This window comes from Mesocricetus auratus, unplaced genomic scaffold (genome assembly GCF_017639785.1).
Source record: "Mesocricetus auratus isolate SY011 unplaced genomic scaffold, BCM_Maur_2.0 Super-Scaffold_100007, whole genome shotgun sequence".
Taxonomy (NCBI): domain Eukaryota; kingdom Metazoa; phylum Chordata; class Mammalia; order Rodentia; family Cricetidae; genus Mesocricetus; species Mesocricetus auratus.
The window spans coordinates 91,875,833-91,945,287 of NW_024429191.1; the positions used below are offsets into that span (position 1 = coordinate 91,875,833).

Below are 69,455 nucleotides of genomic sequence, written 5' to 3' on the forward strand. Positions count from 1 at the left end.
TCTCAGACTGGGATGGCACTCTCTATGGTAGGGAGAGCAGGATGCAGCATGGTCACACATTTCTGTCTTGGTTTTAGGAAGAGCTGGGTGAGTTGATTGTCTCGAATGCCTAGACTTGGATTTCAGGCCTGATTCTGAGGATGAGCTGTGTCCTTTATTGATGAGAACTGGCCAGACCCGCACGGAAATCCAGTGTTTTTCCCAGTGAAGTTGGTTACTGCCATTGAGCCTCTGAGCTGTAGAAGGTGGGAGGTTGGCACAGGACAGGGGAGGCACAGGTTTCGTGGAAGGGTTCAGCATCAGGTGACATTCCAGCAGGCTCTACCCAAAGCCTGCTTCCGGGTACAATTCCTGAGAGATCAGCCAGTCGTAGTGGGGAGTGAGTGTTTAACTCCCTCGGGTCCTGGCTCCCTGCTTCTTAAAGTGGCTGTCCTTGTATGAATCCCCTCAAAATAACTCAGCAGGCTCAGCTCACAGCAGGAAGCCTTATGAGCACTAAGGGAAAGGAGTCTTGTACTGTGCCTGGGGCACTACAGGCCCAGAAGCAAGGAGAGCTGAAATACAACCCCGCTTACCAGCAGCAGTGGGGCTCCCAGCCACCCCCACTCCTCCACACAAATTCCAGGCCCCAACTCAGCTCAGTGCAGGATAGCCTGACTGCTTTTGTCCCCACCCCTTCCTTTCTCTTTTCTTCTTTCTTGGGGGTGGGTGCTTAAGACCCAGTCTAGTGAAGCCCAGGCAGGAACCCATGATCTCCTCCTCCTCCTCCTCCTCCTCCTCCTCCTCCTCCTCCTCCTCCTCCTCCTCCTCCTCCTCCTCCTCTCTCTCTCTCTCTCTCTCTCTCTCTCTCTCTCTCTCTCTCTCTCTCTCTCTCTCTCTCGGATTACAGGATGTGCCATCATGCCTGACTCGGAGGGACTCTTTTTAATCCATCAGGGCTCCTGATCGATAAGTCCCTTCAGAGATTCCACATGTTGTGTGATCCAGGATACCTGCTCCTGGGATTAGCTGGAAGTTCCCTCTTGGGAACATGTGTGACCTGTAGCACATGGATTGTCTACCCAAAATGGGTCACCAGATTTCTACCCTGGATTCTTTTTGTTATTTTTGTTTGTGTTTTGAGACAGGGTTTCTCTGTGTAGCCCTGGCTGTCCTGGAACAAGCTCTATAGACCAGGCTGGCCTCTAACTCAGAGACCCACCTGTCTCTGCCTCCCCGGTGTTATCATTCAGGCAAACCTGGCTCTGCCCCTGGGGACCTGGCAGAGTCACTGGTCTCTGTAGGAAGGCACAAAGGGTCTCTTTAAGAGACAAACTCCACCTACTTTCTCTCTCTTTCTGCCATTCTTCTGAAAAGGCAAGAAGGCCTTTGTCTCTTTCTTTCTTTCCTTTTCTCCCTCCCTTCCTTTTCATGTAAGTTCTGCCTGGTGATGTGTTTGGCCCCTGCCATGGGATCCGTGGTCCCACCTTGAGCAGCATATCATAACACCGAGTGCTGGGATCAAAGGTGTGCTCCAACAGTGCTCTTAATTGATGAACCATTTCAAGTCGAATACGATACGTCTTTCTGATCCAAGCATGGTGGTGCTTTAATCCCAGCACTGGGGAGGCAGAGACAGTCTTGAGGCCAGCCTGGTCTACAAAGTGCTGTTAAACAGAGAAACTGGGTATTAAAACCAAAACCAACCAAACAAAAAGTCCTTTCTGGGGGAAATGAAAGGATAGGTCGGGACATCGAGGCAGGGAGAAGATGGCTGTCCAGTCCCCACACCCACACCCCTCCCCCTACCAGACAGGGTTTCTTTGTAGCTTTGGAGCCTATCCTGGGACTCACTCTGTAGACCAGGCTAGCCTTGAACTTACAGAGATCTGCTGAAGAAGGGAGGAGTCTTTAAAACTTCTGCTTAGACAGAGATGTGGGGTAGACAGGGCAGAGCTCGAAGAAGACAGAGAGACCAGCACAAGCCAGAGCTCAGCAGGAGACAGACAGGCAAGCCCTCTCAGGTGATGGTGAGATTCAAACAATGCTGCAGAAGCAAATTCCTTCAGGGTGTGCTTTCAGAGCAATTAGCTGCCTTCTTGTGGAAAGATCTATGGCTCCCAGGGCTGGACCTTCACACAGGGAGGAAGAGTCTGGCCTCAGACCCATCTTGTAAGTGCCAGGCTCGTGGGGAGGACATTCTAGACATGTTATATTTGGAGGGTGGGTTTATCACTCTCATTTTACAAAAGAGGAAAGTAAGGGGGTCAAGAGGGCCACACAGCTTGCAGGTGGCACTTCCAAGACTCTGAGATTGAGGGGCCCTCTGGTAGCTCAAAGACAGACAGAACAAATGCATAAAGATGTCACCAGCCTGCCTTCCAAGCAGGAGCAAGCACCTAGAGTGAAGGAAGGGTAGGACAGCGCTGTGCTCCTGCCAAGCCTGCAACTCCAGGAGTGCTCGAAGGAGCTGGTGGGCAGTTCCCGCAGTGGGCCATTCCTGATGGGATTATATTATTGTGAAGAGAGTCCACAGTGAGTTAAATCAGGGTGAGAGACATTAGGGAACACAGATGTCCCTGTGGCTGGAGTCAGAGAGCTGCTGCAGGTCTACACAACGTTCAAGCTCTTGTAGCCGGCAGCAGGGACTGACTCACTTGCAACTCTTTCTCCTAAGACCTAGGTAGTGTGCAGTAGGGATCTTGGAGAACAGAACCAGAGGTGGGAATCATCTGCCCAGAGGGACCTGCTTTGTCCTTTAAAGGCAGATCTTGTTCCAGAAGGGTGCCTGGGTGAACAGGGAAGAGCAAAGAGTTCTCAGACACTGGCCTCATTTCTACTGCCAACTACCTCACCGGGCTGGTGGAGGGCAGGGCTCAGTCACTGTGGGCCAGCCCCTTTTTAAATGACTCCCAGTGGGTGACTAGGCACCAGACACCCCTGCCTGGTGGTGGTGGGAAGAGTGGGGGGGGGCGGCTAACAGTGTGGTGGCTCTGTTTTAAGAAAGAATCTTGTGTAGTCCAGGGTGGTCTTGAGATGGCCTTGAGTTTCTGATCCTCCTGCCTCTATCCCAAGTGTTAGAATTGCAGGTGTGAGTCACCAATCCGGGGGGGGGGGTGTCACCGTTCTGGAGGCTGTGGGGAAGAGAGAAAGAAAAGTGAGAAGGTTTGCCACCGGTCTTAGACCATTTCCTTCCCTTGGCTCCCTGCGCCTCCTCTCCCCACTTAGCTGGCTTTTCACATCTGCCAATGAACTATCTCAGCACAGTTAGGCACCGGTCGCCTAGTTAAGGAAAAGCAGGCAGAGGCCAGGGCAGTCATTCTGCTCACTTAGGTTTAACCAGTATGTTTACCTTTCTAGCTAGCGTGGGCACCAACTGCCTGCGCCGTTCAAGCCTTGACACCTGAGCACTGGATCCTAACTCTGGGGTGGGAGGTGGATTTGGGAGTGGGAGAAGGTACCCCTGCAGCAGCCATCCACTGAAATAGTTCCGGCTGTGCCACATTCCCCAGACCGGATGGAATCGACAAGGCACAGGGAAGGATTCAGGGTTCTAGAAATCCTGGGCCGCACAGTCCCCACCGCCCCCCCCCTAAGCAAACATTCCTCCCAGAGTCAGAAAAGAGCAGAGCTGTGTGCGAGGGGAGGAACCGGCCTGAGGTTTATCGCTCCAGCAACTCCGGGTGATTCATTGAGTTGAGACTCCAGGTTGTCATAGATGGAGGCATGCAAACACACAGCCAGCCGGGGAGGCGCGGGTCACCAGCTCCCTGCCCTCCTCCACCTGGCTGGTTATCCCCTCGCCTGTGACCAGCTGCCTTCCCTCCCCCTCGAGGGCGCTCAGGGTTGAGCAAACACGCCCTGCCGCCTGCCCTGCCACCGGCTGGCTCCGACCGCGCTCCTGGCGTTCCCCCAGGCAACTAGGCACCACGAGAACCCGCACCCCGAGACCCGATGTCCTGCCCTCTCCCGCGTCCCCAGGGCTCCTGTCAGGCCCAACAACTTCTTTCTCTTGCGACTTGTCCCCTCCGGGGATATAGCGCAATCCAACCAGACCCACTCGGTGCCACAAGGACGTCGCGGCCCACTCCCGAGGGATCCCAAGTCCTCAGGGAAAGTGGCCGGGGGAAAAAAAATCTCTTGTTTACTGGGCCAGAAAGGCCTCAGCTGGGATTCGCTTCCCTATTTCTGCGGTTTCTTTTCAGCAGATTCCAGGGGCTGGAGAAGAGAGGGTGGCAACCGGTGGATCCACCGGTGCAGGGAGTGGGGGTGGGGCTCGGGGGAATCCGAATTCATGGAAAGGTCCCCTGACTTCGGGAGTGTCCGGACTCGGAGTCAGGAACGTGACCAAGAGCGCAAGGACCACAGGGATCGTGTTAAATACTGTACCTCGGGGAACAAAACTGAGAAGGCTAATTAGGACAGGTCACCACAGGGAACCGGGACGCGGGGAGGGGAGCCCGCGATGTGAGAAACTCGGGCGCGGGGTAGTCAGGCCGACTACGACGGCCAATAATCCGTAGGGGTTCTGGGCTCAGCCCACAGAGTTAGGGGCTTACGCCGTGACATTCCCTCGTGATCTTGGAGACTGGGCTTTCCCGGAAGGACCATGCACGAAAGAGGAGTACGCTCAGTGTGTGCCGTGTCCACGTGTGCAAGCTCTCGAGGGGAGGGGGCGCGGAAGGCGTGACAAAGACGGACTTTATGTCTGAGTGTGCGCCTCGCTCCAGAGGGAAGCAGCGAACTGTGCCAGGAAAGTATCTCGTGGAAAAGCCAGGACGAAAGTGACAAAGGCTGGGTGTCTGTCACGGAGAAACGCGCCAAGCTAGCCACCGCGCGTCTGTGGGTGCGTGCGATCGCTGGAAGATGCAACCAAGGAGTGTGCTGGGCTGCACCCCGAACCGCTTTCGGGAGAGAAAGGCGAGTCCAGAAAGTGAGTACGCGCAAGTGCGCGCGCGCCCGCGTGCGGGGGCGTGGCAGTAAACAGCAACAACCCACACTCCGGCTTGGCCAGAAACTCGGATCTCCCTTCCCAGCTCGAAAGTACTCAGCTGCCTAGCCTGGAGGTGAGTCCGAGGGGGCAGGGCCGGGTGAGCTTTGTTACTGGGGATGCGGATCGCTAGTACCTGGAGCGCTGCTGGCGCCAGAGGAGCGCCCGGAATGGAGGTGATGTCACGGTGATGCAGCCCGGCCCACCCTGGCCGAGAGAGGGGAGCGCTGCGCCCGGGGAGGCGGGCGGGAGAGCGAGCCACCGAGTGCACCCAGCTCAGTCTGGGGTCCCGGGGAGGAAGGCCCTGCACCTCTTCCCAGGCCTGATCACCCCCCACCAGAGCGGGCTCTGGCCCCGCGCCTTCCTTTGAGTCCCTCCTACGCTTGCCGGCGCTCTGCCTGGGGCCGAAGTTGGCTCTCAGCGCGGCGCCGGAGCGGGCTGGCGGCGAGTCCCAGGTAAGGGCTGTTGCTTCGGCGCTCCGCCCTCGCCCTCGGCAGGCCGGAAGACCTGAGTCCAGCTGGCTGGGAGAGGGCGAGGGCCGAGGCCCGGGGTGGGGACCCCAGGGGTGGGCGAACATGCACCCACTCCACAAGTGCGCAGAAAGTTTCCAAACCTGAGCACGCTGGGGACTTAATGGGTCAGGGAAGCAGGGTGCTGCGTCTCGAGGTAGACGGCTAGGGAAGGAGTCCACAATCGGAGTGTCCGAGAGGTGTCTCTCTCCCCACTCACTCAGTGGGAGGCCACGGTGGACTGTGACTGTAGTTGGCGTCCTTTTCCTCATTTCGTTGCGGTGCGTGGGGAAGGCAGGTTTCTGTGACCAGAGGGAATTGGAGGAACAGAGCCTGGCTCCTTGCTTTTTTGGTTCAGACTTCCAGGGGCGCCGCAGCGGAGACCTAGTAGTCTGGTTGGAATGGGGAGGCGAGGACTCCGGATCTCTCCGCGGGAAGTTTGGAATTTCAGAGGCCTGCGCCGCCCCTCCTAGTGGAGGGAGGCCTAGGTTCTGGATCCCATCCCTTGCTCGCCCCTGGTTTATCCAGAGCGCTTTCCGCTTCCACCTCACGCCCACACTTTTACACGTACAAAGTTCTAAGTCACTTACGACTTCATGATCTTGATCCTGAAGTACAGACACTAGAATATATGGAAGCGTAGCATTGTGCGCCTGCAGAACCCCCCTCCCCCCAACAGTGTCTGTTCTGTGGCCGGGAGGGAGTGCTGTTAGGGATGGGGGTGGGGCACATTCCAAAGTGGAGCAGACCCCTGATTGCTTAGAAGGCTTCTAAAACTCCGCAAGCTGGAGTACTTTGGTCCAGTTACCCAGTCTTGGTCATGAAAGGGGGACGGAGGACAGTAAACGGGTTGTGGGTCCTTCCATGCATTAGCGTCTTCCCCAGGTTCGTTCTTACCGGATTCGTTGACCAGCCCACTGGGTAGAGGGCTGAGACAATAGGACGAGTCCGGAGACGGTGAAAAAAGGAGGAAGTGGTGGATGAGAGGGTAGAGGAAGACTCGTGTCCACCCATCTTTCCAGGTCAGCTGCTGAGGGGACGCAGCCAGGGAAGAAGGATGCTCTGTGGTGTCCCTGGCTGGAGCATTGCTCCGTCGAATGGCACTGTAGGTGGTCATGGCCTTTGGCTTGTGCCCTCCACTGTAGCCTTGATCCTACCAGGCAGCCTTCTATCTCAACGGTGGGTGTGGGTGTGGGTGTGGGTGTGGGTGTGGGTGTGGGTGTGTACACGTGTGTGTATGTATGTGTGCTTGTGTGCGTGCTGATCTGATGATGGAGACCAAGGGGATGTTCCTCTGGAAGGTGAAGGTCTGCATGCCTTACTTGTGACTGCTTAAAACTAGTCAGGGCTGGCAGAGTCTCAGCCCGCCAGTCTTGCCAAGGCTTCTTGGCTCCACCTGAAGACAAAAAGAAGGAGAAAGGGGATTTGGGAACTTGATTGCTCTACCTCGGACCAGAGTTGGGACTGGGTAGCTGACTGACCCTGGGGAAAGGCTGATTTCTGAGGTGATTAAAACTATTTGTATGATGCCCAGGAGTGGTCCATGCTTTTAATCCCAGCATTCGGGAGGCAAAGGCAGGTGGATCACTATGTCTGGTCTACAAAGGGAGTTCCAGGACAGCCACAACTAAACAGAGAAACCCTGACCTGAAAAGTGAAGAAAAAGAAAAGAAAAGAAAATCGTATGACTGATTCCAGAGAATTGAAGTTAAAAGCCTTTTTTTTTTTTTTTGTACAGAAAACAATTGGGATTGGAGCCTTGGCTGTGGGCTGGCAGGCCTCTAGGGCAGGAGGGTCCTGGAAGAGATGGGGACTATGTCCTTTAGTGGATGGCACTCACATGGTTACTGTGTTCAGGTAGTCGAAGCCTCAGAAGTACACCGTCCTTCACAACAATCACAACAACCCCTGAAGACTCAAGCCAGTGGTTGTGGTTCTCAATCAGGGTCAAACGACCCTTTCATGGGGGTCACCTAAGATCAGAAAACAAACATTTACATTGTGATTCATAACAGTAGCAAAATTACAGTTGTGAAGTAGCAACGAAAATAATCTTATGGTTGGGGTCACCATGACGCAAGGAGCTGTGTTAAAGGGTCACAGCGGTAGGAAGGTCGAGAACCACTGACTTAGAGCCTGGTAGGGGAGGTGGGTCACATGATTTGAAAGTTCAGACCTTAAGAGGTTCAGTTTGAATGCAGGGTGTGTGTGTGTGTGTGTGTGTGTGTGTGTGGTGGGTACACGTAGAGCTATTGAAGATCCTCTAGGTGGAGCTGGCCTCTCCTGCCTACCCTTTAATCCTTTAAAAAGCAGTAGGTGGGGCCAGGCGTTGGTGGCGCATGCCTTTAATCCCAGCACTTGGGAGGCAGAGGCAGGCGGATCTCTGTGAGTTCGAGGCCAGCCTGTCTACAGAGTGAGTTCCAGGACAGCCTCCAAAGCCACAGAGAAACCCTGTCTCGAAAAACAAAAAAAACAAAAAAAAACAAAAAACAAAACAAAACAAAAAAAAAGCAGTAGGTGGCTATCAGAACCTGCTCAGTTGCTAAGAGCGCTGGCTGCTCTTGCAGAGGGCCTGGGGTTCAGTTCACAGCACCCACATTGTGGTTGAGAACCATCTGTAACTTCAGTTCCGGGGGATCTGATCCCCTTTACTGACCTCTGTGGCCACCAGGCACACATGTATACCAGTAGACATGCAGAAAAACGTTCATACACGTAAAAAAATCAAAATAAATCTGGCTGAATGTGTACTCCCGGACCGAAGGACTGGACTGTGCCCTAATGTGCTTCCTTCTCTTCAACTGTCTTTTTGCTGTTTTGGGGTCTCACTGTGTGGTTCTGGCCATCCTGGAACGCACTTCATAGATCAGGAGGCTCTTGAACACAGAACAGAGATCCACTGCCTCTGCCTCCCAATTGCTGGGATTGCTGGCTCTCTTATTCTGTTCCCCCCCTGCCCCCCACCACCACCCAGGGCCTCTGTCCTACGCAGGGGAGAGAGTGCAGCCCAGCTGTCCCGATGTCCCCGCCTGACTATGTTTCCATGTCCTCTCTTGCCCTTCTCTCTGTTTTCTGGGGAAGCAGAAAAGTGAGACCTTTTAGGGTGGGAATGGTACATTTCAGGGCAGTCCAGTTTTTCCACGCTGGAGGTTTAGTGAGAGAGGTGAGATTTGAAGGGTCCGGTCAAGGCGGAAGCTGGTCCTCCTGTAGCAAAGGCAAGAGGAAATAAATAGTACAGGATTGTAACCATTCCCTAATTCTGGCCCCAGTGTCTGTGAGGTGCAGGGGACTAGTAGAGCAGAGGCACTTGTGTCTTCCCGGTCTTCCTCTTCTTCCCTGGGGAAGGAAGCCAGAACCTTGTACGGGGACATGCCCATGCTGACCTACATCCCCCTCCCCCCCCACCGCTTTGGGATGACCTGGCTGTTATCAGATGTAAACCTGTAATGTGGCCTGCTGAACCCTTTCCTCCTAGATCTCCCTTGTCCTTAGATTTGTGTGTGTGTGGGGGGAGAGGGGACTGTGGTGGGGGAGGGGTTGCAGTGGGGAGGGGCTGCGGTGGTAGGGTTGTGGCCGGGGTGTGTGACAAGAATCTCTCTGTTCTGGCCATTATGGTGCTACCTGTGGCCTTGCTCCTTAAACTAGACGAACAAGACTCCAATAAGTTGATTGGTTTGTGCTTTTGTGCTGGGCACAGTTTCTGAGAGTGCGACTCTGGCGATGTCCCCATCATGTTCAGCACGGCTTGCAGCAACCGCTTATTGCCTTGAACCAGCCCCTCATTGCCTCAACTCCATGTCCGCTGCCAGTCCAGCCTCCCGTGCTCACCCCTTACTTGAACTTAGTTTTCTTTCTCTTGCTGTGAATTTGGAGACTGGACTCGGGATACTGGCAGCTGTCATCTTTTTTCTTTTCTTTTCTTTTTCTTTCTTTTTTTTTTTTTTCCGAGACAGGGTTTGGCTTTGGAGGCTGTTCTGGAACTCGCTCTGTAGACCAGGCTGGCCTCGAACTCACAGAGATCTGCCTGCTTCTGCCTCCCGAGTGCTGGGATTAAAGGCGTGCGCCACCACCGCCCGGCCCTGTCATCTTTTTTCAATGCCTGTGTCACTCAAGGCTTTGCCTCCTTTTAATCTGTGTCTTATGGCAATGTCTGACGTAGCACAATTTATTTTTATTAATTTACTGCTACTAGCATTCTTTTAAAAAACATAACTAGCTGTGTATTATGGGTGTTTTTCATGCATGTATATCTGTGCACCGTGTGTGTGTGTGTGCCTGGTACCGAGGGAGACCAGAAGAGGGTGTCAGATCCCCAGGAACTGGAGTTACAGTCAGTTGTGAGCTGCCATGTGGATGCCAGGAATCAAACTTGCGTCCTTTGGAAGAACAGTCAGTGTTCTTAACCACTGAAACATCTCTCCAGACCCCTACCATTAGCATTCTTGGTGCATTTTTGCCAAGTACTGAGTAAAAAGCTTTGTGTGGTGTGTTTTCTGATTGTCCATGCGTGTGCATGTGTGTGTACACGTGGAGGTTAAGGTTGACGTCAGGAGTCTTCCTCAGTTGCTCTTCACCTAATATTATTATTATTACATTTATTTGTTCACTTTTTATGGTTTTTTTGTTGTTAGTTTTTTTTTTCTTCGAGACAGGGTTTCTCTGTGTAGCCCTGGTTGTCCTGGAACTTGCTTTGTAGATAGTCTGACCCTGAACTCACAGAGATCCACCTGGCTCTGCCTCCTGAGAGCTGGGATCGAAGGTGAGCGCCACCACTACCTGGCTACTTTTAGTTTCTCTGTGTGTGAGCGCTCACACGGAGGCCAGAGGACAACTTAGTACTGGAGTCAGTTCCAGGTCCTGAGGCTGGGCAGCAAGTGTCTTTACCACTGAACCATCTTGCTGAGCCATTATTTTAACTTTGCGTATCTTTAACCAGGCATGGTAGTCATGCGTGCCTTTAATCCCAGCACTCGAGAGCCAGAGGAAGGGTGGATCTCTGTGAGTTTGAGGACAGCCTGGTCTACAGAGTGAGTTCCAGGACAGCCAGGGCTACACAGTGTGATCTGGCCTCTAAACTACAAATATACATGTGTGTCTTTTATTATTCTTGGACAATGTCATACATGCAAACACAGGGACTCTGTTTCCCCAGCAGCCCCCAGCTCCTGCCTCCCGCTCCCTGCAGGCACGTCTAGCACATTCCTGGCCCCACTTCGAGTTGTGTTCTTTGTTTGTTAATAATCCACTCAGCCTGTTGGAATATTGATGTTGCTGACTTGACCTTGTGCGGGCAATAATGGCTGCAGTGAGTTCATGGGCACATTGCTGTCGCATGTCCAAGAGACAGCACTTCACAGTGCTCCCCCCATCCTCGGGCTCTACACGTTCTTCCCGCTCTCCAGTGTCCCTGAGTGGGGGCCGCCTTATTTGTTGATACAAGGTCTCTCACCTGAACCTGGAGCTCACCAATTCAGCTAGACTGGCTGGCCAACAAGCCCTAGCCACCCTCCTGTCTCCACCCCCTCCCCCACAGCTGAGATTACAAGTGCGCGCCTATGCCATGCTCTGTCCCCCCTCCCCTTTTTTGGAGGTGTTGGGGAATCAAACAGAAGACGTTTTGCACGCTAGACAGCATGAGCCACATCCCCCATTCCCCATGAGTGCTTCAGACTAGGTCTTCTCCCCTGTCCCCGTTCTTCCTGCTCCCTTACTCTGTCTACCTGGAGCACCTCATACAGGGAATGCTGTCCCATGCTGTGTAGTGTATTCATCTGCCTCATGTTTTGCATACCTGCCATATCTCTATTAGACCTTAGCTAGCATTAGGCCAGCGACTGTGCTTGTCCATCTTTGTATTTTCCAGAACTCTAGAAGCAATCAGGCCTCGTCTCCCTAGGCAGGTAGTAAATACTGGTGGACTCAGAGCCATTCCCTGTTTTATATCCCTACCCCTCTCCCGGTGTTGGGGGTTGAACCCAGGGCCCTCACGTAGACAGGCAAACTCTGTGCCCCGCCAAGCAGTGTCCCTGGTCCTGATTGCTTGCTCTAGGACTAGGACCTGGTCCAGGAAAGTGGGGTGAGAAGCCCTCCAAAGGACACATGCTTCTTGGCTGTAATCAGTGTTCCAGTCTCTAGCTGTACCCCAAATTCTAGGAAAGTGGGGTGAGAAGCCCTCCAAAGGACACATGCTTCTTGGCTGTAATCAGTATTCCAGTCTCTAGCTGTACCCCAAATTCTAGCTATTGCCTTTGCTGAAACACTGGACATTTAGGATCCTGTGATATTGTTACCAGTGAATTATCTCTTGGGTGGCTGGGAATAACTCCCCACCCATTAACTCCCATGGTTCTTGTTGTAAATACCAGTGACTCTACTGATTTACCAATATATAGAGTCTCGGTGAAGGGGAGGTAAAGTTTGGCATTAGAAATGGAAGACAACTAGCTTTTACAATGGTACTTATTAGTTTTAGGAGTTGAAGCATGCATGTTAGTTTTAGGAAATAGATAGTGGCTGAGGAAAAGCCAGGAAGGAACTGAGATGGCTTAAGCTACATGAATTTTTGTTTGAATTATTCATTTAGCACATTTATTTATTTATTTTGTTATTGTTGTTTTAGTTTTTTGAAGCAGGGTTTCTCTGTGGCTTTGGAGGTTGTCCTGGAACTCGCTCTGTAGACCAGGCTGGTCTCGAACTCACAGAGATCCTCCTGCCTTTGCCTCCCGAGTGCTGGGATTAAAGACGTGCCTCACCATTGCCTGGCATTATTTATTTGCTTTTATGTGTGTGCCTGTGCCAGTTTATGTGCACCATGTGCATGTAAGAGCTGTGGAGGCCAGAAGGGGGCATTGGGCCCCAGGAACTGGAGTTACAGGTGGTTGTAAGCTGCTATATGGAAACCCAACCCAGGTCTTTTGTAAGAGAAGAAAGTGCTCTAAACCACTGAGCCTTCTTCCTTCCCCCATCTTTTCCTCTCTCTCTCTCTCTCTCTCTCTCTCTCTCTCTCTCTCTCTCTCTCTCTCTCTCTCTCTCTCTCTCTCTCTCTCCCCCTCTCCCTCTCTCCCTCTCTTGGCTTTTAGTTTTGTAACAGGGTTTCTTGTGACTCAGGCTGATGTCTGGCTCACTGTATAGCTAAGGATCTGGTCTTCTGCCTCCACCTCCCCAGTGCTGGGATTAAAGGCGTGTGCCACCAACACCCGGCTAATTAATACTTTCTTTCAGAGCCTTTAAACCATCTATGTTAGACCTTTTTCTATGGCTAAATCAACTTACAGATGAGAGTTTATTGGGGGCTTGCTTTGTTCAGAGAGTTGGAGCCTAAGATGGTGGTGGAGATCACCGCCACAGGCAGGCAGGCTCAGTGCTGGAGCAGCAGCTGAGAGCTCAGGGCCTATCTGCAAGTAGGAGGCACCACCTAGAGCTTGACTTGGAATGGCCTGGGCTTTTGAAAACCTAAATCCCATCCCCCAATGACACACCTCCTTCAACCAGGCCAGGCTTCCTAATCCTTCCGTTTTGTCGTTGGGAACAAACATTCAAATATAGGTGCCTAAGGGAGCCGTTCTCATTCAGACCACTACAATTTCCAAGTCAATTTAAAGCTTTGAATGGAAAAACTCACAAAGTAAGTCTCTTTTGCGGGGGCAGGGAGCAGTGCCAGGGATGGAACCTAGAACTTTTTACGCAGTCAGGGAATTGATCCACCACTGAGCCGCACCCCAGTCCCCAGATTTGATCTTGAATTTTTCTTAGCCCATGACCCCCTTCGCTTCACACAGGGAAACTGTCTGGGCAGCCAGCTTCTGTGGCACAAATCTGCAACGTTTGGTATAGCTACAGTGAGCATGTGGGTGATGTTACCGCTCTTGTGTTAATAAATAGGCCATTTCCCCCTATTTCACAGCAATTCTTAAACTCTTCCTCTAAAGATTAGTGCCTTTGGGGTCTTGTTGTCTTTGCCTGGTTCTTGGTGTGTGTGTGTGTGTGTGTGTGTGTGTGTGTGTGTGTGTGTGTGTGTGTTTGCGTGTGTTAGTTTATGGTTAGTTTTTTTGAGGCAGGTTCTCTCTAGCGCTGGCCTGGAGCTCACTGTGTCGACCAGGTTGACCTCAACAGGGATCCCCGTGCCTCTTTCTCTGGAGTGCTGGGGATAAAGGTGTGCACCACCATGCCCGGCTCTTTTTTCTTCTTTTTAAGAGATTTATTTTATTTTTATTTTGTGTGTGTTAATGTGTTGCCTGCATGTGTGTCTGTGCACCATCTGGAATTGGATGTGAGCACCATGTAGGTGTTGGGGATCCTACCTGGGTTCTCTAGAAGAGCAGCCAGTGCTATTAACCTCTGAGCCATCTCTGCAGCCTGAATCTGTTTGTTTTCCTTGTCTTTAGTACTGAATTAGACAATGAACTCTAGAGTCTGAAAAGGAAAGTTGGCACTAAAAGTGAAAAACAAAACAAAACAAAAAAACCCAGAACAACCAGAAGCCAGTTTTGGTATCCTATGCATATAACCCTTGCGCTAGGAGTCTGAGTCAAAAGTTAACCTGGGTTATGTAGTGAGTTCCAGCCAGCCTGGGCTACATAGCAAGACCCTGTGTCATGAGAAAACAAACAGTAAGTAAGTAAGAAAAGGTACGTAAACAAGCTAAGGGAAGCAAGCCAGGGAGCAGCATTCCCCCTTGGTCTCTGCTTCATTTCCTGTCTCCAGGTTCCTGCCGTGGCTTCCCCTGATGATGGACTGTGTGACCTGTAAGCCAAATAAACCCTTTCCTCCTCAAGTTGCTTTTGGTCATCTGTGTTTATTGAAGCGGCAGAAAGCAAACTAGAACAGTTGAGAAACTAATTGTTTCCCCTAGCTGTAGGTTATTCCTGCTATAGGTGCTTGCTAAGTGCTGTGGGTAGAGGAATGCGTGGCTGAGTGGCTGTGTTAGCCGGGGTTCTCTAGAGGACAGAACCTATAGAACGAGTATATAACATATGGCTTACAGGCTTTGGTCTAGCTAGTCCAACAATGGCTGTCTACCAATGCGTGGTCCAAGAATACAGCAGTTGTTCAGTCTCCAGGCTGGGTGTCTCAGCCGGTCGTAAGTATATTCCAGAATCCCGAAGAAGTGTGCTATAATGCCAGTGAGGAAATGAACCTGCCAGTGAGAGTGAGGGCAGGCAGGCAAAGAGAGAACTTGCCTCGTCCATGTCCTTTATGTAGGCTGTCAGCAGGAAGCGTGACCCAGATTACAGGTGTGTCTTCCCACTTCAAATGATTTAATTAAGGAAAAAATATCCCTCACAGGGATGCCCAGTCATTGGGGTTTTAGTTCATTCCAGATGTAGTCAAGTTGACAACAGGAATGGTCATCATTGTGACTCTGGACTTGGGCATTTCTGGGACTTAGTTGAGGGGCACAGTGTCTTACCCGGAAGTCCCAAGACAGAAAGGACAGCGCTGAGTGGTGCTGTGTTCAAAGAATATTTAAACCCAGGTTTTGATGGGTTAAGGAGGGCACTGAAAGTTCACTGGTGGTTCCCACCCCAAGGCTTAATATATATATACATATGTCTTGTCTGTGCAGGGCTTGAGGAGACCAGGCTCAGATCCTCTGGGACTGGAGTTGTAGACCGTTTGTTGTGAGTCGTCATGTAGCTGCTGGGATTCAAACTTGGGTCATCTGGAAAAGCATCCAGTGTTCTTAACCGCTGAGCCATCTCTCCAGCAGTTAAGACATTTCTTCCTTTCCATGGTTAGGAATGGGTATGACAGCCGGGTGTGGTGGCTTACACCTTTAATCCCAGCACTTGGGAGACAGGAGGATCTCTGTGAGTTCAAGGCCAGCCTGCTCTACAAAGCAAGTTCCAGGACAGCCAGGGCTACACAGAGAAACCTTGTCTCAAACCAAAATGAAAACCCATTAAAAAAAAGAAAAAGAAAAAAAGAAAAAGCAACAGGGATGACAGATGAGCCTCATCTATCCACTCAGGTTGATAAACCTGCGTGAATTCTGGGTAGGAAGGACTCTGAAGAGCTGGAGGGGTGGCTCAGTGGTTAAGGACATTTGCTACTTTTCTAAAAGACTGGTGCTCAGTTCTCAGCACCCACTCGGTGGCTCACAAACGTCTCTAACTCCAGTTCTATGGACTCCAGCACAGTCTTCCAGCCTCCACCAGGCACAGTCACACATGCAAACAAATCATCCATACACATAAAATATCAATTGCTTAAGTTAAAAGTACATAAAATAAGGACTCTGAAGCTGAGAGGGTCATGTCTCCTGATCAACTCAGAAAGCAATATCGCTCTCACTGATACCTGACCTCAGAGAATTGATTTTGCCTATTCTTCCTGTCTCTAGGGACCCAGCTGAAGCCTGGCCTGGGAGCCAGGATGGCCACCCACAGAGCCTTGCTGGTGTGCCTAGGATTGCCTGTGTTCTTCCCCGGGGCCTGGGCCCAGAACCATGTTCCACCCGGCTGCGGCCCAGATCTGGATCCGCTGTACTACAACCTCTGTGACCGCTCTGGGGCTTGGGGCATCGTCTTGGAGGCAGTGGCCGGGGCTGGCATCATCACCACGTTCGTGCTCACCATCATCCTTGTGGCCAGCCTTCCGTTTGTGCAGGACACTAAGAAGCGGAGCCTCCTGGGCACCCAGGTGTTCTTCCTGCTGGGCACCCTGGGCCTCTTCTGCCTGGTGTTTGCCTGCGTGGTGAAGCCAGATTTCTCCACCTGCGCCTCTCGGCGCTTCCTCTTCGGAGTCCTGTTTGCCATCTGCTTCTCCTGCCTGGTAGCCCATGTCTTTGCTGTTAACTTCCTAGCCCGGAAGAACCACGGGCCCCGAGGCTGGGTGATCTTCACCGTGGCCCTGCTTCTTACCCTTGTGGAGGTCATCATCAACACCGAGTGGCTGATCATCACTCTGGTACGGGGAGGTGGCCAGGTTGGCCCTCTGGGCAATGGCAGTGCCGACGGGACCGTGACCCCACCCTGTGCCATCGCCAACATGGACTTCGTCATGGCACTCATCTATGTGATGCTGCTGCTGCTGGGAGCCTTCCTGGGAGCCTGGCCCACCCTGTGCGGCCGCTTTAAGCGCTGGCGGAAGCACGGGGTCTTTGTGCTGCTCACCACAGCCACCTCTATTGCCATCTGGGTGGTGTGGATTGTCATGTACACTTATGGCAATAAGCAGCGCCACAGCCCCGCCTGGGATGACCCCACGCTGGCCATTGCCCTCGCCGCCAATGCCTGGACTTTTGTCCTCTTCTATGTCATCCCCGAGGTCTCCCAGGTGACCAAACCTAGCCCAGAACAGAGCTACCAGGGGGACATGTACCCTACCCGAGGCGTGGGCTATGAGACCATCCTGAAAGAGCAGACGGGCCAGAGTATGTTTGTGGAGAACAAGGCATTTTCTATGGATGAGCCGGCCTCAGGTGCGGTGAGGACTTTGTATACACCCTTGTGGGGGGTGTATCTGTGTGTGTCAGGATGTGCTTGTGTGAGACTAGACAGGGTCTCACGTACCCTAGGCTGGTCTCGAACTCACTATGTAGCTGAAGCTGGGTCTTTACCAGATCCTTCCTTCTCCCAATTGCTGGCATTATAGGTATGTGTTTGTGTCACCATTTCCAGGTTTTGTTTGTTACAATTTACATTTATCTATTTAGTCGGTCATTTCTTTCCTGCCATGTGGCTTCTGGAGATCAGACTCTGTTAGGCCTAGTGACAAGTGCCCTTATCTGGCTGAGACATCCTCCTTTTTTGTTGTTTTTCAAGACAGGGTTTCTCTGTGTAGCCCCTGGCTGTCCTGAAACTGGCTTTGTAGACCAGGCTGGCCTGGAACTCACAGAGATCCGCCTGCTTCTGCCTCCCAAGTGCTGGGATTAAAGGTGTGCGCCACCCCTGCCTGGCTGAGCCTTCCTTTATGCCATGACTTTCACTGCAGGTCAAGGAGCCCGTTCTCTTGAAAAATGGGAAGTTCTTGTGAATATCTGTCTGCTTTGAAGACCCTGAGTTCAGGGACAGAGCATGTAATGTAGCTCAGTGGTATGTTGCTCGTGTAGCAGACCTGAGGCCCCTGGTTTAGTCTCTGGTACCACAAGTAAGCATTCATGATGGCCCATCGTGACCTTAACAGCACATTTGTTAACTGTAAGAAATGTTAGCATTTATTTGGATACCTGCTGTTTACTGGACTCTGTGCTAAGACACAAGGGCTTGTGACTCATGAGCTGCATGACCAGAACTCTGCCAGACGCCAAATTTGTAAGATATGTCAGGGCTTTAGACGCAGCCTGGTCGTCACACACTGGCTCTGGGATCTCTGATGGAAGTTCAGTTAGAGACAATGCACATTCTAGAATCAGAAATCCTGGGGGTCCCTTGTGCGCACTGTGTGGCCCTCATACTTCTTGCCTTGTGGAAATCGGTGACCCTTGCTCTTGTGGACACACAGTCTGTGATCTTACTCCCTGGAGATGACTGCTGTCCCCATACTGGGGTGACTTCTGGCACACAGAGTGGGCCACTGAATGAGCAGGGAGGGGGCCATTAAGGAAGCCAGAAAGACAGAAGGCCTGGGCAGGGGCTGGGAGGAAGGGCAAACGCTCTCCCCACCCCCGCTCCTATCTTAGCACTGCTTTGTCAGGCCCGAGCGTTCTTAGTCTTTTTCTTCTCGTGGAGATACTCCTGGGATTTCATTTTTTTCCAAAATGGAAAAATCAATAGCACGAGGTCAGCACTTAGGAATCCTGCGTAGGTTATGGTCCCTCAGCCCAGCAGAGGACAGCTGAATCCTGCATCCCTGGCCCCCTCAGGAAGGCAGCTCTCCTCAGATACCCCCAGAGGTGCCCAGCAGAGTGGATCAGATGGGAAACCACATCAGAAGGTGCAGGGAACTACAGATCTTTCTGGGTACCTGCTAGGGGGACCAGGATGGACTGAGCACCAAGTCTCCCTAGCCAGGCTCTGCATGGCTACCCAAAGGCACCAGCAGCTACCCATGCCCCCTGGAGAACATGAACATATAAAAAACTGTGGGGTCTCAGCCGTGTTTCCCTGTGGGCCTGGCAGCGGGTCCATAGTAGTGGAGGCGGGAGTTGGAGGTTGGCCATTTTGGAAAACTGCCGAAGGCCCATGTGCCCCTCATGGCCTCTGGCCCTGAGGGCGGATAAGATGTGAGGTTTGCTGACAAATGTGTTTTTCTGGGCTATGGAGGAGGACTGGTGTGTGTGTGTGTGTGTGTGTGTGTGTGTGTGTGTGTGGTGGGGGGGGTTGTCCCACAATGTAGGGGCCAGCAGCACCCTTTTGTACATCTAAACAAAAGAGCACCAGGCATGGGAGGGGCACCAAGTCCACAACCTCACTCTCAGGTTGTATTTCACCAGAACCCCAGGGCCCCCATTTCCCTATGTCCAGGACAGTTGCTTGGGCTGTGGGTCGAAGGAGGAGATGAGTCCAGAAATCTTCAAATTTGACCTTGTTTTTCCCTGCAGCGAAGAGACCCGTGTCACCTTACAGTGGCTACAATGGGCAATTGCTGACCAGCGTGTACCAGCCCACCGAGATGGCCCTGATGCACAAAGGCCCGGTGAGTCGGTCCCTCGGGTTCCCGGGTCTTGGTTGAGAGCCACAGAGCTCAGCCTCCTTTGCTGGTAGAGAGGCTGTGCAGGCAGTGAACTCATGGCTGGAAAGAGGCATTGGGGTACGGCAAACTCCGGGGGCATCAACCCTGCCAGCCCAGGGTGCTAGCACACTGCAGTGGGACCTGCCCTGCATCATTGGGCGCCACCCTCAGCCTGGTGGCACGTACCTGTAATCCTAGCACGTGGGATGCAGAGACAGGAGGCTCAAGGTTGTCAGGGGCATCTTTGGCTACAACTTGCACCACCAGCCTGGGATATATGAGACCCTATTTCCACGCTTGGCTAGCAAGTCTTGACCTTATACTCCCCTGGGCTCTGGGAGCCGGTACTCCATTAGCTGGGGGGGGGGGAGCGGTGGGAACAGGAAGGAGGTGGATTAGATTCCCACTCCATATATGTCCCCCTCCTTGCTGCCAGCGGTTGCCAGAGAGGTCAGCGACCTGCCTTGGCAGGATTCTGGGAACAGGAAGCCAGGAGGTCAGCAGGGTGCTATTCCCATCCCTTCCCCACCCCCCACCCCGAAGCTGGGAGCAGGGGATAACTGCTGTGTCTGAGACACCCAACCCCAGCTCTTTTCCTCTCCCGAGTGTGAAGCTGCAGCCTGGAGCAGAGCTGAGCAGTTTCCATTCACACCATGATGATCAGAGGCTGCCTCTCCACCCCCAGCCTCTGAACCTTGTCCGCAGGAGCCGCCTCAGCCCTCTCCCCAAGTTTGGAGGGTGAGCTGAGCTGGACTGTTCTTTCTGCTTAGTTCTCACACCGTGGTCCTCAGACCACCCAGGCGAGCGGCAGTTGAGAACTTGCTTAAGATGCAGACTGGGCCCAAGGTGGGGCAGTTTATTGTGACTTCTGTGATGGTAACCTGTTAGCATCGCCTGGTAGCTTGGGTTCAACCTAAAGGGGAGTAGTAACTCCCCAAGGCAGATCTACAGGGACCGTCAGGACTTTCCCATCCCTGCAGTTAAACATTTGCCAGCCTATCTGGGTGGGGCCCAGCTAGGGGTGGAGCTCAACTGGGGTAGGGCTTGACACACAGTCCTGTGAATTTTGGTGCCTTCCCATGTTGAAGCTCCCAGACCCAAGTGTCCTAGATGACAGGGAGTGGTTGGATGTTTCCGGAAGTGGGGACCCCCCAGGTGGGAAGGTCATCTGTATCTGCTGGCTTGGGGTCCTGGGAGCCTGGAGCTTTAGTGGTAGCATCTGTCTAACATGGTGATGAGACAGGTGCCGCCACCCAAGGGGTTCATGTACCTTCCAGGTAGAACATTTGGGGCCAGATGACTTTAACAGGACCTATCAGAAGGGTACTGAGTGCTGTAGTGACATTCTGGGGGCTTACAGGACCTATCAGAAGGGTACTGAGTGCTGTAGTGACATTCTGGGGGCTTACAGGACCTATCAGAAGGGTACTGAGTGCTGTAGTGACATTCTGGGGGCTTGGGTACGGCACTCGTGAGTGGTACCAGTCACCCAGTAGCAGTTTAACGGCAGCTGGCCTGAGGTTTCCCCGAGGAACTAGGGGCAGGAACTCAGAGACACTGGGTCTCTTCTAGGAAGCCCCAGGACCCTCTTCTGTGCTCAGAGAGCCTGTCCTCTATCCAGAAGTAGAGTCATCCATCTTATCCTGCCAGCCGGGCCCTGGCGGAATGGGGGTGGAGGTAGGGGTGGGGGTCAAGAGGTGGGGAGCTGGCAGGCACAGCCTACAGGAAGCTGAGTGTTTGTGCGTTTGTCCTGGCGGAACCTGGCTCCCGATCCCCTGACTGTGAGACCGCCTGTTCTTCCTTCCAGTCCGAAGGCGCGTACGACGTCATCCTCCCACGGGCCACCGCCAACAGCCAGGTGATGGGCAGTGCCAATTCAACCCTGCGAGCTGAAGACATGTACATGATCCAGAGCCACCAGGTGGCCACACCACCAAAGGACGGCAAGCTCTCTCAGGTCTTTAGAAATCCCTATGTGTGGGACTGAGGCAGCAGCTGTGGCCAGGAGGAAGTGGGCGGATTTGGAGAGGGCGCTCAGGAGCACTAGGGACACCGTGCTCTGGGGCTCCCTTCTCCCTCACTGGCTCAGGGTGGCTTATGCCTCCGTCAGGTCGGCTGATCTGCCCGTGTTTGGGTGGGGGTCCTGGGGCCCCCTCCCTCTCAGTATTTGTGGAGTCCAGGCACCTGCCCTGATTCATGCCAGGGCCGCCTCTGGTGATCTGCTCCATTCAAATAGTGTTCTGCTTGGGGTGGCGGCTGATCCTATGCCTACAGTCTCCAGTGACACCTGTGCTTCCAGAGAGAGCTCAGAGAGGATGCCTTGGGCTGGATCCTGCTCCTCTGTGAGGGGCAGGGGCGCCTAATAAACACATTATTGCTTTATTAACTCTTGCTCTGGGCTTGTGGTCTCTGACTGGGCTCTCCCCTCCTGACTCCTTCCTTTCTCCATGGATCAGCGAACCCCACTCTCCTCCTCACACCCAGCTCTTGGGGCTGATGCTTCTTGTGTCTCCCTGGTAAGGGGCTGGCACCTCCTCCAGGGTGGGGCCCTCTGGTGTGTCTGCCATCAATTGCCAGCATCTGGGCTCTTGTCTGGACCCATATCTGGGAGTGTCCAACCTGGGCAGTTTTCCTGAAGGTCTCATCTTCCCCTCCTGGCTACATTCAGAGACAGAACAGGGGAGACGGACCCACCAGTGGGCAGTTCTGGGGGTGCAGTGGGGGACCCACCAGTAGGCATTTCTGGGATACAGAGGGGGTCAGCTCATCTGGGCCTCTCCCATAGGAAGTTAACATACTTTAGAGGGTGAGGTGGATGACCATTCTGCTCCAGGCTCTGAGATCATGCTTCGAAACATGAGTGGGGTGGCTCGGAGTGGGCCTGAGCTGTTTATAATGTGAGTTCACAAAGACAGGCAGGCCTGGTTGGTCCAGGGGTCACAGCATCCATGTGCTTAGAATTTGGGGATCACTAAATATTTTCACCAACAGTGGCAGGTGGGGTAGGATGGGGTGTGGGACAGGACTGGACCAATCTTTCCCTTCATTTCCAGAGCCAAAATATCAGAATGCTCTCACTTCAGGGTTATACGGGGTCTTAGGGGTAGTTGTCCCAATCCCTTTTATAAACGGAGTGACTCAGTCAGGCCACAGAGCCTCTAGGTGGCTGGACCAAGACTGGACAGACTGACTGCCCCAGGTTTCGTCCTTGGCTCTCCCTGGAATAAACCAGTGTTCTGGGCTCTGAGCTGCCTCTGTCCCTTCTGGATGGGACAGTGTTCTGACCCTTGGAGGTCATCTCCAGGTCCTTCAACAGGACTTGAGAACCTGTTCATCTCAGGCTTGGGAATGTTCATTCTCAACTAGCCAGAAGCTATTTAGCTATTTTCTGACACCAGTTGTGGGGGGGGGCAGGTTTTTTTGTTTTTTATTCAGTTGTTGCTTTGTTTTTGTTTTTTCGAGACAGGGTTTCTCTGTGTGGCTTTGGAGCCTGTCCTGGAACTCTCTCTGTAGACCAGGCTGACCTTAAACTCACAGAGATCCACCTGCCTCTGCCTCCCGAGTGCTGGGGTTAAAGGCGTGTGCCACCAACGCCCGGTTTTAAAAAAAAAAAAGGTTTTTGTCGAAAGGGAGAGAAAGGTTGTTGGAAGGAAACTCCAGACTTCTCCCAAACGTCTATGTTTAGATTGCATCACTCCCTACAGACCGAGCCTCTTTTTAAAAAGTACAACCCAGTGCTTTGGGCCATGAGCAGTAGGGTCCGTCCCTTTTGACTCTTGTTCTTTCTGGTTACTTTAGGATCAGTCCCCGAAAAACAAAACGAGATGGTAGATGCCCTCTTCCCTGGACCACACCTCATCCGGACACCCTCACTGCTCTGCATCCCGCTGAGCAGGGCCCAGCAGTTTTCCCACCTTTGTCCTTGGAGCTGGGAGGGACCAGAGGCCACCAATATGAAGCTTTGGACTGAGTAGGGACCTTGGGATAGGCCTGAAGCATGTGACTGGTGCTCATAGGGTCACCTACCTTCTTACCCGCCCATCCCAACCTCCTGGTCCCCAAGTGACTGCAGCTACAGGGAGCTAACTGTTGACTCCTGTCTCCTGCCTGCCTTAACACCCCCGCCCCTCCGTCACAGAGTCTGTGTCCCCATGTGACCCTCCAGGTGGTTGCTGTCCCACTGTGAACATCAGGTATGCGACGCCACTGCTCTGACACTGGGCCTTCTTGGCTATGCTGGTAACCCATTGGTGTGTCACACAATTCGTGTCATATGCGTGTCTGTGAGTCTCTAGAGACAAGCCACACAGAAGTTATCCCTTGCTCTACTCTGGGCCTCCTGCCATCTTCTAGACTGTGCAAAGTTACCAGCTAGGAGCAGAGCCCAGGCTGGGCAGGCTGTTTCTCATGACCCGAGGGTCCCAGGTCCCAGCACCTTTGCTCCTGGACTGAGTGTACCCTACCTTCACCAGGGCAGGACCATTCACTCTGCCTGTCCTGCCCTCCCCGCTGCCCATCCCCATTGGGAATGGGAATCACAACACTCTCGTCCCACCTGGGGAAGCTTTCCCCCCCAGCTCTGCCTCACAGGGAACTCCACATGAGAGTCTAAGAGGTGGTGGGCCACCACGGTGCTTAGAACTTTGTACCGTGTATGTACCTCAGTTAATCCCCCCGGCCACATCTCCCCGGTCTGCTTCTGTGCCAGCTCCCAGGATGGCTCGCAGAGGCAGAATTACCCGGATATCTAGGTTCTGCAGGTACCTGCTGGGGCTACTTAGACATTTGTGGTTGGGGTCTGGGAGCTCCCTTAGGAGACAGTGGGTGGGATTCCGGACTGCATTCTCAGGGTGACTTGAACCTTTCCTGTGCCAGGCTGCTGGGGAGTGGGGCCCAGGACTGGAGATTGCTTATGGGAGAATGTCTAAGTTTCTACCTCAGCTTGGGCAGATGTCCTTGGGACACCTGGACAAGCCCTGTCACTTTCATCACTAGAGGAGGCTCTAGTGTCCTTGGCCTTACTTAGGACATGCACCTGAGGAACCCGAAGAGGGCCATTTTCAGGCTTGCGAGCTGCTGACACCGATAACTGAGATGATCATAGTACCAGACCCTGGAACAAAGATCTCCACATCATCATCCTTTATTCTACCCTTGGGTACCAGACAGAGCCTCCTCCAGGCCCTCCCCGAGTATGCCCTGGAGCTTGGCCCTTAGCCCAGCACTATTTAGTGCCGAGGTAGATAGAGATGGAGATGATTGTGGCTTCCCAGGAAGGTGCACCATGCTGAGTTCATGGCTCCCATGATGTCCCTAGCAGCCTGTGCCTTTTATCATTGGGTGAAAGGTCCCCACAGAGTGGGACTATACCTCCAAATGTGACTCTTCCTGCCTTGACTTCTCTGTTGAATGAGGGTGCTGAATCTACAAGTGATATTAATACCCCCCACTCATACAAAAGAAGGGGGTCTCCATGCACCTCACACTGTTCTTGACCTGGAGCTCTGGAATCTGTCACAGAAAGCAAGGGCCTAGTTTGTTCCCTTATGCGATTCTTTCACGACTCCGAAAGCACCAGATGCCTAAGTGTGCAGCCTGTGGTGGATGTGGCTGTGTTTATAGCCCCCGGCCAGGCTTCAGCTGCAGCTGAGGAGTGATGGGTTCCTGGAAGACGTGAGCCTGCCTGGATGCAGAAGTATCCATGGTACTTACCCTGTATCTTCCAGCTTCCGTTCCAGTGGAGAAGTACATTTTAAGGAGAGTGGGGGGTGGGGGAATGGCTCCACACTCAAGTCTTGAATGGGCCTGTTCAAGTTCATCATTCACAGGCCAGTCTCTTGGTAGATGTCACAGCAACACTGTTAAGTAAATGTAAGTGGAGGTTCAACTTTGTAACTACTTATAATTAAATGACTGCCCTTTCTTTGTGAGGGGTTAACGCCTCTGTGTTCCTGTGTGTTTCTAAGGCATTCTGGGGTGTCTGTAAGCTGACCTGCCTACCTCTCACCCCACCCCCACCCCACCCCCACCCCCATCTCTACTAGACCAGTAATGGCTGTTTGACTCCAGGTAACTTTGGTTAGAGACTTTATAAGGGAGAAAACCAGGCTTCCAAAATTCTCAGCTGGGCGTGATGTTTGTTGCCTGCCTTTAATCGAATACTTTGGAAAACTTAGGCAGGCAGATCTTCATGAGTTCCAGGACAGCCAGGGCTACAGAGTGAGAAGAAGAAGAAGAAGGAGAAGGAGAAGGAGAAGGAGAAGGAGAAGGAGAAGGAGAAGAAGAAGAAGAAGAAGAAGAAGAAGAAGAAGAAGAAGAAGAAGAAGAAGGAGAAGAAGAAGGAGAAGAAGAAGGAGAAGAAGAAGGAGAAGAAGAAGAAGGACAATGAGCCCAGCCTTTAATCAAGTACTTTGGAAAACTTAGGCAGGCAGATCTTCATGAGTTCCAGGACAGCCAGGGCTACAGAGTGAGGAGAAGAAGAAGAAGAAGGAGAAAGAGAAGGAGAAGGAGAAGGAGAAGAAGAAGAAGGACAATGAGCCCAGTAGTGGCGCTCACCTTTAATCCCAGCACTCGGGAGGCAGAGGCAGGCGGATCTCTGAGTTCAAGGCCAGCCTGGTCTACAGAGTGAGTTCCAGGACAGCCAGGACTGTTACACAGAGAAACCCTGACTTGGGGAGCACAATGACACAACGACACTGAATTCTTACCAGCCAAGCACAGGTGAATGCTTCCCACACAAGAAGTAGGAGAGGAGGGGTGGGGGTGGAGAGGGGCCGCCTCAGATGACAGACAATCCAGCTACTTCTGGCATGACTGCGGAGGCAGGCCGCAGCCCCATTTCGTCTTCATAAGACGCTTTGCTCACAGAAAGGCACTCTGGGGATGATCCCAGCTGCCCCAGGTCAAGGGGCCTGGTCACGGCCACACCCAGCTTGTTCTGGAGGCCCACCATACTTGTTCATTGACACTTCAGTCACCAAAGAGGTGGAAAGCTTAGGTGGCTTGCCTGACTGTAACCACGCAGACATCTCATCAAGACCAGCACTTTCTCTAGCTCCACCGAGGACACTCCAAGGTTGTGCTGGGGGGGGGCTGCTAAGCAGACTTCCTGTCTGCTGTCTCCGCACTGGGTCCTCCAGGAAGCTGCAGCCCCCACTTAGAGCAGCCTTGTGAATTATTTAGCATCTGCACCAGCCAGAGTGCGCTGACCTCATCCCCCTCAGGCCCCATGTGGCTCTGACCTCATCCTCATCGAGGAAAGGTAGCCGTTAATGGGAGAAGAAGGGGCGGTGGGTCCCATTGGGGTGTCAGTAATTGAGAGGGGGGTACCAGCAGTCTCAAAGAGGTTGTTCCCCGAGACTCCCTTACCTTCGTAGCAGGAAGTGACTCTGTGGAGTGGAGGTGTCTATACATGGTGTAAGAAACGGAGGGCGCTTGCTAGCTGTGGTCTTCCACGGTTCATTTGACCTTGTCCAGGTCTTCTTTGTCTGTAAAATACCAGTGACAAAAGAGCACTCACACGAAAACCACTGTCAAAGGGAAACAATGTGTCCTCCCATACTAGCGGGCCTCTAGACTGAACCATTTGCTGTCCTTGGACTTAACCACATCCCTGCTTGCCCTAGGCACTGGGTCCCCAGAGTGGGTGCATTAGCTGTTTTGGGGGGTTGGGAGTATATGTTCATCTGTCTTGGCTGTTTCCTGATGTGTAAGGGGAAAAGCCTTGGTGGGTGGCCTAGTTGCACGGGAAAACCAAGTAGCCAGGCTGGAGGGCAGGGGCCAGACCACTGTCCCCCAAATCCCTATAGGGGCATTGAGAGGAGCGACTGTGGTCCCTCTCCTCCTTTACTGGGAGAAATCTGAGCTCTGAAGTCGTGGAGGCTCTAAATGGCTGTTCCAGAGTGGTAGTAACTCTCCCGGCCACAGGACATCTGTCATGGCGTGGCCTGACTCTGCTCTGACTGCTTTGGCACAGCAGTCCCTGCCAAGTCTGAAGAAGAGCCAGGCAGAGGAAAGGTCGCTGCAGGGCTGTGGCTTACACAGGAGCTGAGTTGGGTAGGAGGCTCATCCTAGCCAGCTGTCTGCCTGCTGGCTCCCTGGAGTGTCCATAAAGAGACTGAAACCCTACCCCCATCCCCCACAGGGTGCAAGGGTCTGAACCTGGGAAAGTTTTGTACTGAATCCCAACGCGGGAGGTTCCGACAGGACCCTACTGGATCACCAGGGTGCTGGCTCAGGACATCCTTTGCAAACACCCCTACTCTCTCCTAGGCTTTGGGGTGTCGGGATGGGGGAGGTGGCCTGAACACCTGGAGCCCCGTTGTCACTTTCCTTCTAGGGCCTGCCCCTGCATTCCCCAGCCAACCCGAGACTGCCTCCTACTCCCTTCTAAGCCCCGCCCTGATGCCCTGCAATCAGATCCCTTTGAGCGCTAGCCAATGGTGCCAGCTGTCCCTAGCTGGGTGAGAATGGGGTGGGGGATGGGAAAAAGAGTGTGGGGATGGTTGGGGTTAGCCCACGGTGTCCCCCACCTTTCCCCATCCTTAGAGGCTGGAGTTGAGATAGTTCAGAAGTCTCAGTCCCATCCGCTCCACCAGCCCAGGATTGTGTATGTCCAGCCTAGCTCAAGGAAGCAGGCCTCTGTAGAGAGGACCAGTTCCCAGACCAGCCAGCCTGGGCAGGGAACCCCTCCGCTATGCTGGCTGGGCTTCGGGGAGGAGGGGCAGGCTCCTCAGCCTGTACTCCTGACAACAGGGAAGGAAGACTATTCTTTTGGTGGTGGTGAGGCTGTGTGTGGTGGGATGCTGAGTGGGGCCCTCTATCCACTAGAAATAAGGATCACCACCAAGCCCCAGGTTCTGACAACCAAAAATGCTTGGAGAGGTGGCAAATGTTGGTTAGGATTGTCCAACTTCTGGGCCGAAGTCTGGTCCCCTAGGCAGTTACAGAGGACCTTTGAGCCAGCCACACAGGGACCCATAGAGTCCACATAGTCCTAGATTCTGCTTTATTTCTGCATTTCCTCTCTGCTGATGGGCAGCCTGGGAACCCTGACCTTTGACTACAACACAGGTACTATTGAATCGCCAGCTCCCTACTTCCTGCCGGGTTAGATGAGTTGTCTCGGGACAGGAATGCCAGTCACACAGGTTTGTTTGCTGCACACTCGGTCAGGGTATCTGGGTCACCAGAAAGACCCACGGTCAAGGCCCAAAGTCAGGGAGAGTCTGGGCAGCAGGTGTCCAGCTACAGCAGGGGGCAGGTCACACTTGGCTGAACTCAGATCTTGTGACCCTCAGGAGGATAAATAGAATACCACCCAACACACACACACACACACACACACACACTCCAGAAACAACATAAAGATAATGAGACCTGACTACACACACACACACACACACACACACACACACACACACACACAGTTGGGATTTGTAGCCCAGGCAGATCCTCTCCAGCCCCTGTACCAGACCCCTATAGGAGAGGGTAGCAGAGCAGGGGTGGGGGCAGGATGCTCTCTGTGGGTACAGAGTCCACCTTACTGCAAAGTGCATTTAAGAGATTCCAATCCCAGACTCAAATCGAATGGTTTTAGTAGCTCCCTAGCCCCACCCACCGTATTCAGATTCCCTTATTTGCATAGAAGGGCTCTGGGAAGGAACACTTAGAAAATGAGATTCAAGTTCATATGTGGTAGGGTGGGGGGTGCCAGGCAGAGGAAGGCGAGGCTTTTGCTGCCCTGCTGTTTCTCTCCCTCTTCTTTCCTCCATCTCTCTCTTTTGCTGTGACAATAAACCATGAGTTTAATTTCCTGATTCACTGCAGTGCTGGGGGTAGAATTCATAAGGAGGCAGGGGCACCACCACCAGCTCTAAGTCACTTTTTTAAAAAAATATTTATTTATTATGAATAAAACATCCTGCTTCCATGTATGTCTGCATGCCAGAAGAGGAAACCAGATCTCATTATGGATGGTTGTGAGCCACCAGGTGGTTGCTGGGAATTGAACTCAGGACCTTTGGAAGAGCAGCCAGTGCTCTTAACCTCTGAGCATTCTCTCCAGCCTCTTAGTCACTTTTTAAAAATTTTTGATTTTATTTTATGTGCATTGGCATGAGGGCTTCAGATTCCTTGGAACTGGAGTTACAGACAATTGAGAGCTGCCATGTGGGTGCTGGGAATTGAACCCGGGTCCTCTGAAAGAGCAGCCAATGCTCTTATCCACTGCTCAGTCCCCAAGTCTCCCATTTTAAAAATATTTTTTTAATTTAAATTATGAGTGTATGTATGTGCTTGTGTGTAGGATGTCCATGTAGGTGTGGTGTCCTTGGAGGCCAGGGCTTTGGATCCCCTGGAGCTGGTGTTCCTGGTGGTTGTAAACTACCCTCAGTGAGTGCTGGGACCTGAACTCAGGTCAGATGGAAAGACAGGCAGCGTGGGTGCTTGGGGCTGGGGAAAAGCATGGCTGCATGGTTAAAAGCACTTGCTGCTCTTGCAGAGGATGAGGTGGGAGTGAGACTGTCTCAAAGATAAGAAAAGCATGGGCTGGGGGCTGGAGAGATGGCTCAGGGCTTAAGAGCACTGGCTGCTCTTCCAGAGGACCCAGGTTCAATTCCCGGCACCTACATGGCAGCTCACAACTATCTGTAACTCCAGTTCTAGGGGATCTGATCCCTTCACACCAATGTACATAGACTAAAAGTTAAGTAAATTATGAGAGAAAGAAAGAAGGAAGGAAAGAGGAAAGAGCGGAAAGGCCTGAAGAGAAGGCTCAGCAGTTTCAGTAGTTAAGACTGCTTGGGGGAGGGCTGGGCACTCGGGAGGCAGAGGCAGGCGGATCTCTGTGAGTTCGAGGCCAGGCTGGACTGACAGCCTCCAAAACAATACAGAGAAACCCTGTATCGTAAAACCAAAAAAAAAAAAAAAAAAAAAAAAAGACTGCTTGGGGGAAGTTTGGGTCTCAGCATGCACATTAGCTCACAGCCATCTGTAACTCAGCTCCAGGTGATCTGATGCCCTCTCTCTCTCTTTCTCTCTCTTGCTCTCTCTCTGATGCTCTCTCTCAGTCTCTCTGTCTGTCTCTGTCTCTCTCTCTCTCTCTCACACACACACAGTAATGGAAAGCTTTTACAAAGGCTCATCTTTAGGGACGGGTGTGGGATTCAGTTGTGGGGTAAAAAGAGCCAGACAACCTAAGCCTGTGCCCTGCCCCCTCCAGACAAATCCCGTGTAGGGACATCTTGGAATTCTTTTTTTTTAATTTTCTGATTTTTTGAGATGAGTTCTCAGGTGTCCCAGGCTGGTGGGGTTGGGGTGGGGGGTGGGGTGGGGTGGGGGGTGGGGGACGATGACACAGGACAGGACGACACCTCACTGTGTAGCCAAGGTTGCAGGGATGACCTTGAACTCCGGATCTCTTTGCTTCTGCCTCCTGGGTGCTGGGATTAGAAGTGCAGGGGACAGAGATCCACCAGGGTGAAAGCGCAGGCTGGGGCGGCCTCTCTAGACTACTTGCTGCCACCCTTCTGTGTGCTCCCTCCGGTGATCCCTGGGGTTTGGGGGAGTTTAGCAGCAGCTTTCACCTTTTAAGGGAATCTCTTTGGTTCTTGTCTTTGTTTACACGATTCCTGCTAAACCATGGTCTCCCGGAAAGGAGAAGTTGTTGCGTTCTTATCTCCGTGACCCTATCTTTGGGCCCAGAGCCGGGCATAACAAGGGCAGCCATGAAATATTTGTTAAGCAAATAAACAAGGCCTAGGTGTCAAGTGCCACCTGGTGGAGACAGAAAGTCTGGTAGAGTCCCTGATGCCAGCAAGAACAGAGGACCTGCAGGGATGTGTCCTGCTGCTGCTGTTTGACTCGGGGTCACGGGTGGGGTCAGATGGGGAAATAGAGCGAGGGTAGGGGAGGCTCTGCCCACTTTAGACTTGTAAGATGTGAAGGGACACCAGCCCACTCAAGCATGTGACTCTGACAGGCCTTGTCCTCCCCAGTTTCCTCTATCTTGCAAAAACCCTTAGATTACATTCCTAAAGCTAGCCCCACCGTCTGTTCCCTTATTTGGCCAACTCCTCCTCCTGAGACTATCAAAGTATTGAAACCAGCAATCAAGAGTCCCTTTGGCTCACCTAATTAACCTGCCCAATCAAAATCAAAGTCCTCATCCTAACATGGGGTTTCCTGTTTTACCTTTAGAAAATGCCATTTTGTATATGAGCCATGTCTTCTCCCCAGTATCCAGAGGCAGTCCTTTGTCCCTTCCCGACAAATATCCCTTCCCTCTGTCCCTTGTCCCCTTTCTCCTCCTTTGTTCCCTTTCCTTTCTCCCTCTATCGCCTGTCTTTGTCCCCTATCCCTGCCTTCTGTCTCTCTGGGGCAAATAAATGTCCTCTGTGCTGAGAACTTGGTCTTGGGGGTCCCAAGCCCATACTTTTCCTTCCAGGGTAAGGAATACACTGTGACATAACTCTGTAAACACGGGGTAGTTTTGTCCTAACGGCCATAGAGGGGGTTAAGGAGGTAGCTCTTTTGGTAAAGTACTCACCAAGCCAGTGTGAGGGTCTGAGTTCCATCCCCAGAACCCACATAAAAAGCTGGGCATGGTAGTTGGTGGTGGCGGTGGCACATGACTTTAATCCTAGCTCTCTGGAGGTAGAGGCAGCCAGATCTCCGTGAGTTTGAGGCCAGTCTGGTCTACAGAGTGAGTTCCAAACATCAAAGGCTACACAAAGAAACCCTGTCTCAAAAAACCAAAACAAACAAACAAACAAACAAACAAACAAAAAAAGATGGACATGTGGTTCCTGTAATCCCTGTTCTGGGGAAGCAGATGGGAGGGTCCCTGGGGCTATCTGGTAAGCTACCCTAATGTAATTGGTAAGCCTCAGTTTCTAGAGAGAGAGCCTGTTGCCCCTCCTACCTTTTCCCCCAAAACCACCTAAAGGGGGACAACACCCAGGAAAACTGCCACCAGGGTTGACCTCTGGATTCCACCTGGACACTCACAGATACACACATGCGCTTTCACACACATATGCATTCGAATACATTTGAACATACCAAACAAACAAACAAACAAAGTCAATGGAGATAACAATGACTACGAACCCTTCTGGACCTTGGATCTACAAATTGATAGCATCCTTATTCCAGTTTGTAGGAGGAAAAGCTGAGACTCGGAGAGGCTAGATATTCAGCTTGTCCGTTCGTGCAGGGTGGGGTTCAAAACCTAGGCTGTTCTGGGTGTGGTGGTGCATGTTTTTAACCCCTGCACACAGGAGCATCTGTGTGTGTGTGACTCTAGCCTTGTCTACAGAATGAGCTGCAGGCTAGGTAGCAATACATGGTGAGGCCCAGTCTTGACCAACGAGAAGCCAAAACCCTAGGCCAAGCCTTTCATCCCTGGCAGTCCAGCAGGCAAGGAACAGCACAACACTCTGCTTACCCTACAAGGCTGATGCCAGCAGCAGCGGGTTTAGGGGCAGTGGTCCCACTGAGGACCGGAGTACCCTTGGTTTCACTGGTTGCTAGGCAGGAGTCTGAGAGACCCAAAACCAAAGTGTCAGTGTCCCGGCACCCTCCAGACTGGCATGGAAGGCTCCTCTCAGTCTCTCCTCCATTAACTGTCTCTCAGGAGGCCTCAGGACCTTTTCCCTGTGTTTGAGGCCTCCTTGGTTGGGCAGGAGGTAGGGGTAGAAGACTTCTAGAGGCATCAATGACACACACACACACACACACACACACACACACACACACACACACACACACACACACACACACACACACACACCCCTGCAGTTCCTGTACAGAAGTTTCTGCTTGCTCAGGAGAGCCAAAATTCCAGGGTTGGCCAGCAGATGGCGAAAGGGACTGCTTGTAGCTGTCTGGACTCTCACCTAGGGCCCAAGAAAGCATCTCTCCCTCCTTTCCTCCCTTCCTCCTTCCATCCTCCCCCCTCCTTTTTTATTTTTAAGATAGGTTTTTACTGTGCAGCACTGTCTATAGCAGGTTGGCCTCGAACTCACAGAGACCCACCTGCCTCTGCCTCCCCCAGTGCTGGGATTAAAGGTGTATGCCACCACACCTGGCAGAAGCCTCTTATCTATTGAGCTGTGGACTGTACATTCTCCACAGCTGGTGGCCCCAGCCTGAATTGTAGTCACTGCTCCTGGGCCCCTGGGGAATCAAATGGGGACAGGAAGTGCTCGCTCCACCACCTGGCTGTTCCTAGCTTTGGCCACCTGGTCTACCCCAGCTTTATTTCATTCAGGCCCAGTTCCTGTTCGTTCTCCTCCTCTTCCCTCGGAGTCTTTAGGGTCCTCACCTGGGATGAGGTTGTAGCATGCTGCCCTCCCAGCGTAACAACGGCCCTCTTCAGAGCAGCTGTGACAACTTGTAAGAGACTCTCAAGAGTAGGCTGTTAGCCAGCTGTGCTGCAGAATGCCGTCAATCCCAGCACTTGGGAAGCAGAGGTAGGTGAATCTCTGTGAGTTCAAGGCCAACCTGGTCTACATGGTGGGTTCCAGGCCAGCCAGGGCTACACAGTGAGACACTGTCTTAAAAAGACTAAAATAAGATTTAAACAATTGAGCTATTGCTGTGTTTGGTGGCGCAAGCCTTTAATCCCAGCACTGTGGAGGCAGAGGCTGGTGGATCTCTGAGGCCAGCCTAGACTACAGAGTGAGTTTCAGGACAGCTAAAGCTACACAGAGAAACCCTGTCTCAAAACAAACAAAAAATTGAACTGTTAATTACTGATGTTTCTTCACAGAAACATATCTGTGTTCCTGTGTGTGTGTGTGTCTGCATGTGTGTGTGTGTGTGTCTGTGTGTCTGGTGTGTGTCTGTGCATGTGTGTCTGGTGTGTGTGTGTCTGATTGTGTGTGTGTGTGTGTGTATCTGGTGTGTATGTGTGTGTCTGATGTGTGTCCCACAGACATGGGAAAGTCATCTATCCTGGGGAGATGACTTTTCCAGTGACATAGCTGCTTTAGGGTCACACAGGCTCTTATAATTAACCTCCCACTTCTGCTCTGTAATTAAGCCCAAAAGACTCAACACTTCCCTGCTTCTCCAAGTTGGACTTTGGTGGACTTGGGTTTCAGTTGGTTGGTGGGGCTCTATAAGGAGTTTGTCTTTGCCAGGGAAGAGTTCTAGAGACAGACAGCTATGGGGAGATGGGCCAGATGGAGGCAGCCAGGCATGCAAGAGTCAGACCTGGAAGGACTTGACTTCACAGGAGTTCCACCTGGCCAGCCACAGTCAGTGTTTCCCTTGGTTCCACTGAGAAGGAGCCTCTCCATGCTGGCTGCACTGACTCCTGGCTGTTTGGAGAACAGGGAGTCCAGGAGTTCTTTGCCTTCCTGGAGGGCATTGATGGCTTTGGTGTCTGGTTTATCCAGTCTTGTGGGGGGCGTGGAGGTTCTTCTGTTCACAGATAAGCACTAGGGAAACCACAACAAAACATTTTTTTCTTTTTTTGAGACAGGGTTTCTCTGTGTAACCCTGGCTGTCCTGAAATTAACTCTCTTCATAGACTACGCTGGCCTTGAACACAGAGCGCCTCTGTCTCCCAAGTGCTGGAATTAAAGTCACGTGCCACCACTACCAGGCTGAAATCAAGAATGTTAAACACACAGGTTGACCTTTCACAGTTTGGAGGCTTCATCTTGTGTATATGTTTGTCTGACTGATTGATAAATAAAGCACTGTTGGCCAATAGGGAAGCAAGATAGGTGGGACTAGGAATCAAGGAGGATTCTGGGAAATGTATTCAAGAGTGGAGAATCGCCATGTGATCCCGGGAAGAGAGGACTCATGAGGCTTCATCCTCGGTAAGATAAGACTGTATAAAAATATATATTAGTAACTATAGGTTAATAATTAAGTCAGAGCTAGCCATCAAGAAACCATAGCAAATGGCCAACAGCTTCATAATTAATATAGTGTCTCCTGTGTTATTTGGGGGCTGAGACAGTAGTAGGACCCAGGCAGCTGGCAGGAAAGAATAAACGTTACAGATAATTTATCTGTTTTTCATCCAGAAGGCTGGGGCAGATGTGATTAAAGCCTGCTGACCTTTGTTCTATCTGTGTGGCCAAGACCACACCAGCTCCTCCCTCAGACCCTTATCGCAAGGTTGTCAATCTACAGAAACCATCTTAATGGAAAATGTCACACGTACTTTACACAGAGTTTCAATGTAGTCACATTCTAAGTTTTATGGTGCACACAGGATTAATTATCATCAGGAAAAATGTCACCAAATTGTGCTGTGTTTAAATATGCCTAGAATAAACTACTAGGGGTCACACTCCTGAAGATTGAGCCAACACTGGCTACCTATGCATGTTGCACCTTATAACTTTCTGTGGATTGTTACTCTGCTGGCCATGGTGGTGGTGGCCACTGAGACACACGCTGTCCCCTACCCACCACCCCCCAACACACATCTCCATGTTTCCTTCAGCTCTGCAAGCAGAGGAGAAGCAGCTCATTGGAACACTCACTACTGCTTAAGGGTGAACTGGTTCCCCAGAGGACAGCAACCTCAGGAATGAGGAGAGCAGGGCTCAGCCAGGTGATGGAGGGGTTTAGGGGGTATCTCTTACCTGCCTTGTATGCAAAAGGCACCTCAGATTCAATTTTGAAACATCTAGTCATAGGATCGGAGATGTGGCTCAGTCGGGAGGCGGCTTACCCAGCATGCACAGAGCTCTGGGTTGGGATCCCTGCACCTCATAAAACTGGGCATGGTGGTCCATGCCTGTAATCCCAGCACTCACAGGGCAGAGGCAGGAAGAGCAGAAGTTCAAAACTATCCTTAGCTACAAATTGAATTCAGGGACAGCTTTGGATATGAAAAACCACTAGTAAAATAAAATAAAAATAAAATAAAATAAAATTAATTATTAGTGGGCTTGGGGATGCAAATCTGTGTGATTCCAGCTCCTTAGGAAGCTGGGGCAGATGGGATGGAATGTTCAAGGCCTGTCTAGGCAATTTAATGGGAAACTCTTTTTTTTTTCAAAAAAAAAAAAAGTAAAGCCCAAAGGTTCTAGTGAACCCTTCTGTAGCATGCATGAGACTCTAGGTTCAACCTTGAATACCACACAGGCAAAATTAGCTATAACTTAAAGCCACTGGCTTTCCTGAGAACTTAGTGGTTACTTAGGCCATCCTTGGGGCGTCAGCAATCCACCTATCCAAAACTAGATATTATGTAGTATTCTTTAATGTAGTGAGTTTTTTTGTTTTTTCGAGACAGGGTTTCTCTGTATTGTTTTGGAGGCTGTCCTGGAACTCGCTCTGTAGACCAGGCTGGTCTCAACTCACAGAGATCTGCCTGCCTCTGCCTCCCGAGCACTGGAATTAAAGGTATGCGCCACCAACACCCGGCTCAAAACCAGATATTAATGAAGGGATCTGAACTGATTCTGACCAGGTTGTTCTGTATCCACCATCCTTGTCTCCAACCAGACCAGGGGCAAGGGCCAACAAGAGTTTGCCTTTGTCTGATGTCTTCTACAAAGAAAGAAGCCCGGGTAGTTTGGGACACATACACAACCCCCACCCCACCGCCACAGAGAAGGAAGGAGGAGATAGCGGAGGTTGCCAAGTTGCCAAAGCACTGGGAGACGGTCACTTCCTGTGAGGCTTTCGACTTTCCCTCCCCAGGCCTCAACCGCCTAACACTGTGCTCCTCAGAGGGCGGGTGAGGTGCTCCCTGCTGCTTTCTTCCAGCCGCTGCCTCCCACATCCTGTGTGGACCATTCCCCAGGAGTCATGGCAGGGGACTTGGGGTTAATGTCACAGATGCGGAATCTTGCAGTAAGTCCTCTGTCCCTCTGAGACTGAGTCGAGGTAAACACAGACATGTGGCTGGTCTCAAACTTGTGATCCTCCTGCATCAGCCTCCTAAGTGCAAGGATCTGCGCCGCCACACCTCTCTGGTTTCCTTTTTAGCTTTCCAAAGACCCGTGAAGTGGGCAGAGTGAGGAGTAGAGCTTCCATTTTGTATATGAGAGATCTGAGTGAGGACACGCCCCCCCAGCTCCCAGCTCTGCCCTTCCCTTCCAAGATGTCCCATTATTGTCACAGTTGAGGGATCTCCTTGAGGCAGGTGGCCTTCTGCTACCTACTACCCCTACCCTAAGACGAGGAGGGACCCATCATGGTCATCATGACCAGCTGGTATACTATGACTGGGGGCCAAGGGGAACACTAGACATGGGTTCAAGCTTCCTGGGTTCCTTAAGGATCTGCCAGCCAAGGTTATTTCCCCAGAGATGGACAGGATGGTGGGACAAAGAAAGGCCAGGTAGTCTAAAAGAGGCGGGCCAGGCCAGATAGTTGCGGAGTGGCTGAAGGGATCCCAAAACCTCCTAGTCCTCAGGCTGTCCCTGAGGTATCCCTTCTTTACGGCTTGTCATGTGTAGCCTGTATCTCTGCCTTTGTGTAGCCTTCACAAAGCCCAAGCTGTACTCGTTGGGGTCACAGCAGAAGCCCTTGGGCATTAGGGTGTACAAGGAAGTCTGTTCCTTCTGCTTCTCTTGTGGCTGCGGAGCTTTTCTTCCTACCATGGGAAACACAGCCACACAAACCTGCTTCCTGTTTCCCAGTGCTTGCTTGGGGCCCAGCCTCTGACTTGCCCTGGAGTACTCAGAGGCCTAAAGCCATCCCTGGACTCCTTGGAGATATGCAAAGGAAAGGTTGTGTATCCCAGAGACAGGTGAGCAGGAGAGCTCATCCCAGACAGAGAGAACACCGACGGATGCCTCCAAAAAGAACGCTGTCAAGTCCAGCATGGTGAATCAGTGACTTTATTGTGGTTACTTGCAGAGGCATGGGGTGTTTCAAAGAGGTGAGATCATGGGGGAAGTTCCCCCGGGGGACTTACAGGCAACTATGACACTGAGGAGGCGTCCCACTCATGACACAGATAATACAAGACAAGCAACACTCCGATGAGGCCCTGCACAACTGTCAAAACTTAAAATAGCTGCACCAGGCAAAGACCAAAAGAAGCATTTCCTTTTTATATGACCGAGGAGGAAGGACAGGGTGCCGGCTCCTGAGCCTGCCCCTCTCTCTGTGAGGGAGTGCCAGTTGACCTCAACTCCTGAGGGCCCCGGGCAGCTCCATCACAGCCACACTAATCCAAGATGGCAGCCACACTCAGCAACAACAGTATCAAACACTTCCACACGTCTTTTCTGGGGGCCGTGCAATGTGCAGGAGTCAATGGCCTCAATCTGTCACCCCAGCACCCTTCCTGAATGGCATCCACCTTGAGTCCACCCCGAGAAGAGGCTCTGAGCCAGATGAGAGGACTCCCCGAGGAAGGGCTGAGCCCCGTGGTCCTCGGGTTTTCCTCCCACATCTGGTAAGGTGATGGGCATCGGGAACTTGTGAGGGAGTGTTGATTCACTGGTACCTCAGTGCCCTGTGGTGATTTTCCGTCCTCTGTGTCTTCCTATGTGTCTTCGGGCTGGCTGTTGGTCAGGGTTATTTGAGGGGAAAGACATGGCAGGAATGGGCTCAGACCAGCTCCTCTTTGTAATAATAGTTCAAGGTTTCTCTCTGTTCCAAGGAAAATGGCCTCTTGGAGATGATTCCCAATGCATCCTCCTCCCCATTAGATCTGCTGTCCCTATTGCCTTCCACTAAAAGTAAAGGCGTTTCCTCACGGGAGGAGATGAGTCTAGGATATTAAGGGGCATTCATATTCAAGTGTCCTCATGATCACTGCACAGCTCGTTCCCACAGATGGGCTGTCACTGCTGACCTTTAACACGGGCCGCAGGACCTCTGTGTGTGCGTGAGTGTGTGCAGGTGTACACACCTGCGTTTGTGTGTGTGAAAGCCAGAGGAGGGTGTCCAACGTCTTCCTCCCTTGCTCTCGGCGCTATTCCCTTGAGCATCTCTCAGTGACCCAGGAACTCAACATATTTAGACTAGACTGTTGGCCAGCAAGCCCCAGCAATCCTGTGTCCCTGTCATCCTCACACTGGAGTTACAGATGCAGGTTGTGGGACTCAAGACCCCCCACTCTGTAATAAATTAAAGAGACGAGTGAAAGTGAGGCAGTTTGTTTTGTTCTGTGTTTGTCCCTATTTTGAGACAGGGTTTCTCTGTGGCTTTGGAGCCTGTCCCGGCACTCACTCTGTAGGCCAGGCTGGCCTCAAGCTAACAGAGATCCACCTGTCTCTGCTTCTCGAGTGCTAGGATTAAAGGCGTGCGCCATTACTGTCCGGCTAGGCAGTTTCTAATACTCTGTAGAGCGGGACAGCAGCGTGGATAAAAGGCAAAGATGGCTGGTGCACCGATTTGGCATAAAAAGCAGTTTCTAAAGTCCCTGATTCCAGTCCCCATTCTATAGGCTGGTACTCTGACAGTTCCAATCTTCACATTCTTCTAGTACAGCCCCTCCCCAAGCCCCCGCTCTATCGGTACAGGATGCAAAGCCTTATCCAGTGAGTACCTGGGGCATGAGACTTCCCCCTTTTCTGATCCTGAGCTCATTCCCTAGCAACTTCCCAACTCTCAGAGTTCCGAGACAAGCAGGCATTGTCTGCCAGCTGCAGGGAGAGGAGGCTAGCTTCATCTGTGTACCTGTGGCTTTCTTAAGAGCTCTGAGCAGACCTCATACAGAGACTGGCCATCAGGATTTGTTTCCTTTTTTTTTCCTTTTTTCTTTCTTTCTTTCCTTTTTTTAATTTTTTTGGAGACAGGGTTTCTCTGTGGCTTTGGAGGCTGTCCTGGAGCTAGCTCTTGTAGACCAGGCTGGTCTCAGACTCACAGAGATCCACCTGCCTCTGCCTCCCAAGTGCTGGGATTAAAGACGTGCGCCACCAATGCCTGGCCAGGATTTGTTTCTTATAGTGTCACCATGTCCAGATTTCTACTTGGGTGCTAGAGATCCAAACTCAGGTCTTTATGCTTGTACATTAAGCATTCTTAGCCACTGAACCACATTCCAACACCACCACCTTCTTGAGCCTGGATTTTATGTAGCCTGGGCTAGCCTCAGACTCGATAGCCAAGGATAACCTTGAACATCTGATCCTCCTGTCTCAACCTCTCAAGAGCTGGGATTACAGGTCCGTACCATCACAGCCAGCTTACAAGCCATGGGTTTTTCTCAACCTCACCCAGACGCGTGTGAACCAGCTGCACGAGTGCCTAGTCTCATTTTTTCTCTGTCTACCCAGGGTGTTCAAGCGCACAGCCATGCCTGTTGGGTCATAGGACACCTGTGAATCTTACAATGATCAGGCTAAGCAAACCACCCAACAGGACCCCTCTTCTATGTGTTCATGTTTAGTACAACAGCATCAACAGTATAAGTGACCTTGTTAGCTTCCGCTGTCACCTTGACACAGCCCAGAGTGGTTGTCTGAGGGGGTCACAATTGGGACACTGCATGGATACAGTTGATGGGAGGCCATGTCTCTGAGGAATTACCTTGGTTTTGATTGCTGTGGGAGGGCCCATCTCTTTGTGGGTGGTGCCATCCCTGGGTAGGTGGTCTTGGGCTGTGTGAGTTAGGGAGTTAAATGTGAGGCTGCGAACCAGCAAGTAAGCAGTGTTTCTCTCCATGGTTTTTCTGTTTCTGTTCCTACCCTGACTTCCCTCAGTGATGGATTGTCACCTGGAAGTATAAGCTAAACAAAACAAACCGGAACAGAACAACAAAATATAGTCTGTAAATCCAGTTGTAGGGGATCTGGTGCCCTCTTCTGGCCTCTGAAAGCACTGCACACATGGTGCACATACAGAAAAGCAGACACACATACATATACGTAAATACAAATTTTTATTATTTGTGTTTTTTTTGAAAGGGTCTCATTATGTAGCTCTGTCTATCCTGGAACTCCCTAAGTAGACCAGGCTGACCTAAGACTCACAGAGGTCCCTTCTGCCTCTGCCTCAGAGTGCTGGGATTAAAGGTGTGTGCCACCATGTCCAGTTGAGTATGTTTTTATTTTTAAGAAGTATTGTTGTGGTTTGAGTGAGAATGGCCCCCATAGGCTCACAGATTTAAATATTTGGTCACTAGGGAGTGGCACTATTTGAAAGGATTAGGAGTGTGGCCATGTTGGAGGAAGTGTGTCACTGTGGGTGGGCTTTGGGATTTCAAATGCTCAAGTCAGTCCCAGTGTCTCTCTCTTCCTGGTGCCTGTGGTTCCGGGTGTAGATCTCTCAGCTCCTTCTCCAGCACTGTGTCTGCCTGCATGCTGCCCATGCTTCTGGCCATAATGACAATGGACTGAACCTCTGAAACTGTAAGAAGCCCCAGTTAAATGTTTTCTCTTAGAAGATTTGCTGTGGTCATGGTGTCAAGTATCTAGAACACAGTTTCTTACTGATCTTCAGTTGAGCTATGGTGTTATCACCATTGGCACAGGGTGGTGGTTTTTGTTGTCATTGAGACAGCCTCTCCAGTCTGTTCCCAAGCTTCTGAGCTCAAGCTCAGCCTCTGGAGTACTTGCACAATAGGGTGTGCGACTGCACTTAGCCATCAGAGAAATTTCCCGAAGGACAGCTCCGTTTTCCACCCTTCTGGCGGTAACTAGAACATGTCTTCCTAGGGGCATCTGTGACAGGAAGGAGGAAAGCATGAGGCTCTTAGAAGGATCTGGAAGGAAGGGCTCTCTAGGGACCTTATCCTTGGCACAGGGCTGTCTGTGTGGGTTTAATAGCCACCGGGTGGCCTGTTTGACCCTGAGGTCAGAGTTTCCTGGGCTCTGGTGGTCTTTCTGTCTGAGCTGGGGGAGTTGACAGGAGGATCATGGAAAAAGGGGACTGCAGGCTGTCTGGATCCCTTCTCAGGTTCAATGCAGCTACACAGGAAAGGTCACAGCCTGTGTCAAGACCAGGCACCCTTCAGGGACTCTGGGGCTATTAAACTCTGGGGGTCTAGTCCTAACGGGTTCATAGGAGCAGAGCACCCAGGAAGGCGTCACAGTGGGTATCACCCAGGAAGGCGTCACAGTGGGTATCACCCAGGCAGCAACAGCAGGGACTTCCTCCCGCAAGGCTTCCATCCTGCCCGCAAGAGTAGTGACTGGGTGCCAATCAGACAGAAGCCTGGCCCTGCAGCCTGAGCCGGAGGCAAGCAGGGGCCAGCAGGGCTGACAGCTACAGGTCTCACCCTGGCATTGATGGGATCTGCACCTCACCCGGGCTTCCTCAGCTGACCTTGGCGCCCGCAGATTCTTTCACTTTCTCAGTAGCTCCAGGAACAGAACTAAGAGAAGTCAGACACAAAACAGCCAGAGTAAGAAAAGCAGAAGTGAGCGCTCGGAGACTGACCGTTCCCCACGGGACTGAACCGTGGAGGGTCCAGCCGGGGACTGGCCGCCAGGGACACCCGAGCGTGGAAGAGATGATCCGACTGGCCTCAGCTGTGTGGCTGCTGCTTTTCTGGCTTCCAGGTGAGGAGGCCATCTGCCCAGGAGGGTGGGAGGCCTCAGGGAGATGCCATGCGAGGTACCGGAGTCTGGATTCCTCTGTGCACAAAACTGAATGCGGCAGCTTCGTCCTCTGTGTAAGGTGGACAGCCAAAGGTCCACACTGCTCAGGGGGGAAGGGGCAGGATCCTGCTAAGCACCCAGCTCTCAGAACAAGGGACAAGTCATACACAGCGAGGGCTAGTGGCTGCCCAGGAGGGGTGCCAAGAGGAATTTTGGATGGGTTAGAATAGGAAACAGGGAGTCTGGTAGTGGTGGCGCACACCTTTAATCCCAGCACTCAGGAGGCCAACTCTGCAAGTTGGAGGCCAGCTTGGTCTACAGAGTGAGTTCCAGGACAGCCAGGACTATTACACAGTAAAACCCTATCTTGAAAAACCAAAAACCAAAAAAAAAAAAAAAAAAAAGGTCTCACTGTGTAATTCTGGAACTCTATGTAGACTAGGCTAGCCCTAAACTCACCAAGACTGCTCTCCTCTACCTCCCGAGTGTAAGGATTACAAACAAAGAAAGGTGAAGTGGATAACTTTTGGCAGGCCCTGCTGAAGGATGCAACTAAACAAACATGCTGCTTGCAGCAGAGTTAGTGCAAGAAGTTTATTGGGGGGGAGGGGGAAGGGAAGAGTGAAAGGCCGTGTTGGAGTGGAGTCATGAGGCAGGCAGGCAGGCGACAGACAGACAGACAGACAGACAGGCAGGCAGGCAGGCAGAGGACGGGGAAGAGGAGCAAGAGAGAAAAGGGGAGGCGAGAGCGAGGGCTGGTGGGTGCTTAAGGCTGTCTCAGGCCGCACAGCTGATGGCGGAGAGGCACCTGGGTGACAGCTGATGATGAAAGTGCTTTGGGGCAGATGCAGGGCTGCTGCCTCGGTGGAAACTAGCCCCAGAGTGCCGGGGTGAAAGGCGTGTACCACTGCGCCCCACACGCTACTTTTCTTTATTCTTTGAAAATACAGTGTAGTTTGGTCATATCCAACTCTCGCCCCTCCCTCAACCTCCCCCGAGTCTACCCCAGCTCCCTATTATTTCTTAACTAACCATTGAGTCCGATTAGCACTGCCTCTATGCATACAGGTGTGGTTTATCCACTGGGGCAGGGGCACCCTATAAACGGCCACCTCCCCCCCAAAGAAAAGGAATCTCTAATCCCTGCACTCTGGGGTCAGGCAGGCAGATCTCTGAGTTTGAACCTCATCTACGCAGTGAGTTGCAAGGCCAGCCAGGGCTGCATAGAAAAGCCTCGTCTCAAAAAGGACAAGGAAAAAAAAAAAAGCAAAATGAAACAAAATGTTCTGTTCTTGGCACATATTGGTCATTTGCATTTTCAAAAAAAATCAAAAAACAAACAAGCATTTGGTTCCTGTCTGAGTTTACACACCAATTTATAAAAGGACGAAAATCATCTTGGCTATTTTTCCTTTTATCTGCTTGGGTTTTCTTCTTCTTTTTCTTTCAGGATTTAAGGGGTTTTGAAAGCGCTGGGGCGGAGGTGGACGGTGGAAAGCTAGCCGCCTGCTGGGGGTGGGGGCGGGAGTGGGATGAGCAGGGGAAGCATCCTAGGGTCCTCCGTCTGTCCGTCCGTCCGCACGGGAAAGGCACAGGAGGGCTGGGAAACGGTGTTTACTAATGACGCTTCAGGACTGGCGTGGCTTTAGTGGGGAAAGTGGGCGCCTGAGTTTGGATCCCAACATCCATTTAAAAACTGCACGTGGTTTGTGTCTGCAGCCCCAGAGCTGGGGGTGCAGCGTCAAGCGGGACTTGATGTCTCCTCCTCGTCCCTGCAGGCTTCGTGCTCTTGAACACAAAGCTGCACACAAACACATATGCTCAAAGTTGAAAAGTAAAACGGGCGAGAGACGGCTCAGTGGTTGAGTGCACTGACTGCTCTTTTCGGGGACCCAGGTTTGGGTTATGGAACCCACATAGTGACTCACAACCTCCTGTAACTGGTTTCTGGGCACCTCACACCCTCTTCCGGCTTCCAGGGGCTCGTGCATGCATGTGTGGGGTGCATATAATCTTAAAAAACAGAACCTCAGAATCAGCAAGGTAAACCTAGGTTGAGAGAGCAAACCCTCCCAATTTCTGCCCATCCCCTTACCCCCTTCCTGGTCACAGGGTCATGAGCACATTGGGGGAGCAGGGCATACGTACAGCTGGCCTCTCTCCTGCTCTGGCTCATATTCCTGCAGTGGGACCACAGGGGGTGGCTATTCTCCCGGGTCCTGAGATGCCCAGGGCTGGCATGTTTGCAAACACGAGGCCCCCGTGTGTGGGAGAGACTGGGGGGTTAGGGTTGAAGGAAGGAGAAAGGCAGAAGGGAGGGGGCTGAGGGGTGATTGACAGATGGGAGGTGAGGGAATGGAGAGTGGAACTTTTGGGGACCTACACCCCATCCAGCTGTGAGGGTGCTGAACGTGGGTTTGTGTTTTCCAGGCTGTGTCCCTCTGCGTGGCCCCAGGAAGGTGGAAGGCACTGTGGGGGAGTCCCTGAGTGTGCAGTGTCAGTATGAGGAGAAATACAGGGCCAACAACAAATACTGGTGCCGAGTGTCCCTGATACGATATTGTCGAGATGTTGTCAAGACCAGAGCCTCAAGAGAAGCTAGGAATGGCCATGTATCCATCAGGGACGATCCAGCCAACCTCACCTTCACAGTGACCTTGGAGAACCTCATCCCGGAGGATGCAGGCACCTACATGTGTGGGGTGGATATACCATTCATCAATGGCTCCTGGTGGGAGATCACTCCCACCTTAGGGATTGATTCTTACTTCAGGGTTGAGGTGTCTGTGGTCCCAGGTAAGCACCCCGGTGGGTGAGTCCTCCTAATGAGCACTTTACCATGATAGCTACAAAGTGGCGGGAATTTCTGGGGCAGGAATCAGCCCAGGGCCTGAGATTACATTGTGTGTGGTGGGGGACGGACAGGGAGAGGGCATCAGTCATGGAGGCATCCTGGAGTAGCTGCATCATGGGGGGAGGTGCTGGTCCATCAGGGATGGGAGGCAGAGAGAGCAGAGTGTGTCTGTGTCCTGTGGAGTGACCCATGGAAGCTAGAATTCGTGGGTGTGTTGGGGGCCTGAGCAGAGGGTCAGTAGGGGACAGATGGTGACAGTGATGTGTGCAGAGGGACCCTCCGCTAGTGACAAGCCAGCTTTGCAGTTAGTTCTCTTTGGCAGCACGAGGCTGAGGCGGGAGGAGCAGATCTAGTGTGTGGTTCTGACTCAGGTGAGAGTTGGGGGTGGCGGCTATGCCGTGTGTGCAAATGATCAGCTGACCTAGGGGAGGCTCCATCCCGCTCCTTCCTTCAGTGTGAAATCAGCTCAAAAACAACCTGCTGTCAGCCGGTCAGGAGGGTGGTGCACGCCTGTGATCTTAGCACTCTGGAGGCAGATGCAGGAGGATCACAAGTTCACCACAGCCGGGGCTGTAAACTCCATATGGAAACCCTGCCTCACAAAACAAAGAAAAAAAGAAAAGGAAGAAGGATAGAGAAGGAAGGAAAAGAAGGGCAGGAAGGAAGGGAGGGAGGAAGGAAGGAAGGAAAGGAGGAAGGAAGGAAGCCATTGGTCAGTAGCAGAGGCTGAGGAGATTCCCTAGGTCTGATCTGTGGTTTTATCTCCAGGATCAGTATCGCAGACTCCTGCAATGACCACCAGCCTGGCAACCAGCCTGGCCCCCAGCCTGGCCCCTAGCCTGGCCCCCAGTCTGGCCCCCAGCCTGGCCACCAAGGGTCCCACCCGAGGGCCCACCATGAAGGAACACCATGAGCATTCTAAGCCCCAGGGCTTGAGGTGAGGTGCCCTAGTCCCTGATCTGAAGGTGGCCACCCCAGCCATGTGGTCCCCTCAGGAGAAGGGCTTCCAGAACTATGAGGGCTTGGGGTAAGAACCCTTGGTTCCTGACGTGAAGGTGGCGACCCTTCTCCTCAGATGGGGCTTTAGTAGGCACTACGACCATGTGCTGCTGCCATACCCTCTGGCTAGAACCTCCCGTGCCGTTGGCCTCCAGTCCGGGTAGGAGGCCACAGGTCATTGAGCACACTAGGCCTGCCGATGCCGACGACAGGGAGAGCTCAGGCTGAGGAGGACGGAAGGACAGGGTGCGACGGAAAGAGAGTAGCATGGACGGGTCTGGTGACATCCCCCCCAGGCACGGCTCAGCGCCTCATAGGATGGTCTCTTTCCTGCCTCGTGATGATCTTCATGTTACCACATCTTAGATATTCCCTATGACTGTGATAAAACGCCTTGACCAAGACACCTTATAATAGGAAGCATTTACTTGGGGCTCACACTTTCAGAGTTAGAGTCCATGATGGGAGCATGGCAGCAGGCAGGCAGGCATGGCTCTGGGGCAGTAGCCAAGAGCTCATGTCTTAAAAAGAATGATTTATTTATTCTTATTTTGTGTACATTGTTTTTTTTATTATTTTAATTTTAAATAGCTTGTTTTACATGTCAATCCCAGTTCCCTCTCCCTCCCCTCCTTCCGCACCCCCCCCACTATCCCCCCAGCCTCCCACCCTATTGCCATTTCTTCCACATAGGGGATATCCAGAGTCTGTCATTTCACTCAGGGCAGGGTCCAGGCACTCCCCCTAAGAGTCCAGGCTGAGAGAGCATCCCTCTTTGTGTTATGGACACATGATGTTTGTTTGTATGCCAGGGATAAACACTGATCCACTACCTAGGGCCCCATAGGTTGCCCAGGCCTCCTCACTGACTCTCGCATTCAGGGGGTCTGGATCAGTCCCATGCTGGCCTCCCAGCTGTTGGTCTGGGGTCTAAGAGTGTACATTGGTGTTTTTGCTTGCATGTATGTCTTTGTGAGGGTATCAGATCTTGGAGTTACAGGCAGTTGTGAGCTGCCCTGTGGTGCTGAGAATTGAACTCAGGTCCTCTGGAAGAGCAGCCAGTGCTCTTAGCCATTGAGCCATCTCTCAGAGAGAGCTAACTGGGAATGGTGTGGACTTTTGAAACTTCAAAGTCCATCCTCCAAGGACATATCTCTTCCAACAAGGCCACACCTCTTAATCCTTCCCAAATAGTTCCTCCAATTGGGGACCAGGTATTTAAATATATGAGCTTATGGGGGGCATTCTCATCCAAATTATCATACCATGCTGATTTTCAGATGACTAAACTGAGGCTCAGAGGGCTAAGTAATCTGCCTAGGCATACAGCCATTATAGATGACACAGAGCTGGGCACAGGCTTTCATGACTCCAAATTCTTGGGTTCCCCCCTCTAGACATTGGGGAGTCACCAACTGCATAGGGAAACTGAAGACAGGCTCTCCCCTTGTCACCAGCCTTTTCAAGTGTTCAGACTGTCCACTCTCTTCCCATTGGGATCCGATAGGCTAAGGCTCTGACTACCTGCACTTCTAACTTCTAGCTATAAATGTCGAGGCTCCCATGATCCTCTTGGGTTCAGGAGCTCACTAGAGTCTTCGCCGATGGAAATGGTTTTATCATAAGAGATAAAGATTATGAGGAGACAAATGAAGAGACAGCCAGGCCAGACTGGGAGAATCCCAAGAAGTGTCCTAGTACATTCTATCTGAGGCAGGGTCAGGGTGCATCACCCCCGGGAGGGGGGGAGGGCTTCCGTGTGTCTCCACCAAGAGCTCCCCCATCTCCTTCTCAGGGTTTTTACTGGGGTCTCATGAAGTAGGCACCACGGCTGAATCGCCCCCTCCAGTCTCCCTCCTCCCTCCCCCCTGCTCCCCGCTGGTGGGACCCCTGTCATGTTTCCGACCCCGCATTGGTTCCTGGTGAGCAGCCTCATTCTGGCATCCCATTTTTAGCTATATGCAGGCACATCTAGACTTTTGACATTGTGACACAATGTTGTCATCTATAAAGTTCACACCCAAGAGCCATGCAATCAAGTTACGAAAACATCGGGGGGGAAATCCAACCACCCCACCTCACCATATTTTAAGTAAATTGACAATTTGGTATTTGGGCTGTATTTACCACCATGCAAAAGCAGGAGGTCCGTAGACAGAGACCTGGACACTTCTATAAGCGCCACTCCAACGCTCACAATCAACAAAGGTGCTCCTGTTAGCAATCTCCCCAGCAACAGGCAGGGGTGTTCCATCGTGGACACTGTTGACACGATGCCACGGTCTACAGAGGTGTTGGCCACACCCGAAGCTATCCTGGGACAGGTGTGGCCTCTCTCCAGGGCCCAGGTTCTCTCCTTACTACTCCACGCCTGGAAACCTTTCTAAATATGATGCCAGACAAGTCAAAATGCAGTCCCCAAGCATGCTGCTTCTGGAGGTTAACCTGCAGATGTTGAAGGCAGGCAGAGACCTGCTTTGTTGGGTCCAAAAGAAGCCGTGTGTGTGTGTGTGTGTGTGTGTGTGTGTGTGTGTGTGTGTGTTTGAGATAAGGTCTGACTACATAGCCTTGGTTAGCCCAGAGCTCTCCATGTAGATCAGGCTGGCCTTGAAAGATCCACTCACCTCTGCCTCCTGAGCACTGGGATTTAAATTGTGGATCAGCACTCCCAGCGTCATAAGATCGTATTGTTATTGTTATTATGGTGTGTGAGTGTGTGTACATATGTGTACAACTTTCAGGAGTCAGCTCTGGGGCTCGAACTCATGACCCGGGGCTTGAATTGCAAGTGCTTTTACCCCTGAGTCATCTCACTGATTTCTTTTTTAAAAACATCGACTTTATGTGTCTGTTTTAAAAGTCAGGAGCTGGTGATGACACCAGGGCTGGGTAGAGCACTAGGCTAGCATGCATGAGGCCCTGGGTTCGATTCCCAGCACTGAATAACTAACTCCCTCCCCTTAAAGCCTCCCGGTGCTGCTGTCCGTGTTAGCTCTGCTGCTGTTTCTCCTGGTGGGGACCTCTCTGCTGGCCTGGAGGATGTTCCAGCAGCGTCAGGTCAAAGGTGAGCTAACTTCCTGTGTCCTTCTGTCCCTTCTCCAGGGTGGATGGGTTCTGTCCCTTCTCCAGGGTGGATGGGTTCTGTCCCTTCTCCAGGGTGGATGGGTTCTGTCCCTTCTCCAGGGTGGATGGGTTCTGTCTCTTCTCCAGGGTGGATGGGTTCTGTCCCTTCTCCAGGGTAGATGGATTCTGTCCCTTCTCCAGGGTGGATGGGTTCTGTCCCTTCTCCAGGGTAGATGGGTTCTGTCCCTTCTCCAGGGTGGATGGGTTCTGTCCCTTCTCCAGGGTGGACGGGTTCTGTCCCTTCTCCAGGGTGGATGGGTTCTGTCCCTTCTCCAGGGTGGATGGGGGGTTCTGTCCCTTCTCCAGGGTGGATGGGTTCTGTCCCTTCTCCAGGGTGGACGGGTTCTGGCCATCGTCTTATATCTTCTGTGCTCCTTCCCCACACTAAGCACTGGCCCTCACGGCACACACTCAACATGTCCCTAGAGGGAGGGCCCCCGGGGTGTCCCTGGGTGTAGTGGTTACACACCTGGAGAGATAGCTCCCCAGAGGCCTTTCTTCTGGGCCCTGAGTGGTTGGGTGGGGCGCAGTGTCTTCTTCCGTTTGAAAACTTTAGTGGCCTCCCACACAACTGTCTCTGAAGGGTTGCTCGGCCTCCATGGTGCACCCTGCCAGCCCCCTCTCCCCAGCTTCTTACGACTTTTGTTTGTGAGACAGACAGGCACCTCAGCCTCTCTCTTCTCTGCTGGGCTTACTCTGCATGCTGAAAGCACCTCCGCTGGCCTTCCCTGGCTTAATCCTGAATCTCCAAGCACTGCCCTCAGATTTCCTATCCTCAGACTTTTCCCGTGAAGGTTTGAGGCCCTCCTGGGTGTCCCCCTGGACCTTGGCTGTCATAGCTCTTTTTGTACTAGATGGTTCTCACCAGGCATCCCTTGGCTGCCACCTCATGTAGCCTGTGCACTGCTTCAGGCCTGGGCTGTGGCTGGAGAAGGTCCCCAGTCACCATTGGGTTTCATGTTGAACGGTTAGTTACACAGGCACCTGAAGTCCCACCCTCCCCAAGTTCAGATTGACAGACAGGACTTGCACAGGGTGTGTCAGCAAACTTGCTCCCAACAAATCCAGAAGCGTGAGTAAGCTCTAGGACGAAGGGAAAGGGTCAGGCCTCTTCCAGGGGAGCTGCTAGTCCCCTTCCTGTGCTGAGACTTATGATCCTATGAGCAAACGGCCCTCAGGGACATCTTTGTGTTCCTGAAGCCTTTTGAGACTTCACTGAGGATGTGGTAGCAGAAATGAGGCCACTCTGTCCTACAGCTGTTGTCAGGGCTTCTGTATGCACAGGGACTCCAGACCTCAGCCTCTCCTCGGGCTGCTCCTGGAGGCTGCCCATGGGGCAGCAGCCACCTCACAGCATAGGGGCACAATGGGAGAGCGCTTTCTCTTTCCAGTTGGACTCTGTCTCTTTCTGTCTGTGTCAGAAGTCAGGGTTTCTCTGTGTAGCCGTGGCTGTCCTGGAACTCGCTCTGTAGACCAGGCTGGCCTCAAACCACCCGCCTCCACCTCCTGAGTGCTGGGATTTAAGGTGTGCACCACTACTGTCTGGATCTCCAGTCTCTGTAACAAGAAAAATAAAAGAACCAGAGACAGATATTGGGGTTCAGGCTTCAAGCTGAAGATCAGAAAAGCAGAGCAGTCAGCCACTAGCTCTCACCTCTACCTCAGCTCAGACCAAAGGGGCGATCCTCAGACTGTTCCCGACTTCACTGCTCCTCAGATTCACTCAGACTGCTGTGCTCTTCTTAATGTGACTAGAGACTCTCAGACTGAATGCCTCTACCTTTTACACCTCTCAAATCCTGGGATTGAAGGTGTGAGCTCCAATTCACTCTCCAGTAGCCCAGGGTGGTCTTGAGCTCAGAGATCCATCTGCCTTTCTCCGGAGTCCTTGGGATTAAAGGTGTGTATCACCACCTCCTGGCTTCTATAGCTAACTAGTGTGGCTGGCTTTGCTTTCTGTACCCTCAGAGGCAAGCTTCAATAAATCATAAATAATATCTCACCCCAGGGGCCTCCTCCGGAGCTGCAGCTGTCATGTGGTCCACTAACCGCATGGGACTTTCCCAACCTGGACAGCTCCAGCTCTGCAGGTCCCAGAGCACTCACTTGGTGCCCTTTCACCCAGAAACGCGCAGCCCCACGGGTCGCTTCCCCTTTGTGAAAGATACGCAACTCTGTGTGCGCGACCCGTGTTGGTTCATGTAATCGTTGCACTTGGGGACGGAGGCAACAGGACTGCAGTGAGTTCAAGGCCAGCTGGGAATAGGTAGAGAAGACTCTGCCCCAAACAACAAAACAAAAAAGACAGGGGGAGGGGAGGATTGCTATAGAAAACTTGAAAAATAGGTGAAAGCAACAGAGGAGAAAACAAAATTATCTGAGGTGCATGGTAAGTCAAAATCCTGTCTCCCAGAAGACCAGCCACTGTAGTAGGGGTGTGTGAGTTCCTTCCAGTCTTTTATCTCTGCCTATGTGATTTCTTTAAAATCTACCCCCCCACCAAATAAAAAGAAGAAAAAGAAAATGGAGAGAAAAAATATTTATGGGCGGGGCAGTGGTGGCACATGCCTTTAATGCCAGCACTCAGGAGGCAGAAGTGTCACGACCACCTCGACCAGCAAGGAAGACGCACTCAGGAATCCTTCTCACAAGAGGTTTATTCAGGACCTTGATGAACAACGTGGAGGCAGCCACGGGAGAAACCCCTCCTGCTCCCTAAATAGCCGAGGCCAGCCAACCCTGAGCAGCCACGTGTGCGCAAGCCATAGGCTCACCAGAATGCATAAGCAATCTGATGATGATGGCGTGACCCCAGCGGGATGGGAGCAGGCCAAATAAGGAGTTGTTTATTACCGAGCGCACTCACCGTCGGGATGGTGGAATGCGGAAGCCGGCGCCATCTTTGAGGCGCGGTGTGGTGCAGCTCTCCACACAGAAGCAGGCGGATCTCTGTGAGTTCTAGGCCAGCCTGGTCTACAGAGCCAGTTCCAGGGCAGGCTCCAAAGTTACAGAGAAACCTTGTCTGAAAAAACCAAAAAGGAGAAAAAAAATCCATGTTTTAATTATGTGTATATGTGTGTTGGAGGGCGGTTGTGTGTGTGTGTGTGTGTGTGTGTGTGTGTGTGTGTGTGTCTCTGTGTGTCTGTTTCTGTGTATCTGTGTATGATGGGTCTGGAACCCTTGGAGGTCAAAAGTGAGCACTCATTCCTCAGAACTGGAGTTACAGGCAGTTTTCAGTTGACCAATGTGGGCCTTGGGAACTGAACTCAAGTCCCCTGCAAGAGCAGCCAGTGCTCTTAACCTCCGAGCCATCTCTCCAGGCCTGTACCATCAACACTTGGGAGACTGAGGCAGGAGGATTAGGAGAGTTTGAGAACAACCTGGTCAGCATAGCAACAGTCCCCTCCCCCCCAAAGAAAAACAAAACAAAGCAAAGCAAAAACTTCACACCATTTAAACTGTAATTTTACACTTAACATAGTACAGCATCTCCACTACTGTGGAATGTTCTAGAAACCCCAGCTCTATGCCTGAAATTTCATAGCATAGCGCTCCCCTCCTCCCTGCCTGCCTTTGTCTGTAGTCTCACCTCCTCATCTTTCTATCTGCAGCTGACAAGGACCCAGAGCTGTCCCGGAACCTCAGGCAGGTAAGGGAGCTACATCAGGGGGTGAGCCAGGGTGGCTGGGTGGGGAGGGGCAAAAGGAGGCTGTCAGGGAGTCCCTGGGCTGGTAGAAGTGGCAGGCAGGTCTATTACAGGCGGATGGAATTGTTCTAGAACAGGAGAACAGCACCCAGAGATCTAGTGATCAGCTCTTGTCCCACGGGCTGAAGAGTCCGCTCCCCTCTGGCCAGGGCAGTGGACTTGGACGAAGGCGGACCCTAGAGAGAACAGGGTGAGGGAGGAGGAAGAATGGGAAGACCAGGGCTGACACAGAGCGCGGTGGGCAGGCGGGAGGGAGAGGAGCAGGGCCGGGCGTGGAAGGGAGGACTCCATGGATGGAAGACACTTGGCCTTGCACAGGCTGCTGAGCCAAGGGAGTCCCAGTACGTGAATCTCCAGCTGCACGCATGGCCCCTGGGGGAGGAGCCGGCGCCACCGAGCCAGGTGGAGGCAGAGTACAGCATGGTGGTGAGTCTGAGAGCCTGGCTCCCTTAGCATGAGGGTCTGGGCCGCCGAGGGTACCACACAGAGGTGGGGGAGGACGGAGAGGGAACGGGCACGGGCTCAGGGCGGCAGGATAGGAACGGGGAGAGTGGAGACCCTTGGCGGGGGGGCGTTGGCGAGGGGGGGCATGTGTCACTGTAGCTAGGAGCAGGGAGTAGGATTACAGGGTTGACAGTCAACAAGTGAGAGCCTGCTGTGTCTCCTTAGTTTGGTTCCCTCACCTCTTCTTTAGAGGTGTGGTCAAGCCTCAGACTCCACTACCTTCAAACAGGAGAATGGGGCAGGGGGCCTCCTTGGGTGTGACCTGCCATGTCACAGGCCAGGTCAAACAGAAGCTGAGAGAGAGCGAGAGATAAACATCAAAGGCTTTCTAAGGAAACCCCCTCCCAGGCTCAGAGCCCAGGGAACCCTCCTCAGGTGCCCCGAGGGATGTCATGGCTTGGTGGCAGAGATGGGTGACATACACTTACCTGGAAAAGCGGCTCATCTCCCTGAATGCCTCCACTGGCCCCATTCAACCCAGGCTGCTGACCCCGCCCCATGAGGGGAATAAGGAGGGGTTCAGTCCCACATCCTTTCTGGATCCCCCAAGCTATGACTTCCCCTCACGTGTGCCAGTGGCTTTTTTTTTTTAATGATTCAGTTAGTTTTATTTTACATGCATTGGTGTTTTGTCTGAGTCTGTAACTGGAGTTACAGACAGTTGTGAGCTGACATATGGGTGCTGGGAGTTGAACCCAGGTCTTCTGGAAGAGCAGCCAGGGCTCTCAACCGCCGATCCATCTCTCCAGGCCTATGCCGGTGTCTTTTGAGAATGAGGTGTGGGCAGGGACCTTGATGTCCTCATTTTAAGCAGCTGACTATCTCTAGTTCCTCAGGTGGTGCCATGTATCTGCAAGGTCCATTCCTTCACCAAGTGACACGTTCTCAGTCCCAGCTATGGGACTGGCAAAGGTCTGGTATTGTCAGCAGAAGTTTCTGTCCCACCAGCCAGCTACCAAATAACCACACAGAGACTATTAATAATAAATGCTGGGTTGATAGCTCAGGCTTGCTACTAAGTAGCTCTTACAACTTAAAATAGCCCACATTTTTTTAAAATGAGAAACCATCTTGCATGGTTCTTTTTCTTTTTCAGATTATTTATTGTGTATATAGTATTCTGTCTGCATGTATGCCTGCAGACCAGAAGAGGGCGCCAGATTTCATTACAGATGGTTGTGAGCCACCATGTGGTTGCTGGGAATTGAACTGAGAACCTCTATAAGAGCAGCCAGTGCTCTTAACCGCTGAGCCATCTCTCCAGCCCTGTATTTATTATCTTACACGCTGTCACAGGACTCATGGCTTGTTATCTCATTTTCTATACATCCTGCTCCCTCTGCACCTGGCTGGCCACTCCCTATGACTCCACCCTCTTTCTTCTCAGCATTCTCTCAGTCTGGCTTTCCCGCCTAACCTCTTCTTGCCTAGCTATCGGCCAGTCAGCTCTTTATTAAACCAATGAAAACAACACATCTTCACAATGTACAAAGGGGTTATTCCATAGCCTGGCATCGCCTGGTAGCTAATGGTTGCAAAATGGGTTGGAAGCTAATTTCCTTTTCCCCCTGGGACAAGTAAGCCTGTGACCAAGCAGAGCCAGTAAACCTTAGAACTGTTGTGCCAGCCGGGCGGTGGTGGCACATGCCTTTAATCCCAGCACTTGGGAGGAAGAGGCAGGCAGATCTCTGTGAGTTCGAGTCCAGCCTGGTCTACAAGAGCTAGTTCCAGGATAGCCTCCAAAGCCACAGAGAAACCCTGTCTCAAAAAACCAGAAAGCAAAACAAAACAACAACAACAAAAAGCCTATTGTACCATTGTGGCTACCTCTGCTGGCCACGATATGCCCAGCATGGGGACTTCTCGCTGTGGCTTGACCAGGTTGGTGGGCCAGTGAGTCCAGTTCTAGGCAGTTGAGGGGGGGTATGTGTACTCTTCTTCTCTGAGTCTGGGGTCTCTCCCCACAGATGCTCCCCAAGGAAGATCTTCACTACGCATCTGTGGCCTTTGACTCACAGAGGCAGGGTTCTCAAGCCAACGGGAATTCCCCCTTGCCTGCCTCAGAACCAGGAAGCAGAGTACAGCGAGGTCCGGAAGCCCCGGAAAGGCCTCTCTGACCCTCACCTGTGACTCCCTGTCAACCGATCCCCTCAGTGGTGAGCTCCCAGCAGGCTGCTGCCTTCAAAGTCCTGGGCCTTGCTGGCTTCACTCAAGATGAGCATGAACCAAGGCTCCATGGGGACAGAGGCCTGTCCCACTGGCTCTCTCCTCTTAGCCTGCATTTTATTCCGCCTCGGTGTAGAAGGTGTAGCTGCTGCATCCCGTGGGGCTTTGGGAAGTGACATGGTTCATACAGAATGGCACCGGTGTTAGCTTTGTAGCATCCGCCCGGCAGGAACATCGGTGATCTCTGTGAGAACCAAAGGACCCATGAGGGTACGAAGGATGGGGAGTCGTGGAGGCACAAAACACCAGCTCCCCCATCCCACAGAGACCTGAAGCCAAGCTCTGAGGAGCGGAGCCTAGCCCTTGGCTCCAAGGCCGGGGGCGAGTTTCTCTGGACTCTCAGGTAAAAGATGAAAAAAAGTTTAAAATGTCTTCCTAAAGGGAGAAGAAGAAAATGACTTAAATGATGCCTGCTCTCTGCCGGTAGCCCCATATTAAAGCCCAGTTTTGAAATCAGAGGAGCTTTGGGGTACAAGGGCTTGAGAAGTATGTGTCACCACTGCATTGGAGAGGGTTAGTTGTAACCGCTGTCCCCGATGGAACACACAACAGGGTAATTCAAACTTGAATCCAGGGGGCACTGCGAGTGTTTCCAGCCTGCAGCAGCCACCGACGGCTTGAAAACCGTATCTGACACAGTGATTTTTTTCTTATAATCCTTCACGTTGTCCCAGAAGCAACTTCAAGGGTAAGTCATCTCCTAAGAATGGGGAGATGATGGTTATTCGTGACTTCTTCGGGTTTTGTTTTTTATAAAGACAGGGTCTTTCATAGCCCAGGCTAGCCTTGAACTTGCTGTGTTCAACTTCTGACCTTCCCGCCTTTATGTATGTGGTGTGTACCACCGTACCTGATATTTGCAGTGCTGGGGAATCTAAACCTAGGGCATCCCACGTGAGAGTCCTCCCCAGCCTGGATGCTTTAGATTTCGGTTCATCATGCACCCCGCCCCACACGTGTGTGTGAGCATGTGGCAAGCAACCCGTGAGTCATCCCAGATACTTCCCTTGCTGCTTTTTTTTTTTTTTTTTTTTTTTTAGTTTTTTGAGACAGGGTTTCTCTGTCTTGTTTTGGAGGCTGTCCTGGAACTGGCTCTGTAGACCAGGCTGGCCTGGAACTCACAGAGATCCGCCTGCCTCTGCCTCCCAAGTGCTGGGATTAAAGGCATGCGCCACCAACGCCCGGCTTTTCCCTTGCTTCTTGCACTAATGTTCTGCGACACTAAAGGGGAAGAGGCAGACATACAAAGATGGATGCGAAACCCAAAGCGGGGCCCCCAGTGTTGGGGACGTCTCGGGGAGGGGCCCTAGGGTCTGTGGTGCTCACTAGTGCGCTCTCAGCTCTGCCCCAGACCTCAGCCCCAAACCTACCAATGGCTCTTTCCACTTGAAAGGGCAGCGGGCCCTGGATTGTGCAGATGGGACTCAAGAGCCTTCAGAGGGAAGTGGGGAGGCTGCGGCCAAAAACAGAGTGCCAGGCCCACAAACAGCCCTAACCTAGACGGCAAACAAGGAGGGGCCGGCCGGGAGAGGAGAGCCCCGCTTCCTGTGTGAGCCACTCATTGTGGGAAGACCAAGTGCCAAGTGTCCAGGCAGAGGCAGCTTCCTCCTCCTAAGGGCGTGTCTCTCCCTTCATTCTCTTCTCCTTCTCCCCTGTCTTCTGTCCTTGTTGCCTGGTGCAGGTCAGCCCAAAGGGATTTCATTCATTCACCCACTCACTCATTCGTTTGCCCATTCATTCATCCAAGCATCCACTCACCCATTCACCCACTCACTCATTTATTCAACCACGCGTTCACTTAATAGATTTCCAGTCTCTCACTGCAGAGCATTCAGGGACCTGCGCCATGACAGGCAGAAGGCTGGACACCAGGAAGCACAGGACAAAGCCCCCGCCCCACATGGACTTTTGGGTTTACAGGGATGTGGACATGGTCCTTCTCCACTCACCTCCCTTCTTCAGGGCTGTGGACAGTGGAGGAGTCTTCAGGTCTGGTCCTCTGTAAACAGATGTCGCAGAGGACAATTCCCTGTTATAGAACAGAAAAGCTGCAGGGTGGTGGTGGCGCACACCTTTAATCCCAGCACTCGGGAGGCAGAGGCAGGTGGATCTCTGTGAGTTCCAGACCAGCCTGGTCTACAGAGTGAGTTCCAGGACAGCCAGAGTTGTTACACAGAGAAACCCTGTCTTGTAAAACCAAAACCATAAAAGCCAGATGCTTCAAATTAATATTGAAGAGTGGCTGTCACGGCTGCCGAGGAGGCTCAGGGGGTAAAAGAGCTTGTCACACAAGTGTGAGGACCCGAGTTCGATCCCCAGAGCCACACGAGTCTGGCAACCTGAGTTTGGTCCCTAGAACTCTTGTAAAGGTGGAAAGAGAGTACTTACTCCACAAAGTTGTCCTCTGACCTCCATACCATGGCACACGAGTGCCGCCCACCTCCCCCAAATAGTGATAATTTCAATTGTAAAAAAACATTTTAAAGGGTAGGATGTATGCCAAGAGAGCCTGTAACCCCAGCCCTGCCTCAGCAACGCAGGAGGTGGAAACAGGACCCCAAAGCTTGGAGGCCAGCTAGCCTGGCATGCGGCAGTGCGAGCCGCAGAGAGACCACATCTCAAACAGCGTGGAAGCTGAGGACTCACACCTGAGACTGTCCTCTGACCATCACATGTGAGCCTGCACGCGCACGTATGAACACACTCAAAGTGGCCATCGGGCTCGACAGGCCCCGTTAGGTCAAAAGCTAAGGTGATGGATTCCACGTCTTCTTTAGCCTGGGCTTGGAGTGAGTGAAGCAGGAGATGGAGGCAGGCGGGATGGCCTTTATCTCACACCCCACGGGAAAGCATGTTCTCCACTGAGGACAGGAACCCGGGGTCCAGTCAGGAACCTCGGCAGTGCCGCCTGTCATGTCCTTTTCCTGGGGAGATGTGAGCTCAGAGAGGGCTCAGCCCAAAGAAACAATGCACCCCAGTCCAGCTTGATGAACCAATGAGCTTGCTGGGTTTCCTTACAGAAGCTGGGGTGAAAAGGTTACAGCTGCATCAATCCAAGTCCCACTCCAGGGTAGGCACGGGTCTCCCCCAAATCTCTCTATATGGGATTCCCCCACTTCAGCTATGTTTCCATCTCCTATGTACTCCAGCCCCTCCCCACATGCAGTTGGGAAGAACTAGGCAAAGGCAGGAAGGGGAGCCCGCAGGAGGGAGGGGCTGGGATCCCAGGTGAGGGACTGATGGGGATGCTTGGAAGGACGTCTCATGAGTGTGGGTAATGATGGCTGCTGTGCTTTCAAGATGGTGGTGGCTGTGTCATGTCTGGGACAATGTTCCCCAACATCTCTGAGGAGTACTGTGTGTGTGTGTGTGTGTGTGTGTGTGTGTGTGTGTGTGTGTGTGTGTGTGTGTGTGTGAAGATCCAAGGGCAGCTTGGTAGGAGTCAGTTCTCTGCTTCCAACATGGGAGTTTCAGGGGTTGACTTCACTGCCAGGCTTGGCAGCAAGTGCCCTTAGCCACAGAGCCATCTCATCTCATTGGCCCAACAGACCTATTTTTTTTTTGAGTGACAGTGTAGCCCTGGAACTCACCCTGTAGACCAGGCTGGCCTCAAACTCAAAGGTCTACCTACCTCTGCCTCCTGAATGTGGGGACTAAGGTGTGTACCACCACACCTGGCTCCCAACATACCTGTTCTTGAGATAACTCACTTATCCAGTAATCTTTGTCCTAATCCCCTACCCACTTTCTCTCCACAGACCTGGTAACTCAACCCAGGGCCTCAAGGATGCTTGCCAGGCACCCTGCCATTCAGCTCTGTCCCCAATCCTCTCTTTAATGTTTTATTTAGAGACCAGGTCTTTCTTGCTAAATTGCCCAGGTTGGTCTTGAACTCACTCTGTAACTCAAGGCAGGTCTTGAATTTGCCCCCAGCTTCTTTAGTAGCTGGCATTACAGGTCTAGGCCCAGGACTATCACGCTTCAAGGCCCCACCTCGTTCTACTGCACAGCAAAGGGTTAAAATTCAGCATCTGTTCTGAGGGGCTTGCCCGAGTGGAGGCATCTATGAAGAAGATCACTGTGTGTGTTTACTTGATGACAAGTAGCGGTCACCAAAGACTCTTCCCAAGCCACAGCTCTGCGCAAAAGTCATGATGACCTTGCACAAAGAACCACAGCTTTGCAGCGAGGCCGCCCTTCCGTGGCCTCTGCTCAGAAGCTGCCTGCGCAGCCTCAGTGGAGGGCCACGGCTTCAGCACGGCTTCTGTAATCTCCTCCACCTTCCTCTTGACCCCCTGCCTTCCTTTCCTCTCTCGCTCTATGGCGCCTCGCGCGCTCTGTAGCACACGTGTGCCCGTCTGCCGCACCACAACGTCCTCAGAGCCAATGAGTTCTTGCCTCAGGTGCTCAGCTTGGCTCAACGCCGCCCGCCCGCTGTATCTTATATTATGCAAGCGGAGACACCTCCGACCCCCACACCCCCACCCCTCCCCCGCCCAGGGAGGGCGTGCAGGGCTAGTTTTACGGCAGCTTGACGCAAACTGGAGTCATTGGGAAGAGGGAACTTCAATTGAGAAGATGCTCCCACCGGACTGGCCTGTGCACATTGTCTTGATTGGCGATGGATATGGGAAGGCTGGGCTCACTCTGTGTGGTACCACCCCTGAGCTGCTGCTGGTCCTGGGTTCCATAAGAAAACAAACTGAGAAAGCCCCGAGGAGCAAGCCAGCAGCCAGCACTTCTCTCTCCATGGCCTCTTCATCCGCTCCAGCCTCTGGCTCCCGGCTCAGAAATCCTGTTGGGACTTCCCTCAGTGATAGTCTGGGATGTGGAAGTGGAAGTGGGAATAAACTGTTGTCTCCCAAAGTTGCTTTTGTCCCTGGTGTTTTACCACAGCAACAGAAAGCCTGGCTGGAACAGAGGGGATTTGGAGTGTCCCTCTCTGCCCAGGCTGCCTGCCAATTGCAGCGGACAGAACACCCAGCTGCAAAGATGTCCTTGTCTCCGTCTGCAGAACCTGTGGATATACCTTAGTTAAAAAGCACTTTGCTTAAGGTGGTGGCGTATAGATTTTAAGTGACACTCTCTCTGTCCCTCTGTCTTTGTCTGTCTGTCTGTCTGTCTGTCTGTCTGTCTGTCTCTCTCTCTCTCTCTGTGTATGTGATGAGTCTGAAATATCAAGGTAATTTAATTGTATGTAAGAGACTAAAAAGAGGGCCAGCATTAGTTAGCGCTGTTAACCAAAGCTGGCAGAGAGAGAGAGACACACACACACAGAGAGAGACAGACAGAGAGAGAGAGAGAGAGAGAGAGAGAGAGAGAGAGAGAGAGAGAGAGAGAGGAGGAGGACACAGGAGATGTAAAGTTGTGAAGATGGATGTAGGTGCCATGAATCAAAGAATTCAGGGGACCTCTGGCAATAGGAAAAGGTAAGTGAGGGGCTCCCCCTAGAGGCCGCAGGAGGAACACAGCCTTCAACACCTTGGTTTAGGCATTCTGACCCAGAGCTGTAAGGTTGTAAATCTGTGTGGACTTTAAGACAGTCTGTAACCCATGACTGCAACCACAAGCTATGAGCTTGAGTAGATATTCTGCTGATCAACGGGCCAGCTAGAGGGGGGTTCCCATAAGCAGCAGTGCCAGTGCAGCCCCTGAACAGAGTGGGGACAGAAATGGCCACAGGGAGGGCTCAGCTCACCAGTGAGAGACAAGCCCTCAGAGAGAAGCCAGGTCTCCTCAAGGCCTGGGTATTGGAGGCTTGGCTGTCAGCTTGTAGAACGTAGGAAGTTGGTAGACCTTCAATAAACACCACCTAACCCCTTCCTCCGGGTCTTTCTGCTTCTCACCACCATCGGGCGCGAACTTCTGCCATGCATCCCCGCCATGCTGTGCTGTGTCACCACGGGGCCACCCCACCCACTTCTAATCACCCTCTGTAAGGTTCTGCCTCCAAGTGCCATCACAGTGGCAATTAAATTCAACCTGAGTCCACCTGTGGTGGCTCATACCTGTCATCCCAGGCAGAAGGACCACAGAGGGTCGGAAGTTACCCTGGGCTACATAGTGAGTTGTAGGACAGGTGGGCTATGGAGTGAGACCTTGTCTGCAGAGCCAAACTAAACAATAGGACCAGTTCCGGTGTGAGCCTGAGGGAGGACACCCAAACCACAGAAAGATGCAGTGCTATGTCACTCAACAGTGAGGACATGTTCTGAGAAATGAGTTTGTGGGCGATTTTATCATTGCGTGAATGATTATAGTGTATAAACCTATGCAGTACCTGTCACACACACACCACACACACACACACACACATGCTCCTAATGCCACTGTGAATACGACAAGACACTGTGAGCTTAGATTAAGCACAAGAGAAAATAAAAAGCACTCAGAAGACACGAAGGGGGGCAGCGAAGAGGCCCAGCGGGCGAAGGCGCCTGCTGTGTGAGTGTGATCCCCTGAGTTTGACCCCTGGAACCACGTGAGGGTCAGGGAGAGAACAGGGTTATCCTCTGACCTCCACGTGTGTGCTGCGGCCCGTGTGTGCTCCTCATGCCATCCACACACACAAATGAAAAGGTGTGGTAAGTTAGAGCTAGGTAAGGCTGCTGCATAACTGTTTTGCAGAAGGTTGTATTTTTCTTTTTAGTAAATAGTGAGTACACTTTAAAGTAAGGCAAAGCACATTTATACATGCATATATACACATATATGTAGACATATAGATGTAAGACGGCATCTCACATAGCACAGCTAGCCTCAGACTTGCTGGGTAACTAAGGTTAACTTTGACCTTCTGACCCTAACCCTCCACATGACCCACCATGGCCAGATTTATTGGTTTACTGTTCTTTTTTTTTCAATGTTGGGACCAAACCCAGGGCTGGGAGCATGCAGGGCAAATAATACTCTAGCCGCAGAGTCATGTCTTCAGCCCACACGCGCCACGGTCTCCTATTCCTGGCAAATGGCCGCAGGTGTGTTTATAGTACACGGGTCAACCCACAAGTAATGACGTGTGGCGATGTTAGCCAGCTCTGGCGTCACTAGGGGGTAATTGTCCATCTCATGACATTTTTTAGGTCCAACATTGCATATGTGGCCTGTCGTTGACTCAGTGTGGTTATGTGGCTTGTGACTGTGCCAGGTCATCTAGCCCGGACACACATAGATGCGGTCTGCATGTTCATGCTGCTCCTGCCACGTGGATGTCAGCCTTCCCATCCCCAGCTCCTCTCCCTGCCCCTTAGTGTTTTCATGCCACGGCAACCTCAGAGAGCATTTTACACTCTCATGTAAGTACATCAGCACCATCCCCATAATATTCCTCCGCATGGTCATGCTAGGTAAGCATTCTACCACCGAGCTACGTTTAAAGGAAGCCGAGGCTACTTTACAGCTACGTCTTACTTTAAGTTCTTAGCTAAATTCAGGAGTCCCTGGACTAGGCTCAGTGGTGGGTAAAACTCCAGAAAGGGCAGTTGCAATGCCGCCTACACCCCCTTTATTAAAAAAAAAAACGAGAGCATGCATGTAAGCCTGTGTACTACATGAGGGTCTGGTGCCCAGGGAGGCTAGGGTTACAGATGGTCGTGAACCGACATTTGTGTGCTGGGACCAAGTCAAACCCTGGTCCTCTGGAAGAGCAGCCAGTGCTCTTAACTGCTGAGCCATCTCTCCAGCCCTCTTCTCTTTTCCTTTACAATTCAGGAGATGTCATTACAGATGGTTGTGAGCCACTATGTGGTTGCCAGGAATTGAACTCGGGACCTCTAGAAGAGCAACCAGTGCTCTTAACCGCTGAGCCATCTCTCCAGTCCCCCCCCCCTTCTTCTTGAGTAGGTGAGGCTGGCTGTCCAGAAAGCCCCAGGGATCCACCTGTGTCCACCTCCCCAGCACTGGGATTACAAATGCCTGCTGAAATGCCCAGGTTTTTTGTTTTGTTTTGTTTTTGTGAGTTCTAGGAATGGAACTTGGGTCTTCTTGCTTATAAGCCAAGCCCCTTACCAACTGAGCTAACTCCCCAACTCCTCAGCATATGGAAGGTATCCTAGATTAATCTTTATTCATCTATCCAAAGATGAGAGAAGGATGACTGACCCAAAGTTTTAAACCATGAACTCAAGGCAGGAGGGCAAGTTCAAGGTCAACCTAGACTATGTAGACCAGTCCTTCTCAACCTTCATAATGCTGGACCTTTTAATACAGTTCCTCATGTTTGGTGACCCCCAATCATTAAGTTATTTTTGTTGCTGCCTCATAACTGCAATTTTGCTACTGTTATGAACTCGTAAATATTTTTGGAGATTGAGGTTTACCAAGGAAGTCACAACTCATAGGTTGAAAACCTCTGAGGGAAGGAAGTAAGGAAGGAGGAAGGGAAGGAGGGAGGGAGGGATGGTTTTATTTTTGACTTTGGACTTCAGTAATTCACCGGGTCGCCTCCAGTATTGGTTTGTGGAGCTGATTCTGCCTTAGACCCAAGTGGAGGAACTAGACAGTCATATGTCTCCACCCTGTGGTTGTGGCTAGAATTCCATGTGTCCTGTTCTAGCTGGCCAGCCAAGACTGTGAATTTTGTATTTTCTGGACCCTGCATCTGAGAAGGGGAAGAGCTTGAATTAAGGGGAAGGCCAGAAAACCCTTGCCCAGCACTCCACTCTCCTGCCCTTCCCTTGATGTGGAAAGAGAACCCAAACTTCTTGATCGTGAGTTTCCTTTGTCGTGCCCACTCATGAAACCCTGATTCTCTAAGTTTTCTGATGATTGCACCCCAAGAAAGGGCAGCCACTGCCCCTGGGATGAGCAGAGAAAATATGGGGGCAGACTGACAGATAGTGAGGCAAGAAGACACACAAATCTTTTGTTTTGATTGTTTTGTTGTTTGTTTGTTTGTTTGTTTGTTTGTTGAGATAGGGCTTCCCTATGTTGCTCTGGCTGTCCTGGAACACTGGACCATGCTGGCCTTGCGCTCACAGAGATCCGCCTGCCTCTGCCTCTGGAGTGCTGGGATTAAAGGCGTGCGCCCCTCCAGTTTATTTTAATTTTTTTGTTACAGGATCTCATGTTCTGGCCTCAAACTTGCCGGGTAACAAAGGATGGTCTTGGACTCCCGATCCTCCTGCCTCCACCTTCCAAGTGCTGGGATAACAGGTGTGTGCCACCACACCCAGTTTTATGTGGTGCTGGGGAATAGAAGCCAAGGCTTCCTACACCCAAAGGAAGAAAGAACTATGTCATTCAGGGCCACCTGAGAGTTAGGACTGGAACACAATGCCCAGTGCTACTGCTCTGGCTTTGTTGTTACACACAGTGCCCACCCAGTGCCCCTGCGTTGGTTTTTGTTGTCACCCAGACTCTCTTCCAGACTTGGTTTCGTTCATGTGCAGTTTCCTTGCTTCTGTCGAGTTCCTTCTTCCCAGTTCCTTTGAATTAGGCCCCACAGATCTGGAGCACCTGGCTCAGCAGAGCCCACAACATACTTGTGAAGCACAAGCAACTGCCAGACTAAGAGTCCTGACTTGCCTGGAAAGCAAAGCGACATGTGGGAGTGGCAGCATCTACGGACACTGTTCAGTGGAGGCATCCAGAGGGGTCGTTGACCAAAAATATTCTCTATGTGAATTGTCTCCCTCCCTCCTCCCTTCCACCCAGCCCTCCCTTCTTCTTACGAATAAATACATACTGAGTGGTGACACATTCTCAAAGGGGCTTGGGGACCAGCTTACGCAGGGATGTTAAAACTGTCCAAGGAAATACCGCACATTTCAAAGATAAGGACACCTGGGTGCTGGGTACAGCGGCCCATGCCTGTAATCCCAGCACTGGGGACCAGGATTCAAACTTATGCTTGGCTACATGATGAGCTGAGGAGCCAGTAAACAGAGGGACAGGCAACTCGCTGAGGGGGAGGTGTCCCAGTGGCTTCCTGAAAGTGGAAGCGAGCCCAGTGACCGACCAAGGAAGGGAGTCAAAGTCCAGGATGTACGGAGCAGGGTGTTAGTGTTCAGCGTTGGTACCAGCCTGCCCTAGGGGTTCTGACAACCACTGAGAGCGCCACCTGTGCACATTCACTGTGCTCCCTTCTAAAAGGGCCCTGCCCACCTCCCATCCTTCTCTCTCTTTCTTTCTATGCTTCTCTGCCCCCTCTCTCTCCTTCTCTCTCCTTCTCTCTCCCTGTCTCTCTCTCTCTCTCTCTCTCTCTCTCTCTCTCTCTCTCTCTGCTTCTGTGCCTTTCTCTTCTCTTCTTCCACTCCTGTCCCCAGAGGCAGGTCTCCCCTCCCCTCTTTCCCCGTCCCTTCCCCCCCAGTAAAAAATCCCTCCACCCAAATTCATGGTGTCTTTGACAACAAAGGGGGTGTGTGCTACCCTCAGAACACAGGATGTGGGGCATGCTGAGAAACCAGACCAGAGAGTAAAGACTGGCTCACAGGGTGGCATGAACACATTTAGGTTTTTATTTGTAAATGATTCTGAAGGCACTGGGAATTTATTTTTAATGTTCAAAACTATGCAGGAGTGTTCATTGTAGAAAAAATCAGAAAAGGGCCTAGAAACATGGCTCAGCAGCTAAGAGCACACTGCCTGCTCTTCCCGAGGCTCTGGGTGTGATTCCCAGCACCCACAACGTGGCTCACAACCATCTGTAACTGCAGTTCCGGGGAATCTGAAACCCTCTTCCGGCCTCTGAGGACACTACACACATGTGGTGCACCATACCTGTAGGCAAAGTGACACACAGAATGAAGTAAAGGTTAAAAAAAGCTTCAATGCTTGAAAATAAAGAAAAGCAGAGCCAAGCCCCTGCTCCCTGAGCGTTCCAACACTGTTCCTGTGTCTTTTGAAATGGTCTCTGAGCTGTTGAGTTAATTATAGCTGCTACACTGACTCACCCCTGGAGCCCCAACCCTTTGGGAATTGAGGTGGGAGGATTGCTGCAAGTCTGAGGTCAGCCAGGCCTAAAGAGCGAGGCGCTGTTTCAAAAAACAAACAAACGAAAAATAAAGGAAACCCTTCAACAACACGTCCTTCCCTCGGGCTCCCGATCTCAGGTTGTGCCTCCATTCCCAGCACTCTCTCTGTCCTTCATTTAGCATCTATCTATTAACGGTAAGACTCCAGATGCTGCCATGACCTCAGGGATGGGGAAGTGCAGAGGGTAAACAAGCTTTCCTCTCCACAGCTTCCTCTTCCTCCCACTGCTGGTCTCCAACAACAAACTTGTGGTGGTGGCTGCCATGCAGAGAGCTCACGTGCCCTTGTAGAAACGGGCCAAGAAAAGCCCGGAGCAAGCAGGATGACTCACAGGGGCAGAGGCGTTTGGCACTGTTTTGAGTTTAATCCCCAGAGACGGTGAAAGCTGGACGCAGTGGTGCACATCTGTAACCCTAGCCCTGCTACTGTGAGATGGGAGGGAATGTCCTAGAAGCAGAAAGACACCTTGGTGCCACCATAAGCAGAATGCACGTGGCTTCCTCTGCATGCTCCACCAAGCCCACTGTCCTCCACCTTGTACCCATCCCTCCATTCCAGGTCACAGCTTCATACTGTCTCTGGCCAGCCTATCCTCTCTTTGTGGTCAGGAAAGTGTCCCCCACAGAGTCTTCAAGGAAGGTTCCATGTGTCTTTTAGGTGCGTGGAGAACACTTTGCGCTGGACCTCTTCTTCCCGTAGTTGCTCTGTGGGATCAATTGAAACGGTATTCAGAGATCTTTGGTGTCCCATGCTGGGTGGCGGCTCCGTGTGTCTGATGGAGGACAGTGTTGATTATTTGTCATCCCAGCAAGACTAGTCACTGGGCATTTTCCAGGGTTAGTTGCTGTGAGAAGCAGACAGTAGCATGCCAGCGGCTCACAGCAGGGCTATCACCAAATGGGTCATTGGAAGACACACATCAGAGCATTCACTCTCCTACGTAAATGAAAGGGTTGATGGCAGGTGACATCTTGTTGAATCTCTGATCACCCAGATACATGGCTATGACTGATGGCTAAGATTAATTATGTCCAAGATGGAGCTCTGTCAAAGGGTCACCCTGGGTGCCACAGCCATATGCAGGGACCTCTTGACAGGGACTCTGAGCTATGACTTGTAGGATTTCTGCCGCTTCTTTCTCCCAAGCCTGGGCCAGCAGCGTTCCATCTTCTGATGTCTTGTGCCATCTGAGAGTAACCTAAAATTAAGACTTACCCTCCCCAGAATCAGAGAGACCCACGTTAACACTGGAGAGACAGTTGTTCCCTGACAAATAGATTTAAGGGAAAATTTGTCAGCTAAATAAAGTCTCAATATTGACTGATTGTTTGGCAGGAATATGACGATTGGGTTTGTCTCAAGCATCTGCAAAGCAATGGTCACTCAGCTGTGAGAAGCCCGTGTCCTCATGGAACCTTCTGTTGCAAAGAGGAGAGGTGCCTTGTCCTGGAAGAGACTGAGCTGACAGGCCGAGGAGAGGTCAGATTTCCAAGGCAGCATCCTACAGAGAACTCAGTCACAAAATGTCATTCACAACCTGACTACCAGGTGTGTACAGGAGAAGGAATGCTTTCGTGTGTAATCGGGTCTCTCTGTTGAGATAGGACGAGAGAGCAAGGAGCTGCTGTGTTCACACAGTAAGGGGCAGGACCTGGGCAGCACATGAGAAGTCCAGGAACAGAGTGACGTTTGTAGAGCGGTGTCCTGCCCACCTGTCACGCACGCTAAGACAGTGATGTTTTGTTGGAGTATGAATTGGCAGAGAGTTATACCCCAATTGCAAGGAGTTCCCAATCATCTTGTCATTGGTTGGTTTAAGGGTAATTCCATGAATCTGAACCAGACAAGGAAATTTCAAGAGAGGCATGGAAAGAGGGCCTCTTGGAATGTTCTAGAAGAGATGGTTTATCTCACTTGGGCGAGTGTGATGACTGCATGCTATGTAGTTCCTGGGAACCAGGAGGAACCAGTGTTAGGATAAAGATAATGATGAGGTGACAGGCAGAAACAGGAAGGAACTTGCAACAGTCCACCCATGAGGGTCGAATAAACCAGCTTACACTTCTGTGTAGCTAACAGTGAGGGCATAGGGGAAGTGGTGGATGCCCTGAGACAAGGAGACAAGGGCTGGAAGATGGTCTATGGAACGGGGAGAGACAGAAGGCTGCGACCTTTCTAGGAGGGGAGCCAAATGTAAGATTCAAAACTGCCTACCTATGAGCAAAGTAGAAATGTGAGCAAAGTGAGAATGTTTAAAAGTATAATTGGGGGCTAGTGAGATGGCTCAGTGGTTAAGAGCACTGGCTGCTCTTGTAGAAAACCTGGATTCAATTCCCAGCACCATATGGCAGCTCAGAACCATCTGTGGTTCCAATTTTAGGGGATATAGTACCCACTTTTTGCTTCTGTGACACCAGGCATGCATGTGGCATGTGTACATATATGTAGGCAACACACACACACACACACACACACACACACACACACACACACACAT

General features: G+C 51.9%; 2 protein-coding genes across 5 annotated transcripts; both read left to right on the forward strand.

Annotated features, from left to right (window-relative positions):
• The first annotated feature begins 4,309 nt into the window (after positions 1-4,309).
• Positions 4,310-25,034, forward strand: Gprc5c (G protein-coupled receptor class C group 5 member C). 4 transcript variants are annotated; one of them, XM_005069957.4, is made up of 5 exons: positions 4,310-5,045; positions 15,821-16,900; positions 18,962-19,056; positions 20,900-21,049; positions 22,891-25,034. In XM_005069957.4, the coding sequence occupies exons 2-5, from the start codon at positions 15,853-15,855 to the stop codon at positions 22,921-22,923; spliced, it is 1,326 nt and encodes a 441-aa protein (XP_005070014.2). In that variant the 5' UTR covers positions 4,310-5,045; positions 15,821-15,852; the 3' UTR covers positions 22,924-25,034. The 4 variants fall into 4 exon arrangements, with proteins under 4 accessions (XP_005070014.2, XP_040605959.1, XP_012968943.1 ...); XM_013113489.3 differs by lacking the exon at positions 4,310-5,045 and adding an exon at positions 5,051-5,145; XM_005069955.4 differs by lacking the exon at positions 4,310-5,045 and adding an exon at positions 5,188-5,424.
• Positions 25,035-42,112: 17,078 nt separating this feature from the next.
• Positions 42,113-56,440, forward strand: Cd300a (CD300a molecule). Its single transcript, XM_013113214.3, has 7 exons — positions 42,113-42,533; positions 45,003-45,368; positions 46,195-46,363; positions 49,392-49,489; positions 53,160-53,197; positions 53,573-53,680; positions 55,726-56,440. The coding sequence occupies exons 1-7, from the start codon at positions 42,485-42,487 to the stop codon at positions 55,873-55,875; spliced, it is 978 nt and encodes a 325-aa protein (XP_012968668.2). The 5' UTR covers positions 42,113-42,484; the 3' UTR covers positions 55,876-56,440.
• The last annotated feature ends 13,015 nt before the right edge of the window (positions 56,441-69,455 follow it).

What these genes read in the sequence shown, in the direction of transcription:
- Gprc5c (XM_005069957.4), top strand. Translation starts at nt 15,853, where the DNA reads ATGGCCACCCACAGAGCCTTGCTGGTGTGCCTAGGATTGCCTGTGTTC. An exon ending in CCCTGATGCACAAAGGCCCG is followed by an intron (nt 19,057 to 20,899) that starts GTGAGTCGGTCC and finishes TCTTCCTTCCAG; the next exon opens with TCCGAAGGCGCGTACGACGT. An exon ending in AGGACGGCAAGCTCTCTCAG is followed by an intron (nt 21,050 to 22,890) that starts GTCTTTAGAAAT and finishes TGGTTACTTTAG; the next exon opens with GATCAGTCCCCGAAAAACAA.
- Cd300a (XM_013113214.3), top strand. Translation starts at nt 42,485, where the DNA reads ATGATCCGACTGGCCTCAGCTGTGTGGCTGCTGCTTTTCTGGCTTCCA. An exon ending in GCTGCTTTTCTGGCTTCCAG is followed by an intron (nt 42,534 to 45,002) that starts GTGAGGAGGCCA and finishes TGTGTTTTCCAG; the next exon opens with GCTGTGTCCCTCTGCGTGGC. An exon ending in TCTAAGCCCCAGGGCTTGAG is followed by an intron (nt 46,364 to 49,391) that starts GTGAGGTGCCCT and finishes CTCCCCTTAAAG; the next exon opens with CCTCCCGGTGCTGCTGTCCG.